Source organism: Juglans regia, chromosome 10 (assembly GCF_001411555.2).
Source record: "Juglans regia cultivar Chandler chromosome 10, Walnut 2.0, whole genome shotgun sequence".
Classification (NCBI taxonomy): Eukaryota; Viridiplantae; Streptophyta; class Magnoliopsida; order Fagales; family Juglandaceae; genus Juglans; species Juglans regia.
In genome coordinates, this window is record NC_049910.1 from 13090880 (window position 1) to 13151827 (window position 60948).

The 60948-nt window shown below is 35.1% G+C and overlaps 3 protein-coding genes and 4 non-coding genes across 7 annotated transcripts; 5 read left to right on the forward strand and 2 right to left on the reverse strand.

The window, feature by feature from the left end:
- Positions 1–20196: 20196 nt before the first annotated feature.
- Positions 20197–20964, reverse strand: LOC108981894 (polyubiquitin-like). The gene has a single exon (XM_018953148.2). It carries the CDS (start codon positions 20962–20964, stop codon positions 20197–20199), a length of 768 nt encoding a protein of 255 aa, XP_018808693.1.
- A 5645-nt stretch (positions 20965–26609) lies between these two features.
- On the forward strand, positions 26610–28300 carry LOC109020639 (peroxidase 3-like). The gene is made up of 4 exons (XM_019003147.2): positions 26610–26912; positions 27023–27214; positions 27322–27484; positions 27757–28300. The coding sequence occupies exons 1-4, from the start codon at positions 26640–26642 to the stop codon at positions 28170–28172; spliced, it is 1044 nt and encodes a 347-aa protein (XP_018858692.1). The 5' UTR covers positions 26610–26639; the 3' UTR covers positions 28173–28300.
- A 6214-nt stretch (positions 28301–34514) lies between these two features.
- Positions 34515–34614, forward strand: LOC118349757. Its single transcript, XR_004802675.1, has one exon. It is a non-coding gene; the product is annotated as a small nucleolar RNA Z157/R69/R10 (small nucleolar RNA).
- Positions 34615–34845: 231 nt separating this feature from the next.
- On the forward strand, positions 34846–34932 carry LOC118349759. Its single transcript, XR_004802677.1, has one exon. It is a non-coding gene; the product is annotated as a small nucleolar RNA R11/Z151 (small nucleolar RNA).
- A 100-nt stretch (positions 34933–35032) lies between these two features.
- LOC118349760 lies at positions 35033–35139 on the forward strand. Its single transcript, XR_004802678.1, has one exon. It is a non-coding gene; the product is annotated as a small nucleolar RNA Z152/R70/R12 (small nucleolar RNA).
- A 173-nt stretch (positions 35140–35312) lies between these two features.
- Positions 35313–35439, forward strand: LOC118349770. Its single transcript, XR_004802688.1, has one exon. It is a non-coding gene; the product is annotated as a small nucleolar RNA snoR80 (small nucleolar RNA).
- Positions 35440–42068: 6629 nt separating this feature from the next.
- LOC109020640 (traB domain-containing protein-like) lies at positions 42069–49422 on the reverse strand. The gene is made up of 9 exons (XM_019003148.1): positions 48891–49422; positions 48220–48267; positions 48006–48065; positions 46295–46378; positions 46010–46114; positions 45497–45610; positions 45233–45333; positions 42922–43033; positions 42069–42598 (listed from the first exon to the last, which is right to left on the reverse strand). The coding sequence occupies exons 1-9, from the start codon at positions 49176–49178 to the stop codon at positions 42470–42472; spliced, it is 1041 nt and encodes a 346-aa protein (XP_018858693.1). The 5' UTR covers positions 49179–49422; the 3' UTR covers positions 42069–42469.
- Between the last annotated feature and the right edge of the window lie 11526 nt (positions 49423–60948).

Here is a 60948-nt window from a genome sequence, read left to right on the forward strand (position 1 = left end):
GATAAATATCACCGATAATAATTAATATTGTGAATAATTTATGAACAAAAATTTTATTTATTATTTTCACATTATATATTATATATAATTTTTAATATTTTCTCTTATCAAATATATAATATATAAATGATAAGTAAAAAAATTTAATTAATTTATGAAGAACAAAACAAAAAAAATTAAAAAATTAAAAATAAATATGATATGCGATTTGCAAAGATGATTAGAAGTAAAACTCATTTATGGCCAATCCTCCTCCTGTTCTCCCTCAAATTGCACCCTCCAATGGACATGTTACACATAGGCCTCTTATTTTAGTAATCATATGACAGCACAACACTGCATAACTCACAAGAACAAAAGCCAAAAACCCTCGAGCCCGAGCCTCTCCCCCAACCCTTCCTCTCCCTCTCCCTCTCCCTCTCTCTCTGAACTTGATTTGCTCCATCTCTTCCGTGACCTACTCTTCCAACCTCTTAGCCGTAGACTTAATTGATGTCATCACCCTCTCAACTGACATAACCCTCCAATATGTGACCCTCTCAACACATCATGTAACCCTCGAAGTTGTTACCTTCTCAGCTGATTACTAGATTGGTGCCATGACACTCTCAACCGTCAATGGGACTTCATGAAGCTACCCTCTCAGCCGACGAGATCTCTACTCTCTCTTTAATGATGAAATTCCTATGAACATTTTGTGTTACTGTTACATTATGTTGTTGCACGCCAAACATTACTTCTTACCATGTTTTCAAAAATCATGTATAGAATTTAGTTTTTTCATTAACTAACAAGACACAATCAAACATTATGATTCGATGATGATGGTTAATTCCAAAAAAAGCACAAATGGCATCTTATAAATATTTGTCATGTACGTGGCATCAAATGTGATACCATCTCCAAAATATTGGTATGCAGTCATTGATCTTGCATCTGCCCTAAAACAATTTCTCATACATCATTCTCATCAACTTGTTTGGAATACACAAATTTAGGTTGTTTAAATTGTCAATCAAAACAATTTCTCATACACTCATTCTCATCAATATTTGTGCATCTCCCTCTTTAAACAATTTTTTCTTTTATTTTTGAAGTAATTTTCTACGCCCTTGCCAATATGATCAACGTATAAGTTATTGCCTGACTTTTTACTCAACATCGACATTATCTTTTTTTTCGGTACACCAAATTCATTCAAAATGAGAATGAGTTTTTTTTTAACACGTGCCACTCTTTTATGTCCACAGAACAAACAAATCATTCTCAATGTGAGTAGCCCATAGTTGTGGTCAAGCACAAACTTGTATATTTTCCCATTTTCACCATCATTTTCTATTAACATCGTTGTTTTACACCCAATCTTTATCTCAACAGTTTCAACAATTATTTGTTCTTTTTGTTTGTGACTTTCAAGCTGAAATCCTTCCTTTGAACAAACATACTCTATTTAAATTAGTTTTCTATCATTTTTTGACAATCGAGTATGGTTTCTTAATTGCAAAACATCTTCGTCTTGCATACACCTTGTAAAATGCTTGGGGGTCTTCTATATCATCAAATTCCTTACCAACAAATGGCTCCAAATGACCACTATTGAAAGAGAAAATCACATTCACTCAATCTTTCACATTCACATCACTTTGTTCTTCCACAATTTCAGCCTCAAGACTTTCCTCTTCAACTTTTGGACAATTTATCTGCATCATTATCTCAATTTCATCACCATCCAAACTCGAAATAAGATCATTCATTACAATGTAAAACAATGCCAAATCAACCAATAAAAACACTAAGCCTTGTTTGTTTTCGGAGATGAGATGAAATGAGATGAGATTAAAGTTAAAAAGTTGAATAAAATATTGTTAGAATATATTTTTTAATATTATTTTTGTTTTGGAATTTGAAAAAGTTGAATAGTTTATTTTATTTTGTATTGGAAGTTGAAAAAGTTATAATGATTAGATGAGATGAGATATTTTTCCAAAACAAACTAGGCCAGACTACCAAATCAATTAAGAAATACCACATAATATCCTTAAACAATGCCAAATCAATCAAGAAAAATAGTATCAGTGTCAAAACACTGCCAAATCAATGAAGAAATACAAAATGATGTCCTTAAACAATGCAAAATCAATCACCAACGCAAGTCAGTAACCAATTTCTAGGGACAAGGAAAAATAAGGCAGCGTTAGTAAACAAATTATAACTAAATGATAGAACAACTCAAGACTTGTTGGATGGTTTGGGAAGATTTTACAGCCTTCTAAATTCCTAAAATTGATCAAATTTAAGGTCTGATGTTTAATATTATGCATTGTCTACGAAGATTGAATACATGAAATTCGTCAAAAAACTGGCAACACAATAACCTATAAATCATTCTATAGAGATTCGTCAAGAAACCCTATAAATCATTTTACAGAGAAATCATTCTACCGAGAAAACATTTATATACATATAATCTCCATAAAACCCTAGAAATATTCTCAAGAAACACAGAAAATTTGTCATAAAATACAAAATCTACAGAGATCTCCTAACCATGTAAATTGCGGAGATGACAACGGCGATGGAGAGGGAGAACGGCAATGTACGGCGGTCTGGAGGGCATGCCCCGTGCGATTTTCTGGAGGGGATGTGCCACACTGGAGGTCGTGCGCCGTGCAATAGTCGGAAGAGGGTGCGACGGGTTGAGTTTTAGAGGAGATAGAGTTTAACGGAGACCAATAAAAAACTTCCACTTCAGCATTTCGGAAAAACAAAGTTTACACCTGCTCGCACCCAACCCTCCCTCCCTCCCTTCGATGCTTCGCATCCGTTTCAGAAACACAAAAATGCTTCACAGCGCCCCCCTCTCTCCCTCTCTCTCATTTTCTTCTTTCCATCTTCTTTGGGCCTAGCCCCTGTCATTCAGCTCTTTGTTCTCTAACATTTAAGATTTTCATTTTTTTAATTTTAATTTTCTCTGTAATTTTTTCTTTCGATTTGTTTCTCTCAGAACCATTATAGAGGGTGAGGAGGTGTGGTACGAAATTCACAATACTGATTTCAGAAAAGAAGAAAATGAGGCAGAGAGAGAGAGAAGGGGGCTCAGAAGAAGAAAACAAATCATCTGAAATGCATATCATAGGCCAACCCGTGAATGGCTTACGTGGCACTTTTTTATTAGATTCTATTATATGGAGAAAAACGAGTTGACCTATGTATAGTTATTCTCAATAAATATATGACCTTTTATGTTTTTGCAATTCGAGAGTTCCATTTTCTTAATAATATTAAATAAAAACTAAAAAAAATAATATTTTCTTAATCACTAAATAAAAAAAACTAAAAAAAAAAAACAATCGGAAAAATGAACGGGATCCCCTACCGGAATCCCTAGCATTGCCCTTTTATTAAACAGGAGTAAGCCCATATTTTAGACAAGACTCCGTCCATTATATATTTGGAGTATTACAATTTTGATATCAGAGCCAGGTTATGATTCTATAGACACATGAGAGGGATTTTGATTAATGTCAAAGCATAGGTTATAATATTACAAACTGTGGGATATTATTATGAGATATTAGGCTCTGATATTTAATTATAATAATTATTAAAGATTGTTTAAACGAGTATTTGACTTTTTAAAGATGCACTATTAAATTTTATTTGGTCACTAGATTCTACTTGATGATATTTTCGTTATATGAAAATTTTCAAGGGCATGTTACAAAATATAAGAATAATTATTTATTATTTGGTTAGAGTTAAATGGTGCCCCACTTTTCATGAGCTAAATTAAAATAGGTTGAAAATGCCGCCAAAGCAAAGAAAGAAGGTTGTCTGTAATAAGGTGTTGAACCTAAAGTTTTAAGCTTCATATAATTACATATCTACATATGAATTTTTATAATAATAAATAAATTCAAGCATAAAGGAATCTCAAACTCAAATTATCTACACAATGAAGCCAAACAAATCAATGAACCAAGCATGAGTAAAAAAAGAAACAAACTCACAAATAGAGCTCTTAGAGTAATTTTGTATATCTCTTGATAAAATTTGAAATTGAATTAAGGCTCAAAATTAATCTTTTATCATAAAACATCAAATTGCATTTTCCACATGTGCATGACATGATTAAAAGATTTGAATATTTTGAAAAGTGAATGATGTTGTCATTGACAATTACGAAAATTAAAACTTTGATTTAAATATTTTGAAAAGTGAGTGATATTGTCTTTGACAATTACGAAATGTAAAACTTTGATTTGAATATTTTGAAAAGTGAATGATATCGTATTTGATAATTACGAAAAGTAAAATTCTGATTTGAAAAATTTTGAAAAGTGAATTATGTTGTATTTGACATGTGAATCTTTTTAAATTTGAAAATAAAGTCTCATATGCCTATACATAGCTCATTTAAGATTTTCAAAATCAACAACTACAACAAGAGCATACGCACATCATTGCAAGTTTTACAATATTCATTCAAAGCTTTCACTCTCTATTCTCTACGCATTGAGCCTTAACCCTTGTTCATTTTGAAAGAGATATAGTTTGCGCTGTATTATTTTTATTTCACTCATTGAGGAGTATTTTCTGATAACCTACCTACTATCAATTCTTGTATCAGTAAAAGGGTGTGCATAACATTTGTGCTTGTAGAATGTGTTCTACATAGAGAATAGACGTTGAATCATCACGTGTAAGGTGATTGTAAGTGTAGAAGGTGTTCTATATGGATTCTTTATAGCGGTATTGCTCAAAAGTGTAATAGGTTTCTATCTCCACCTGAAAGAGGTTGAATAGTGACTTTGGAAATCCTCAAGGGGTAACTTGAGGCGAGGACGTAGGCAGTTGAACTGAACCTTGTTAAAATATTGAATTTGCTTTTTTTTACCCTTACTCTTTATATTTATTGTTGTTTCGTATTTTGTTCATATTTTATATTGTGTATTTGATTTATAATTACGGATTTTTAAATAGAGCCCAATTCAACCCCCTCATGTGTTAGTCATTTAGGCAATAGAAGGAATTGTCAAATAGTTCTGGAACAATGAGTTTGACCAAGTAGCAGATAAGTTATATTCTAGAGTTACTCAGCCTGCCAATAGATTATAGAACATATAAACAAGAAGGTTGTACTTTTACAGAACTCAAGAGGCATTATCTGCCTACCTTTACAAGGGAACTTGATCCAGTTGCAGTGAAGAAATGGTATATAAGAATGGAAAAGTTACTGAGGGTCTTGGAGTGCACTGACTCTTAGAAAGTCAAGTTTTATGCCTTTGCATTCAAAGATACAGCTTAAAAGTGGTGGTATGGAACAGAGATACTACTAAGATGTTAGGAAAGATAAGAGAAAAAGTAAAGCAAAAAGTAGAATCAATTACACACGACACATGATTTACATGGTTCGGCAATGTACCTACCTCCATGGAGCTACAGAGAATAGTGCATATATATAATGAACCCTAATTAGCAGCCATCAATGGTTTAGTACATATATAAGGTAAACCCTAATTAGCGGATCAAGTCTCATTTAGAGCAAAATCGAGTCAAATTTTTTTCCGAGAGTGAAGTCTCATTGAAAAATCCACCAAAAAACTGCAACGAATTCTTATTGGATCGAGTTATCAAACTGAGCCGCTCTAAAATAGAACCAAACGCCACACAAAAAAAACCCAACAATTCTCCCTCTTGGAGGTTGGTACAACTACAAGTATCAATGTAACATACTAGTCATGGCTTTAGGGTATATAAGTAAATCTCCTAGTTAAATTTTCTATTATTATTATTATTATTATTATAATTTTATCAGATTTCATATTGATTATTTTAATAATTTCTATTATAATTTTTCTTGTTTGAAATTTCTAGAGTTTTGTGTTATTTTTTTAAATTCTAATAACTATTACTAGATTGTATCAGATTTTACGAATTTTAGTTTGAATTTAATTCTTAGTTCCTCCTATCTCCATCAAACCTCATCTATTGATTTTAGCCTCTGAATTTAAACACTATAAACCTCCAAACTCGTACGTTTCTCAATATTAGTTGTTAACATTCTAGTGGAAACTGACTCTGTTGATGAGCAATTTCTCCACTCAGCATGTCTCCACTCCCATGCACATGCACGTATTTACTCCTCTAGGTTTCCTTTTATTTTTTTTCTCTATCTTCTACATTTATAAATTTTGCTTACCCCTTATAAGAGAAGAGAAACTCGAAGCCGTGAGCCACCCCACTACTAAACTCCTCCACACCGTGAGCTTTCCCCCACTCTCAACTACCGTGCAAGGCCAAAAGTCCCCCAAACACAATAAGCCTTAGACCCACCTTCTTCACGGAACCATTTTTTGGTGAACTTCTGTTTTCCAAGTCTGAAATAGAGCCGTCGCCCCTCCTCCACAGTAGCCACCTCAAGAGATGCCAAACCACCTCTCTGATGACACAGAGTTTGCCGGCCACCTTTTTCCTTCACACCCACTCCCTTCCGATAAGCCCTTGATCGCCGCTAGCCTCCTCTCATTCTCGATTGTTTTCGGTTGTTTTTGGTTTAACAAAATTCTCCCTCTCTAACTCTCATTATCTCTCTTGGCGTCGCACCTCCCTGCCCAAAGGACCAACCAGTCGCACCGCCGTGACCCCTGCCAGCCACCCAGAGCCACCACTCATCAGCTCCTCTCTTGGTGAGTCCATCGTAGAACTTCTCCCTCTCTCACAAGCTCTCTGTTTTTGGCCGTGTGTTTTGTTTTTCCAAAAGAATCCTTAGTCTTGATGGCCCTTGGGCCCTAGGCCTTATTTGCGTGTACTGGGCTTATTTAGATGAACTTGTGTTTTATAATTATTATGAGTCATGTTTCAACTTTTACAGATTCTAATGATGTTTAAATGGACTTGTTTTTTAAATTGGATTTAATCTTATTTTATTCAACAACAGTTTTAGTAATTTTATTGGGCTTAATATTTTAAAGCTCAGTTTTTAATTAAGTAAATATATTAGTCAAAGACTTTTTTTATAAGGAAGTGTTTAAAGAATTTGAAATATATTTTAAAGTATGTTATTGAGCCTAATATTTTGTTAATATTCCTTTGCCTATTTAGTAGAATTTAATAAAATTATTATGTTAAAAATATTTAAACAATATTAGTATTTATTAGGTTTCTTATAAGATTTAATAAATGTTAAGAAATGAAACTTAGTTTAAGAATTGAAATTTTATGACTTATTTTAAAATAGCTCAAATATTTTACTAAATTATAATATGTCATTAGTATTTTAGTAATTTAAATACCAAGATTTATTGATTATAGTGTTAAACAAAAGATTTATTTGACTATCTTTTAGATTGTGAATTTAATTTAGTAGGATATTAATAAATATTGTTTCCAAACAGATTTAGTGATAGTTATTATTGCGTATAGGTGTCAAGTTACAAAGTGATATTCAAGAAGAAGCACAGCGAGATAAGTAATTTGATTATAAATTAGAATCATCAGAGTTCAGCTTATATATAACTAATTATTCAAACCAGTTCATTGATAGCCAATATTATGAACCACTCATGTCATATGCAAACATGTCATCCAGCATAACATACGATCATGTCATTCCGCATCATGTTCAAATTCAAAAAATTATAAATATGTATGTATTATGTCATGCATCTCATGTGTATAAGACACATAAGCTATCTTAAGTTCAAGTGCAAGATAAGATAAGATCAGTTAATTAGATGATCATTCAAATGCATGATACCAATGCAGTTCAGTTTCAGGGTAGATGTGCAAGCCACGGGCTCAAGCGTGGTCCATCATAATATGCCAGAATACTATCAGCGGCTCCTCTTGTGGCCGCGGGACATGGGGCCGGTGCACAACCTCGCACACATGATTAAATGTGTTGGCCAGTCAGATAAATCAGTTAAATCAGATAAATTAGTCAGACCAGTCAGTTAATTCAGTTAAATTAGTCATACATAGCATAAGTATCAGTATGAACAGTCATGAATTTAAACTCTCAGCATGAAAATTTTTATGAAAATCTTATGTTTATTATGTTTACGTTGTGATGGATTTCTTGCTGAGTCTTCAACTCATTTTAGTTTGTTTTTCATGTTTTTAATCATTCAGGTGAGGATGATGAATACGAGCAGGCAGACCAGGAATAGAAGGAGCAGTTAATTTTAGTTTCAGACTTTCTAGAATAAAATTTTTTTTATGACATGAATTTATTTAGTTTATTCATTTAATGTTTTTAGAAGACATTTTATTAGACATTTTTCTACAAAATAAATTTCTAATTTCATTTATGAAAATATGAGATCTCTTGCCGGGTTTATTTTTATGAAAAATACGTGATACTCCTAGCCTACAAGAAGGGGGTGTTACAATCAACCACCTGCCTTCAAAACTAAAATCTCCACCGCTGCAACTCATAGCTCATGTCCTTAGGCTAGAAGACCAACTGAAGTTGCACACAATTTCAATTTCTCAAGTTTAACACTTTTTGTCAACATAACTGCAGGCTTCTTGCTTCCATAAATCTTCTCAAGTATCAACTGGTCATTATAAAAAAAAGATTGAATAAAATGATATCTAATCTAAATATGTTTAGTCCTAGAATGAAATTGGGTTCTTGGCAAGGAATACAACACTCTGACTGTCACTATAGAGAGTAACATTCTCATTCTTTGAGGCTTCAGATACATCAACATACTCGGCTTCTGTGGTAGATAGAACGACAATCATTTGCAAGTTTGAACCCCAAGATACAGCAGTACCACCCAAAGTGTATACAAAACATGTAGCACTCATCCGCCTATCAATATCATTAACTAGATCAGCATCAACATAATCCTGCATATTCAAGCCAACCATAGTAAAGCAAAGACACGTATCCGAAGAACCTCTCAAGTATCTCAGAATCCAATTTACTGTCTCACAATGCTACTTTCATGGATTACTCATGTACCTACTCACAACTCCTACTTCATGGGCAATGTCTGGTCTCGTACAGACCATTGCATACAGTATACATCATAGAGCCAATAGCTAAGCCATAGGGTACCTTACTCATATAATCATCCTCCTCCTTTATCTCGTACAACCTCAGGCCCTCAAATACATTATGGTATATTAAATTACAAATTAACAAATTAAATACAATATAACAATGCTTATAAATTATGGCACATGAAACTTTGAAGCCAAAAATGCTTTCTAAAGTCTTTAATCTTCACAGATCAAATCTTCTAATTAAGTTCTAAGATTTCCTCCATTTACTTCAAGCACAGAGATAATATCAAATTTCTTTCAACCCAAATAGCACAAATGAGAAAGATAGCATCAGATAGCATCGGAGATAGCCTAGTTCCAAAAAAAAATTGGGCCACAAATGCTTTATTTTTTGTAAGTAAATCTAAAAAATGTGTTCTATGCAAGCAACAAATGTCCATTCATATTTGAGATAGCAATAGCATCAGAGATTCTCTACTTAGAAACCACTAACCAGCAAAAATGTTAGAAATGAAAAGAGCTTTGATTGTATGTGCCTCCAGAAAGAAGGGAAATACAAGTTGGTTGCTAAGCTATTTTCTAAAGGTCCTGATCTTCCATTTACAAATGATAGAAAATCAAAGATAGCATCATACAGAGTCAGCAATACAACAACTATAGTCCACACAGTTAAGTCTATAGTCTCCTAGAATTTAGAAAACAAACTATAGTATGTTACATGTACCTGCAGTGTAGTCCATTTCTTCACTATACCTGCATACATTATTTTGGAAACACCAAACTTCAACAAAATCAACATGACAACAACCTCGCTAACTTGCATACACTGATACACACTAAAAAAATTTAAGCTAATTTTTAATCCATTGCATAGATTACTCAAGTACTTTTAACTTAATAATAACGTCAATGGATGTTGATAAAAATGTAAAATTTAATTTGCCTCAATAAAATATAATATGTCATAATGGTGGTTTTCAGTAGTTGCAATAACAATTAACAAATCTCTTAGATTGTCCATTCATAGAATCATAGCATATATATGATATGTATAACACAATATAACAATCCCCAAATAAATAAATAAAACCATAAGAGATAGCATCAGAAACATCACTAAGATTAAGATAGAATCATATAGAGTCACAAACTATAGTGATATCAATGATTCATAAAGATAGCATCATACAAATTGTCATTTTTCATATAAGATAATAAACCAGTAGTTAAGACTTAAGATTCATATAAACTTAAGCATAACAACAATTATGGTCTATACAGTTAAGTCTAGTCTCCTAGAATTTAGAAAACATACTATAGTATCTTACACCTGTCGTGAAGTTCATTTCTACACATCACTTGCATACATTATTTTGGAAACACCAAACTTCAACACAACCAGCATGACAGCAACCTCACTAACATGAATACATGATACACACTAAAAAAATGTAAGTTAATTTTTAATCCCTTGCATAGATTACTCAAGTATTTTTAACTTAGTAATATTGGAAATGGATGTTGATAAAAATGCAAAATTTAATTTGACTCAACAAAATACTTCAACATGACAACAAAAAAGGTGCTCAATCTCCATAAATATCTAAACCCCGATCAAATTGATTAGATTATATGGGAGATCGGCGCCCAAGCATGTAAAGTGTACCAGATCGCCAACATTATCCGATTAAGTCCACAGCAAAAATTCCCACCAGAGATCTCCATCTTAGAACCATCAAGCCGACGAACTAAAGACCCACAAAAAATTCTTATCTCAGAACAATCAAGTCGATGGCAGAAATACCCACAAAAAATCTCCATCTTAAACCACGACAACGCCAGCACCATCGGTCTCTGATATGAAAGTGAAGATATTTCTAGTTATTCTCACTGTGGGTCACATTATGGGTCTCTGGTGTGAAAGTGAAGATATTTCTAGTTATTTCTACTGTGGGTTACACTGTGGTCAGATTCGATCACATCAATGTGGTCGCCCATCTATGACGTGGCTCATGCCATGTCGATGAACAAATATGGCTCTACAATCTCTCTGGAGAAGATGAAGTTTGAAGGAGAATGAGAAGAGAAAGAATATAAGAATGAAGAATAAGAAGATGGGAGATGGGAAGTGGGGAATGCGAGAGAAGATATTGAAGATGAAGCTGGTTTTGTAGATTTTTGGTTATCATCGACTGGTTTTATTTGGATCAGGCTATTTTTGCCTAATATGATTTGTTGTTGGGGTATTTAAATTAGCTTGGATATGTGGTATGTGTATTTTAGACTAGGGGCATTTTAGATTAATCGGGTCTCTTACAAGAACACTTTGGTTGGATTAATATCTGAAGTAGGGTTGCTACTTACACCCCCCTACCGGACCGGTTTTTTGGTTTTTCTTTTACCCCCTAATTAGAAGTAAAATAATTTCCAACAACAAAAATAAAAATTAGATCCGGTATTGAGTAAGATAAAATTTGGTCAAATTGTTACTAGAATATGTCTTATGTAGCGGTAATGCTGTACACAAATCATTTTCCTAATTTCATTCTCATCATGCTGCTCAAATTGTGGCAAATATCCACAAGTATTTTTTATTAATCACCTAGTTTTCTTGTTTTTTTTTTTCAAACTATTCATTGGTTGGGTATATAACGATTTGGAAAAAAATATAGATTTTGAAAAATAGGAAAAAATGAAGTTTCAAAAATATTAAAAAGAAACAATAATAAAATATATTTAAAAGTACAAAAAAAGTACGAGATGTGTGATGTTCTGAAAAGATATATACTTAAACTAAAGAAAACCACTATTTAGCCATAACTTTTAAAGAAGGAAAAAGCTTCTTTGCCGCCTTAGTTTGATCGTTCTTGTTGACCATTGGTTAAATTTTATTTATTTTTTATTTAATGATTAAGAAAATGATTTTAAGTGTATTGGTATATATTTTTTTATTTTATAAAAGTATTTAAATATATTAAAAAATGTGAAGAAAAAGCAAAAAAAAAAAAAAAAAGCCTAGGCGGCATAGTAGCCTTACCGTTTAAAGAATGCTCTAAAAATTAGGGTAAATAAATTGTAATCAAGGAAAAGGGGACGTGGTTGAGTAACGCAATATCTATTGGCATAAACCCCAAATCAATATAGGATTTAGATTCTATACAAGAAATCTAGAGTTTATAAAGAAAGAGACAGATATATATATAAAGCAAGCCTTTACACTATTAATTGAGTAGTTAATGATACTTGAAGAATACACTCAACTAAATACTATGGAGCACATTTTACATGTCTATCTCCTATATTAGTCACTAATATATTAGTAATTATTAATAATTAATACTAACAATTAAATTTAGTGTTGAAAAAATTATAAAATCATAAATAAGTAAAAAATATATACTTATAGCTAAAATAAGATCAAAATTAAATTTAGAGTTTAAAAAAAAAAGATTTGGTTTAAGGAAAAAAGGTCCAAAACTGGGTTAAAAAAAAATATTACAATTTAGAATTTGACGCCCAAAGGGTCAAAACCGCAACAGCCAAACCCAAGGGCCGAAACACTCACTCACCCAGACTTAAAATGGTGTCGTTTTTAGAGAGGAAAAAGGCGCCATCTAGAATGGTTGTAAGTTAGGGTTCCCAACCTTCCATCCTCCCCTCCCCCCAAAACCTTAGACACTCTCAATCTCACTCTCAAGTAACTCCCTTAGACCCTTGCAGGCATCACAGACTCACAACCCCTCCTCAAACTGCCCCTGCCCCTCGCCGTCGACCACCACTTCCTCTCGTCGACGGCTCCTTCTCCTCCAGACATCCTTGGCATCTCCCCTCTCGGTATTTTTTCAAAAACTTAGATATTTGATTTTCTTTCTATTTTGTTGTTCCTTATTAGATTTACTTTCTATGGCTTTAATTTACTTTCTATGGCTTTGATTTTCTTTTTATTTCGTTGTTCCTACTAGATTTACTTTCTATGGCTGCAAATCTTCGATTTACTTTATATGGCTTTGATTTTCTTTGGTCAACAATAACGCTAGGTTTGGATACAAAAAATATTTTATCTCATCTCATTATTACAATTTTTTCAAATTTACACATAAAATATAATAAACAATTCAACTTTTTCAAATACCAAAATAATAATAATATTAAAAAATAATATTCTAACAATATTTTATTCAATTTTCAACTTTCATCTAAAATCATCTCATCTCATCTCATTATCCAAACCCCACCTAAGAAGGTTAGGACTACAGGCCCAATTTTGGAACACTGATAGTTTGAAGTGTTATGAAAGCCTAGGTTGCATTGTTTTGTTGTTTTCAATCATTCACCGTAAGGAGTGCCATGCGTGTTTCTCTCCATATTTGTTTCCTCCATGTTCTTTTGGTCTTTATGCTCTCGTTAAGGTGTGTGGCTATTGATATAGCTCGCTACTCTGAGTTTATTTATGCAATTCTATGATGAGTTACTTCATTATTATCGTATCATTATTTCAGCAATTGCATAACCACCAACATCATCATTGTTGGTGACTTGATTTTTGTTGATTCTAACATTCAAATGGGCTTTATTTGTTTTGTCTTTGAAGAGTACTTGTATTTTTAAGAAAAAAGTGAAGTAGAGATTGGAGTTTAGTAGCTTCCAAAATTGATAGTTTTCCATCCATGGGTAGAGATTGGAGTTGGACAATTCAAAAACCAAATAACACCTATAAACCAAACCAAACTAGACCGAAACTGAAGTTTTTAGTTTCGGTTTCGGTGATGAATCCGTCCGTATCAGTTCTTTGATTTCGAAAACCTATTTATATTAGTTCGGTTCCAAAACATGTCTAAGGTCGAACTGAACTGGTTACACCTCTAAGTAGATGTTGATGCATTTTTCTTGTTTGGTCAGAGCCCAACAATTTGGTTGAACGAACACAATGATGGTTGAGCGTTGATGCGGTGCACGAATGCTCATTTATGAAATAAATAATAAATAAAACATTTAAAACACAAATAAAGAGATAGACAAAGAAATTTACGTGGCTCAGCACAAAAGCCTACGTCTACAGATTATTTTGAGGGAGAAATCCACTATACTTGATGATTGTACAACTTCTTATGGCCTCACATATCTCTCAATTCAATAGATGAAATTAGGATTTTGAGGAAGGTTGAGGAAGACACCTTCCTTTTGGAGAGAAAAAATCTAAGGAGCCTCTGTGTGTAGAGAAATTGTAGAGAATGTCGAGATTTGTAGAAATCCTCTCCTTTTATAGAGGTTCCTTCTTTTTTTAGAGTAGGCGATTTCTACATTCCTTATGACACTTTCACATTTTTTGTGTCTGAGTCACCTTCTTCTTTTTTACATTTTATCTTTATCACTTTCTTATCTTATCTCTTATTTTTATCTCTTCCTTTATTATTGGTGATGGGTTTCCAATAAGCTGGATCCCGTTCATATTATATTCAACAAATGCTCGCAATTCTTAAGGTCGATTTGCCCAATAAGAAGACCTTGAGAATCTTCAAGCAATCCTGATAGAGATAGTCTATGAAAGTTGTAGAAGATAAATTTTAGGAGCTTGTCCCTAGTTCTCTGTTGTTGTATAATGCAATGAAGATCTATGAGGGCAGACCTCAAGAATACTTGTGAAATTCATAGCAATGGCCTTTGAGGATGGGCCTTTGAGAAGTTTGTTTGTATAAGTGTTTGCCTAATAATTAAGCATATTGATGGTTGTGTGCGACTGTTTATCTTTAGCGAAGAGCATGCATTTTCATATTTGAAAATCGTTTTGTTTTAGTTGGCATTAGTGGATTTTTTTCGACTTAAGGCAGTTTCACGTTGACATTGTCGTTTTGGTGTTACGATTAAAGTTTGTTTGTTGTAACTTGCACTTAAGTGGTCAAAGAGCCCATAGACTCCTTGGGTCCATCTCATGCAATTGATGAGCCCGTCGACTCATTTCAAAAGGCAACTCGTGCAAGGAGGTAACCCAGTGATGGCAGTTATGGAGAGAGTGTTATTCCCGATCACATGCATGTATGCTACCATTTCTAGTTGAGGTAGCGGGAGGATTGCCAGGCCTATTTGCTGACGTAGAGTTGTGGGTGTTAGTCCAATTGCATGTGCGTTGCTAACAGTTGGCTTTGTAAGTGGACGGGAGACTTTCTCAACTACTGCTTGGGTGGAGGCTAACTCCGATGGCATGAGCGTTGTTAACCTTTGATTGCTAAGTGTGAGTGCTAGCCCAATTCACATGTGTGTTGTTAACACTCGTTGAGGTAGAGGGAGGGTTGCTCGACCATTTTGATGAGGCGAAGGTGTATGTTTGCCTTGTTTGATGTGGCAGGATGCGTGCTTGATTGTGATGTTGTGGTGGGAAGTCTTTACTCTAGGACAATCTAGGGGTGGCAGTTCGTGTTTGTGAGTAGTGTTCATGTCGTATCGAGTCATGAACATTTGACTATATGGTCAACCCGAACATAATTTGTTAACCTAAACATGTCAAAATTCTAAACTCAAACCTAACCCATTTAAATAATGGGTCGTGTCATGTCACCCGCGTTGACCTGTTTAATAATTTTTCTTGTAAATGTGTTAAATTAACATGATTAACATAATTTCTCATAAAAACTAAAATATATATTTATTAGTAGTCACAATTTTTAAAAGAACAATAAGACTACCTACTAACAAAAAATATCAATATTTTTCAAATTTTAACCTATAATTAAACCAATATTACAAAATCTACAATAACAAATGGAAGCATAGGTCCAAAATTACAATCTCAATAATAAAAACATAGGCATATTGAGAAATACTAATATTACAACCCAACAATGATAAAATTGTAATTTTGAAATAAAATCTAAACAGGTTATTAAGGGTTCATTTCGGCTTAAACGAGTTGACCCATTTATTAATTGTGTCTTAATGGGTTAACCCCTTATTACCCGAACTCATTTATATCAAATCTAAACCGGCTAATTTTGTGTCTTGTTCATGTTGGATTTAGAATCATGTCATATATTGTCACCCCTAGGACAACCCATCCATTTTAAGAAGTTTTCACCAAAGACCTAAATCGGTTAGTGTAAATAATCCAAATCACAAGTTTGAGACTTGCAAGCTTGAGCCATTTTGCTGGAGGCTCAAGGTGCTTAAGTGAGACTTGAGGGCGGTCCTGCCTTGGTGATAATGAATATTCAGCACACTCGCGTGAGTGCTCTAGGCCAATCTTTGTTGCTTGGAAGAGCCTTGTAGCTTGGGTAGGGCATTGTTCCTCAGGGAAGTCTTGTTGCTCAAAGGGTTCCTTTGTTGATGGGAGGAGCATTGTAGGTCCAAGTGAGCGTTGTTGGTCAGGGCAAGCGTTGTTGCTCAACATGTGCCTCTGCTCTGGTGAGGATAAGGACCTGAGGTGCCCAAGTGGTGCTCAAGGGCGACCCCACAAATAATGATGTAGGTTAAGGGGTTGGTTTTTGAGCTTTTTGTCTAGTGGGGGTTGATCGTAGTGTGCATTTTCTTTATTTCTTTTATTCACCCTGGAGCTCTTGTTTAGGCAGTGGATTGTCTGAACTTGCTATTGGTTAACACTGGTGAGCAAAGTGCGTTCCTCTTATTCATCCATTTGGATTCTTGTGGAATCTTGAGGGTTTTTGTGGGAAAAACTTCCAAAAAATAAATTTGTTAATGAAAATAAAATTTAAATAGTAAGGTCGGGGGAATCAAACCTGAGGCATCCGAGTACCACTTTAGATTTTCCATTGTTTGTCTGGCAAAGAGTGGTTGCCGAAGAGTTGTTCATGTGTCTTTTTTATTGTTCTTGAGCTTCTAGTAGTCTTGGCGCTTTGTCCCAAGAATGATTATGTTGGGTGGATCATTTAGCTGTTACTTTCAATTTTTGCTTAAATTGTCTATTGCTGAGTGATTTTTGCACAATGGAAGTTGTAAGTGATTTTTGTTGAGACTTGTCCCGCTTACGTATCCTCTTTGTTTTGCTTGCATGTATTAAGACTCGTGGTTGAGCCTAGGCATGTGAGCAAAGTGGTCGCTTATCCGCTTGTCCAACTCTGTGTTCTCGTTTGTCCATTCTCATTGCTCAATTCTTGAATTTTTGTCTTCGATGTGCGCTAGAGGGAAGCCTAGCGAAGCGTATTGCCTATTTATCCTTGTGTCCCGTTTGTCTCACTTTGACTCTGGCTACTTTGGGCAACAAATTTCCAAGTGGTGGTCCAATCCTCCATGGGACAATCATGATGGGTTCACCATGATGGACGAGTTGTACGACCTTGCCATGTCCGGCTCCTTTGTGGCAAGCATAGCTTCTGTGGGCGAGCAAAGGTGATGGCAGCAAGCAACAGCCAAGGCAATGAACTCCTATGCAGCAAGCAAAGTTTTTGTGGTTGATGGCGTGGTCTGGGCATACCGAATAGAGACATATTGTGAGGTTGGGCAGCACGACAGTTGGAGCAAGGTAATAGGTCTCAACATCACATATGCACCATGTGAGGTGCCCTATTTTGGTTGGGGGGAGGCTTCTTGTTGGGGAGTAGGACTTGGGGTCGACACTACTTGTGGCTAAAGAAGGTGACGTGGAGGAGGTGCTTCTACCAAACCTGGTGAAGTGCTGCAACTTGCGTGGTGGCTCATATTTCTTTTATGGTTCAACATGAAAGTCTACGTCTACAAATTGTTTTGGAGGTGAAATTTATTATGGTTGATGATTGTACATTCTTATGGTCTCACATATCTCTTAATACAATGGATGAAATTTAGATTTTGATGGAGATTGAAAAAACTGCATTCCTTCTGGAGAGAGAAAATCTGACGACTTCTGTATCCTTTCCTCATCAACAGCCCATGGGTTTGGTCCATGGTTAATGAGAAACCAACTAAGAGCTGAGTTCGCGTCATGGGCACCCGGTTCTGTAAGAAAACTTGATCTTGGTGTGACTTATCAAATACTTTACTTTTGCCTATTGTTGAATGGTCTTTCAGAAGTCGGAACGGTTATGGGCCTCTTGGGTCGTTAGTCCTTACAGGCTTAAAATAGCCATGTTTGATTATTTTTAATAGAGACAAATTATAGAGAGATATTATATATATTTTATCTGAATTTTGTTATCTTCGACTATATCAATTGATGCGTCTTATTTTAAATGAATTTTTATTTAAATAACTTTAAATATAAAATATTAATTTGTGAAATTAGATACGAAAAAATCTAATATAAAAATTAGTTTTACTTTTTTTGCACCAACAAATTGGGATTTAAAAGTTTTCTATCTTATCATTCAAATTTATATACTCGTTGATGATGGGACATGAAATTTTAAATATAATCAAATTAATATTATTTTAGTATTAAAATCCACTAATTAATAAAGGAACAAAAAAATTATCTTATCAATAATTACTTGAAACATGCTATATATATATAAGACGCGTGGTTAGAGAGTATACAATATAGGACGAAAAACATTTCTGATCAAGGCACTCCCATCTCTTGTGCATGCTTACAAACTAACTAGCGAGAATGCAGCATACGTGAACACCACCTTACAACGTCTACGTACATGCATGCAGTTTGCCTGATCATCAGATCTCTCTTTTTCTTACAGTGCGAGACTGAATATTGGTACAAACAAAGCCAGTTCTGATCTCTGGATCAGAATGAGGGTGGTCGTTGAGAACTTAACAGGAACTCTATTCTACATCCAAGTCGGCAACGATGCCACACTTGCCGATCTAAAGAGGGAAATTGAGGCCCAGCAAGAGCTCCCTTTTCACCGTCTCATCCTGATGCTTGACACCAATCATACCTCTCTGATGACCAGTACTGATGAAGATGGCGTTTTGCTCATGGATTATGGGGTCCAAGATGGGTCACATATTTATCTCTTTTTCAATCCCCTTGATCATGATCCATCCACCCATGATCAGTTTGCGTTCTCTTGGCCTGATTCTCTCTTGGGCTAGCTAGCTAGCTAGATAGAACGTCCTGTTCCTTTGCCGAACAAAATGGAAGAAAAGGCAACGAATATTGACTTGTTCGTTTTGTTTTTTGTTTTTATTTACGATTTTTATGTCATTTTGATCAAATAGAAGAGAATCACTTGTTTATACATCAAAGAGAGATCAGTAGTAATGTACTAAAAGAATAACTAGCTACAATTAGAATCATGCATGTATAATAAACTGATACTAATACATACGTACCGGCCAGTTGCAATTAATTATATATGAGTTTTTTCTTCTTTCTTCCCTCTTTTCATTTTCATTGATATGATAAATGCTAGCTAGGATGGACTTTCTTTGATGATAACCGGAAATTCCAACTAATAAAAACCCTATATATGAACCCAAAAAATAGATAAAGGCCAGCAGAAATTACTTGTTTTTCGAGACCCCACTTATAAGTTTTATCTATATATATATATATATATATATATATATATGTTCTGATTGTCAATTCATTCTAGATCTAGTTGCATTTTATAACCCAATTAATGAATTTAATTTTTTTTTTGTTTGTTTGTTTACGTAGTAACTCTCATCAACTAGCATTATTCCAATGTGAACTTTTAGAAGTAATTCATCAAATTGCTTTGATCCATAACAATAAGATCATCCACTTTGTATGACCCTATATATATAGATATATAGATAGATATGATTTACATATGGATGCATTTACTTTACATTTCAGAAATTCGATCGCCATGATCTCCATTTTGTTTCAAATAGCTCTAATTCATTTATGTGTATATATATCAAATGCATCACATATTTTATTCTAAGAAATCAATTTCTGTTATAGTTTAAGTCTTGAAAAAAAATGGATAAAAAAATCTTTTTTTTTTTTTTTTAACATGAAGAAATAATGAAGCCATCGCAATTGCGAGAAATACTAGCTAGCTAGTCACGCTAAACACACCAAAATAGAGGACAAGTTATTGAGAGTTGTCATAAAATGGATACCTCGATATAATATAGGAGCCTTTTAATTCATTAATTATTTTGGCATTAATATCATCCAAATAAAATTTATGAGATGTAAATGAAGAAAATGCTCTTTTATCTTCAAGCTAGATATAGCTAGCCTATCTCTAGTAAATTCCTCAATTACATTTATTCAGGTTCTAGCAATGCATGGCATAGAAACATGCAGCATCTGATCAGCTAGCAGCTTCCACTTCGACTAACAGTCCCTTTAAACACATAGAGACAGTCCCCATTCTCAACACCATGCCACCGGAGGCTGCAATTGTCACGCATTATCCTCTGCTTGTGGATGAACAAATAATCATCAATAGGAAGAATTTCTCTGCTCAATAATATCTGCCTCAACTCATTAACAGTGCATGAGTCCTTGATCATTTCCAAAGGAATCCTAGCTGCATTAAGCAAACTAGAAGAAGTTTGCACCACAAGACTCAACCTTGCTGATGGAGGTTCATCACTCATACGATTCTGCATGCTCTTGAGGAACACAACTATTTCCGAAAACTCGCGTACTCCATACTCGTTTAGATTGCGTAAATCTTCCAACTCCATCCCAGAATAGAAAAGTGACATTCTTTTGAGAGGTGTTCCATCCATGATATGAATTTTCTCTTTAAGACTACGCACTGTTTCTGTTGCCTCTACCTCTATGTTAAACTGCCGAGCCGAGAATTTCACTACAATTTGGATTCTACTACAATGGTTTAGTGGAGGCAGCATAAGGAGGGATTTGATGGTGAGATCAATTTTAGTACCTTCAGTGACAATTGGATAGTCTTCCATGTCAAGTCCATCCACCAATTCCCATCCTAATACTGAGAGAGTTTGGGACGCCACAGGGACACCAAAGAGTTGTTCTATCTTCCCTTTGATTTCAAGAACAGGTTCTTGGAGACCCACGTCAATCACAAATTGATGTGCCCTAGTAACAACTATTACCCTCATTGTGTCCCTGAAATGTAGCCTGCTGTTTAGTTCCTATGTCTGAGGGATTAGCTAGCAGCGCGCAAAGAAAAGAACCAAGAACAGACACTTTTCAGGCAAACAGCTTAGTTCTGCTAAACTGAAGGCATATTCAATAATTTAGTGAGAACCACGGAATTTAAGTTCAAGAGTCATGTCAGGAGAATGAGAGTTCCTATCTGTATCATGCATGTTATGTTCATTCTGATTGCATTATTGTGTGCTGTGAGCTACCATAATTTCATGCAAAACCCACTTGAAAGTTGTTAGCATCAAAGAATCTCTAAAAATATCAATGCATTAATGTATCTAAATTGTGTTATGCCAAACTCTCATATTACTTTCATCACATTATGTTGATGCGGCGTTATCTATCAACCATTAAATCTACTTTTATTTTTTAAAATAACATGTTATAAATAATGCTGCGTTAGTATGATACGTTAATATAAGGTATAGTACTTTAGATACTGAAATGAGATGAGATGGTTTTAAATGAAAATTAAAAATTAAATAAAATATTATTAGAATATTATTTTTTAATATTATTATTATTTTAAAATTTAAAAAAATTAAACTGTTTATTATATTTTGTATAAAAATTTAAAAAAATATATAATAAAAAAATAAGATAAAAAAATATTTTTATATCTAAACGGAATAAGCTGCGGGATGAAAATGACAATGGTGGGAAACTAATTCTACAGTCAGTCTTGGTTGGTGGAACTTAAAATTTTTCTTGTACTCCGTTAAAAGCATGAAATGCAACCACCAAAACTCCCCAAGTTCTTTCCAAGTTCCCCGTACTTGAAAAGTACTTTTTATAAAGCATAAAATCTTTTACAGTACAGTGATAATGGTCTCCTTCCTCCTTCCCTTTCGGTACTCATTCAGGGGAGAGAAGACATTGGCCAATGGCTATGTACTTTTATCTTTTTCTCTTAAAACTCGGTAATGGACAAGAATTGCATGTAACTGAGCTTCTACAAGAAGAATACATGCCCTGGCGATCGGGGGCCTGTTTTCAAAAAGATTCCATCATAACACTATTTATTAGCTATTCGATGGATTTGAATAAGGATCCCGAACAATTTATTTTATTTATTTTATGTATTTTTTTAATCATCATAAATATTTAAAAAAAATACAACATCATTAAAAAATACTTTCTCAATCACTAAGTAAAAAAAAAAAAAAAAAAAGTCATTCAGGACACAAATTCGAGACTCATTTTCGGGGACAAAAAGTATTTCTCTATTAACTAGGCTGTAATTTTATGATTGTTAATTTTGTCAGTTTCACGAGACTCTTGCAAAATATTCATTATTTTTTATTTTTCTTCTCAAAACTTGTGGACGTATAATTTATTAACTAATTAGTAGTGAATTCAATAAACTTTAATCAAAATTTAAAAATTTATTTTTATAAATTTAGTTAATCATTTTTTAACAATATCAAATAACACGCTCAACAAATTTATCATTATTTTATTAAAATATGGATTATGAAAAAAACTACTATCATCTACTCTGACTAGCAACTTAGTTCTTCTACTGATTTGTTCTTGTTGACAAAAAAGTCCAAAATTCTTCTTTACCATCATAAAGTATGCCCAAACATCACAAACTAGATTTCCATATTCTAGAAAAAAAAATCCTCATCCACATTCCATTTTATAAAAAAAAAAAAAAAAATGGGCTGCGACGGTGGCAGACAAAGGCGGCGTGAGATTTGGGCAAAATTGTTCGATTGCTGGAAAGAGCACTCGTTTGTGGATGAGGATCAAGGATGTGGCAAGGATGTGGGTTTACTTGTATTTGGAGATGAAGATGAAAATAAAAGAATGAAATCGTGGGTCACCTGTAAATGGGTTTATAAATAGATGGGCTTGGGTTTTCCGTTTGAAAAATCGTACTGAGGGAGAAGACCAGATTTACCTGCCTTATGCCTCAAGTGTCTCTGTGAAAGTTGGTCGCGTAACCCAAGAGTGAGGGAGAAGGCCAAAGCGAATGAAAAGCGCGCTTCAAGTGAAACGGGCGAAAGGAATAGCACGCAGAAGGAGAATTTTTTATGCCAAAATATTGTTTTGGCCAGCAGCTGGGGGCTCAAAAGCTCAACAAAATTGGCCAGTGAATATATTGAAAGTTAAATTTACTATTCATTTGTTGAGTCCACTACAATCTTTTTGTGTAATTTAATTAAATTTTGGTCAAATTTTGACTTTGTTGAGCCCATTACTAGTGCTCTAAGATGCATACTGCTAGTTCAATTAGGATGGCAATGCACACTAATCATAGAAGATGGAGAAAGTTTTTTAGAAGATTTTAACTTTTCACTATTACTTTTACACTTTACACTCTAAGTTATCAAATCTGTCACATTATATTACTTGATTAAGCTCAGTTTGAATTGAGAAACACTCTCAATCCATTTCATTATTATAATTTTCATAAATTTTTAAATAAAATACAATAAACAATTCAACCATTTTAAATTCCAAAATAATAATATTAAAAAATAATATTCTAATAATATTTTATTTAACTTTTAACCTTTATTTCAACTCATTTCATCTCAACTCACTATCTAAACCTTATAACCTAAATAATCATGAATGTCAAGCCGTCGGTTGTATATGGATGATGTGATGCATCTGATTGAGTAATGCTAGATATTATACTGCTATTATACTAATATTATCTCATTTTTATAAATTTTGTACTTTTCTATCGTTTCTAATGAGAAGTATTACAGTTGTAAATAGATTTTTATAAAAGTAACTGACATGACGTTTACTTCTAGAGATCTCTTTATAACTAAAGTATTTATCTTATCTATTATTTATTTAAAAATAAAATAAATTAAAGATAGATGGACAATATTAATGCCTACTCATTACAATAAAATAAGAGTGAGATAACATAGTATGTGAAATTTTACTTATCAAGTTATAATATAAATGAAAATGTTGGGGGACATCGAGAATGGTGACCCCAAAAATGACTAATATTGTTTTTTTTATTTAATTTAATGATTAAGAAAATATTTTTTAATGAGTTTGTGAACTTTTTTAAAATGTTTAAAGGAATTTAATAAATATTTGAAAAATAAGTACAATTTACACTATCAATACAATGCAAGGATCATCTTACTCGGTGACCCTAACACATATTGATTATATATAGAGTGAAATATGTATTTATCGTTGATGTTATCCGTTATTGCTATATGAGTTTAGGCATTTAGTGACCGTGGCCAGATCTTATAAGTTATTGTTTCTGCGTTTAAAGGAAAACAAATAAGAGAAGTAATTGATCTATATATACATCATATAATAGTAAATTTATAAACTGATGTGCTAATGTGAGACATTAGATTTACTTTATAATTTTTAAAAAAAATTATAATTTAATATTTCACATTAAATTATATTAATTTATAAATTTATTTTTATAAAATCTATGAGTAAATATATATACACTACAAAAAAATAGGGCATTTGAGACAAATTATTTACGATAAAAATGATCATTTGGGACAAAAATAGATTCATTTTAATAGAAAATAATCTTTTTGACAGGAAATAGTTGGCATGAAAAAACTATTTTCTTGTAGTACTGATAACATTTCTCGGCAAATAAAATTTAGCAGATCAGTGCATGTGCATGTAAAATTAAGTGAAAATAAGTGGAGGGTACATGGGATATTGAATGAATAAAGATGCGATTCGAATAAAACTAAAGAGCTGCGTAAGATATTCACATGGCTCACTTGCAAAAATAGCTCATGCATGGATGGATCATGTGGCTTGCTTATAAGTTTGCAGGACATGGCCAGCTAATGGTATAATACTATTTCAAATTTATTTTTATCAAATCTCGAATAACTCTAATAAAGTATTATTTCATTTTAAATTCAGATCTATCAAAGTGAAAGACTAATGGTATAATGGTATAGGGTGGCCAGCTCCAGCCGGGAGCTATCGTTAGTTATATTATCATTTTTTTATATATATTTTCATATTTTATATATTTTTTAAAAAAATAAAAAATATTATAATATTATTAAAAAATATTTTCTTAATTATCAAGTAAACAAATTATAAAAAAAAATTAAAAAATCATAGCGATAACTCCAAATGATAAGAATAAGTGGTAATAGTATATTATAATATCAGCATTGACCATAGACTAGCTTTCCTCTATACCTAGGAGTTTCCAAAGGAGTTTTCAGCCAAAATCAATTGGGATATAGCTTCAGATATATCTAGATGATTGGTATTGGAATTACTGTAAGAGATTATAGAGGTCAAGTTCTTGCATCAAGAATGTCACTGAGATTAAGTTTTCTGTGCTTTGCATACAATAGCATAAGCTTGGGGGCATATTATATACAACAGTACTACGTTTTACTCTGGAGCTGGGATGCCGTGACATGGAATTAGAAGGTGATGCTATGTAAGCAAATTGTAAATGCTCTCAAGAGTACTGTACAAGGAGAACTTATGTCGCCTATGTTATCCTTATCATGGATGTTCCTGAATTTATTTAGCCACTTGTAATTCTGAAATGAAAGTTTCTATTTTAAAAAATAAATAAATAAATAAAGAAGAACGCAACAAGAATGAAATTCTTGCTTCCAAACCACCCTAACCTTCAGGGTCCGTCCTCTTAATTGCTTAAAGATGAGTACTAGAAAGTAAACGACAGGTCGACAGTGATTAATTAAGCAAATTTTATATATATAATTTGTTCTAAACCCGATGCATTAAAATGCAGATTCCCTGACAAATTCCTCGATGTTATTCAGAACTTATTATATGCCATATATAACATTTTGAAGAAATAATCACCAAACCCTTTTGACTTGGTCATTAATTTTGTGATCTGAAGCCCTTTCTGTTAGATAGTCTTTTCTCATACAGTACCAGTACTGTTTGCTTCTGTAATAAGAACTGATTCTCTTAAACAATACATCTTATATACACCATTTTATTCTTCAAGTGTCGGCACGACCTATTTTATGACGATGTTTTCTGCAGGTTCTGTGCTTTGCATGGTTGGCAGCCTGGCAACAAGTAGCCAATAATAATACACGATCACGATGAAACTGGCCCAGTAGTTCATCAGCAATATGACAAATTTCCACCGTATATAGGGAGCAGGTTAAGCATATCATGATTTCATTCTGCTTAAATAATATTTACTATTTTAGTCTAGAAAAAAGAGCTTTCTCCACCAAATACATCTGCACATGATACGTCAAGGCCGCCGCGTCCAACTCCTTCTAAAATCGTCACTGTTAATCCATTCAACTTACAATTAATGTTATAGAGACAACCTATGCCTACAGTACTGATCCATGGTTTCCCATTTAATTACCATGTAAAGGACAATGTTCTCTCTTTCCTGTAACGAGGCCCTGGTTTTGGATCCTACTTACCTTAATATCGTGCCCGGGAGTAGCCCTAACGAGTCATATTTTTTAACAGTAGTCTAGAATATATAAATATGTAAAATGGGGTACAGCATGACAGGGTGTTACCTTCTAGCACATGTTAGTTAGCCTGTCTGATATAATAATATTGATTCTTATGATGATCTGTAGCTAAAGTTAAGTTACGTTTATAAATTGCTGCTCGGACTTTCTGAATCACAATGTACATGATTGACGTTGCTTCCCACAAAAGATCAAGTAATTGCAGTAATTCAGTCTTGAAAATGGGAGCGATGCGTTATGTCGCTATCATATTCATTGGTGTCTTAGGATCTGTCGTTTGTTCAGAAGCTCAACTGCAGCTGGGTTTTTACTCTAAGAGCTGCCCAAAAGCAGAGAAGATTGTTCTAAACTTCGTCCATGAGCACATCCATAATGCTCCGTCGTTGGCAGCTGCCTTCATAAGAATGCACTTCCATGACTGCTTTGTCAGGGTCTGTACTGTCCTCTCTTTTCACGTTAACTTTTTTACTTCTACTATGCTTTTTTGAGCTACTTCAGAATAATTGATGACATGAGTTCAATTTTTTTCCCATTTTCATAGGGTTGTGATGCATCTTTGCTTCTGAACACGACGTCGAGCAACCAAGCTGAGAAGTCTGGCGGTCCAAATCTATCGCTGAGAGGTTTTGACTTCATTGACAGAGTGAAGAGCCTTCTTGAAGCCGAATGTCCTGGCATAGTTTCTTGTGCAGATACAGTTGCTTTGATTGCAAGAGATTCTGTTGTGGCCACTGTAAGGACCCCAAAAAACAAAAATGAAAAACAAACCCACTTCCATGATCTTTCTTTCTGATTAATGAAATGAACTATTTTTAATTATTTATGTGTTATGTTCCTCAGGGAGGGCCATTTTGGAAAGTTCCAACTGGTCGAAGAGATGGGACAATCTCAATGGCCTCAGAAGCGCTGGCCAACATCCCACCTCCAACTAGCAACTTCTCCAACCTCCAAACACTCTTTGGTAACCAGGGTCTTGATTTAAAAGACTTGGTCTTGCTGTCTGGTAATTAAGCTAAACATTCTCCTTAATTTCCGAGTAACTTTCCGTGCATCAAGTTCCCTCAAGTTTTTGTCTGAATTTGAATACCTTAAGCGACAGAGAGATGGACACGGAAAATGGATCTTAAAACATTTAAACATGACATGATAAATCATATAGGATTCACTTTATATATCTCTCGATTAATACCCTCAACTTCGGACAATAACTTAAGGAGATTTTATCAGTAACACACTCAATTCAATGGCACTAACACAGTCAACAAATTATTTCAGGAGCTCACACCATTGGCATTACTCGTTGCTTATCCATCTCTAACCGACTCTACAATTTCACTGGGGTGGGAGATCAGGACCCAGCTCTGGACAGTGAATATGCTGCCAATCTCAAGGCAAGAAAGTGCAAAACTCCTACTGATAATACAACCCTTCTTGAAATGGATCCAGGAAGCCACAGAACATTTGACCTTAGCTACTACAGTCTCCTGCTAAAGAGAAGGGGTATATTCCAATCAGATGCTGCTTTAACTACAAACCCCACTTCCAAGTCTTATATCACCCAACTGCTTCAAGGACCGCTTGAAGATTTCCACTCCGAATTTGCCAAGTCTATGGAGAAAATGGGTCGGGTCAAAGTTAAGACCGGGACAGAGGGCGAGATAAGAAAGCACTGTGCAGTGGTTAATAGCTGAGTTATTTTCTTTTTTTTTTCTGGGTTATTTAGTGGGTTAAATTTCTTGGTTGTAATCGTTTCATATCGTAATTTGGCGTGGTTTCCTCGTAATGTTGGGTGAATAAATAGGTTTTGTTCTGGTGTCCCTTTCTTCTTCTCCTGAAAGAATTTTTTCATGTAATAAAAACTAATCAAGAGAGAAAAAATGGTTACCCAGTATTGATGATAAATTTGCAGATTGATTATGATTTCGGGACCATCTTTTAGGGTTCTGGGTGCAAGTCTGTGTAGCAATAGTACGATTAAAAACTGCATAGCAAATTTAGCAATGGATGTGGACAATTGTTTTGGCAATCCTTGTAATTTCTTTTTTCCTCTGCTGGGTTTTTGTTGCTCTGTTTTTTTTTTTTAACAGTCCATTTCTCTTGGAATAATTTATGTCTCATAGTTCATGTTAGTATCCCTCCTGTCAAGCCATGAATTATTCAAGAGGACCGCTCTTCATCACAGATCATGGCAGCTGCACAAGAGAGTCAACTATCATAAATTGTGTATATTTCCTTATCCGAGCATATAATAGTGTTAAGATATAAAATGAATAATAAAATTTATTTCTATCATCAGTTTAAATTTTTGAGATAATTGGTGATTTCACATAGCAACAGAACCAAGTCCTGAGTTTGAACGTCTCTAATTCTACACTCCACCCACGTTTAATTAAATATTCTATGTATTAGACTATTTATTGAGGGAGAGTTTGGCTCATACGTGAGGACGAGTGTTAAGATATAAAATAAATAATAAAATCTACATCTTCCCCTCATTTTAACTTTTTAAGACAAGTGATGATTTCATATATAAAATTTATTTTATGACACCAATTACTGTATATGATACCACCAAATGTACATAATTTAACATATAACTAAAATATAACTTTTATCAAAAATTGTTTAGTTCAAAACATGGTTAGCTGCACATAATGACGATGACATCAATGTCACCGAAGACCAAGTCACCAAGCTAAGATATCCTCTCCACAAAGCATGGCAGAGCATCCAAGGATCAAGCCATATCTGCACAACATGATATTCAGCCGAATATCAAGCCTCCATGATTCATGGAGTTGACCCACTAATGGCTCATTCTATCCTGTTTTATTTCTGTAATTATGTTGATCATCTTGTATATAATACTGTCTATGTAAACGTAAAGATGTGTGAGCAATAATATTAAGTTATTCAATATTTCTTCCGCACATTAGTTTGGTCCTCTCGACCATGCTACTAACTTGCAGAGTCGACGCCTACAAATAGCAATTTAAAATCCCAAAGTTGTCTGAATTTTAATACTTAGTTGAGGCAAAACAAATATATATTTATATATATAATGTGGCTTAGACGATTCACATACCAGAGACCTCATTTTTTGTGCTCTCTCTTTCACTTTAAACCTAAAGTTTGGACAAAAACTTTTGAGATCGTAGGGCTAGTTTGATACAGAAATCATATCATATCATATCATCTCATTTTATCATTATAATTTTTTTAAATTTGTATATAAAATATAATAAATAATTTAACTTTTCAAATTTCAAAACAATAATAATATTAAAAAAATAATATTCTAATAATATTTTATTTAACTCATCTAAAATCATTTTATCTCATCTCACTATCCAAACGAGTTCGTAATTGGTATAGTATATGCACTCTAAGGCTTTGTTTGGATACAGAAATACTTTCAATACATCTCATTTCATCTCATCTCATTATTATAATTTTTCTAAATTCTCATACAAAATATAATAAACAATTTAACTTTTTTTAAATTTTAAAACAATAATAATATTAAAAAATAATATTTTATTTAATTCATCTAAAATATCTCATCTCTATCCAAATGAGTCCTACTTAAAAAAAAAAAAAAAAAAAGGACATTTGGCTTTTTATATACAAATACGACAAAAGACTTTTTTACAAATATATATCAACGTATACAGCTAGAAACCTTACTCGTACAATGGTTGCGGACCCACACGAAACTTCGCATCTCACACTGTTAATATCATTTCTATGTTTGTTAATAATATAGATTATAGATGGTTAATTTTTCATGGGACGTCTAACCACTTTAACCGTTGTTTAATTTATTGGACCGACAACGGTTACTTGAATTGTGAATTATTGTTTTGGCTAACGGCTCCATTAAAAAAAAAAGAGTGCGCTTGTAAAAAGGGATGTGACTTTTCATTAATTAACACCAAACCACTATAATATGATTTTATTTCCTATTGGCTCTCTCTGTTTTTCAAACGGCAGGTTATTCCTTTGAAATCTTTTGTTGTTTATAGTGCCACTACCCTCCAATCATAAAGGGATTAAAAAAAAAAAAAAAAAAAGAGGAAATCTAATCTCAATTGGCATGTTCTTGAGGTTTGAGAGGAGCTGTTTGCATGAGTTAGGCAGATCATGTGTTCGAGGATAGTACATGTGTTTGGGTTATTGAGAAATGTTTTGCAAATTAAAACTTGACTTTATTTGATGTGGCACGACATATCACGTTCAGTTTTATTAATTAAAAAAATAAGTTCTTTTTTTATAATCTTCTTTACATGTTAAGAATCTCTCTCTTTTATTGTAGTTTCGAGTTGTGGTTTTTTTTTTTTTGGGTTCAATTAGTTAGTTTTATTTTATATATTTTTTTTTTGTAAAAGTAGCTCTATGATTATCATCTAGTCGATGGTTTCTCCCTTTTATATTGAAATACTCTTCATATAAAAAAAAAATCTATTTATCATATATTTTTTCATCATCCTCTCATCATCTCATGATGTGACATTAAATTATAAGTTCATAAATAAAATATAATAAATAGTTTTCAATCATCAAATAGCACATTATAAGATGATGAGAGGATGATGAAAATTGAGATGATGAGTAGCATTATTCTTATACAAATTTCCTAATAGAATAAAATTAGGATCCCTCTACAGGGATCGATGATATGCACCAATGGTGCATTTTCTCTATATATATATATATATTTTTATTCTTTAAAAAATCGGTGCACATAATCGGTTCAATTAACTTTTTTCTTAAAATTAATGTACATAGAAGAGATGATGGAGGTTATATAAAGGTTTTGAGAGGTTATAACTTATACCTAGATTAATTGGGCTTGTTTTTATCAAAGTCACTGGTCTCTTATTGCTGAAGAGGTATGTGAGGCTGCTTTGTCAGTTCTTAATGGTAATTCCTGGATTCCCTCTCTGAATTACACTTTTCTGGCTTTGATCCCCAAGGTTAATGAGCCTATATTGGTGAGTGATTACAGACCAATTAGTCTGTGCAATGTTCTGTACAAACTAATTTCTAAAGTCATTTCCAATAGACTCAAAAAAGTGCTATCAGTTATTATAGCACCTACTCAGAGTGCTTTTTTACCTGGAAGATTGATTTTAGACAACACTATGGTAGCCTATGAGTTGATTCACTCGATGAAAACCAGGAAGAAAGGGAAGGTAGGGAATATGGCAGTTAAACTTGACATGTCAAAAGCTTTTGATAGAATTGAATGGGGATATTTGGAGGCTGTTTTGAGGAAATTAGGTTTCTGTGACAGATGGGTCATTCTCATCATGAAATGCGTCTCAACTGTGTCTTATTCAGTATTGGTCAATGGAAAACCTGGTGAAAGGATTTATCCCTCTAGGGGCCTTAGACAAGGGGATCCCTTGTCACCCTACCTATTCATTGTTTGTGCCGAGGGTCTTAGTTGTTTGCTAAACCATTCTGAAAAGAGGGGAATTACAAGAGGGGTACAAGTAGCAAGAGGGGGTACTTCTATTAATCACTTACTATTTACAGATGATTGCATCTTGTTTGGGAGAGCCACATTAGGGGAGTGGAATGAGCTGCAAGAGATTCTTAAGAGATATGAAAATGCCTCAGGGCAGTTCCATAATAAGGATAAGACTTCTATCTTCTTTAGTAGCAACACCCCATTGGAGGACAAAAAATACATTTTAGAGGTTGGCAACTCAGTGGCATGTGGCAGCTATGAGAAGTATCTAGGACTACCTACACTTGTTGGTAGATCTAAATACAACACTTTTAGATCTATCAAGGAAAAAATATGGAAAAAGATATCTAGCTGGAAGAATAACTTTTTATCTATGGCTGGGAAAGAAATATTAATCAAAGCAGTATTGCAGGCCATACCTACCTACACCATGAGTGTATTCAAGCTCCCTCTTAAACTATGCAACGATATTAATGTCATGTTTTCCAAATTCTGGTGGGGGAACCATCAGAAGGAAGGGGGCATCCATTGGCGAAAATGGAGCAAGATGGCAGGGCAAAAAGATAAGGGTGGGTTAGGTTTTAGGGACCTGAATTGTTTCAATCTTGCCCTATTAGCAAAACAAGGATGGAGACTTATTCAGTGTCCTAATTCCCTAGCATCAGTGGTGTTCAGGGAGAAATACCTAAAGAATGATAACTTTCTTGATGTCAAGCTGGGGCAAAAACCCTCGCTGATATGGAGAAGTATATGGAATGCTAGAGGTCTAATCAAGGAAGGTATAAGGTGGAGAGTTGGTGATGGTAAGAAGATTCAAATCTGGGGTCAGAAATGGCTGAATACACCTTCATCTTATACAGTGCAATCTCCAATAGCAGTGCTTAGGGAAGACTCAAAAGTAGCTGAATTGATGATAGACGACAGAAGGGAGTGGAATGAAAACCTGGTTAAAGCAGTCTTTGAAAAAGAAGAAGCAGATCAAATCCTAAGTATACCTCTGGGCAGAGGGTTATCTGAAGATAAAGCTGTTTGGGGGCCATCAAAGAAAGGGATTTTCACTATTAAAAGTGCATATTACCTGCAACTTGAAATGAGAAATAGGTGCAAAGGGGAGTCTTCAATGGAGAACAATAGGTGGAAGAGCATTTGGAAGCTAGAGGTTCCAAATATGGTTAAGATTTTCTTATGGAGGGCAGCAAATGATTTACTTCCTACAAAGAGGAACCTGTTTCTTAAAAAAATAGCTGAAAACCCCTTATGTCCACTCTGTTCTAGAGAAGAGGAAACCGTTATTCATGTGCTTTGGGATTGCCTAGCAGCAAATGACGTGTGGGCCTCTGACCTGAGTGGAGTTCAGAAATGGAAAAGGGGAGAAGGTGATTTCTTGAGGCTATGGGAGAAGATGTCAGAAGTTTTTGAGAAAGATAAACTAGAGAAGATAGCCATCATGTTCAGAAAAGTTTGGTTGAGGAGAAACACCTTTGTTTTTGAGAAGAGACTATCTTGCCCGAGAGTTTTGGTAGCTTCAGCAATCGTGACACTGGAGGAGTATAAGCAAGCAAACACCAAGGAAAATTCTGAAATTCAGCAGGAAGCAACACCAGTTAATAAATCAAGTTGGATTCGTCCTGAAACTGGCTTTGTGAAGGTTAACTGGGATGCCTCTTTGGATACAAGGTTGAATAGAATGGGGATGGGAATGATCATTAGAGATGAGGAAGGGGAAGCTCTGCTTGCTGCATGTGACAGTAGAAGGAATGTGAGAACACCAGAAGTGGCAGAATGTCAAGCTTTATGGAAGGCACTACAGGTTTGCAGTGATCTTAATTTACAGAATGTGATTTTCGAAGGTGATGCCAAGACAGTCATCATGGCTGTGCAGTGTGAAGAAGAAGACTTCTCTATTGTTGGTTCTTTAATTGATGATATTAGAAAAGTCTTTAAGAATAGGCATGATTGGTTTATACAGTTCGATTATAGGGATAAAAACATTGTAGCTCATACATTGGCAAAGAAGGCTCTAGTGTTAACTGGGGAAAAAATTTGGATAGAAGAAATCCCAGACTTCATTGTCAAAAGTCTGGAAAATGATAGAAACTGTAATCAGGAAGTTCATATATGAAATACAGAGATGTTTATTCAAAAAAAAAAAAGATTAATTGGGCTATTATGGGCCTACTAGCCTGGACTCATCTAGGTCCAGCCCACATTCATTTGTGCCCCGTATAAAACCCAAATCAGTTCTAAACTCAGCCGCCTCGGAACCACGGCAAAACAAACCCAAGAGAAAAAAATGCAACCACTTTCTCAAACCCTAAACCTAAAGAGCATACCCTCCCTCGCTATAAATATACACAACTCGATAGCGCATAAACTCATCGTCTCTCTTCACGCTCTGCCTGCCTCTCCCTCACCCCGGCCTCATGGATGTTCCTAAGGGATTTTTGGATCCAAATCATATGTTTTTGGTATTGTTATTGTTTTCTATTTCTGTTTGATCCTTAATACTCTCCCTCTGTTGTCTTTTGATTGTTTATTTCACTTTTCTCTCTCCAAATAGAGTGCGGTGATGAGCCTATTTTGTGGACTAGAGTTTCTGATTTGGGTCTTTTTGCCCAGAATCTGATTAACAAACCCTTGGCTGTCTGAGCACTAATACCTTTCACAATCACTCTAATTCCCCTTTGCATGCTCCTCTCTATTTCCTTAATTGTAAGAATTTTTTTAGGGTTTGGAGTTGTTGGTTCCAGAAAATTGTTGGGTGTTTTGCGAAAACCCTTTTCTGTGTTGTCTCTTTTCACAAACTACTCCAAACCCTAATCACTGCATCTACTTATGGACTTTTGTTCTAATTTGTTATCTAATTTTGTCCTGTATATATTGAGATGGGGCTTATGATGATAATTTAATATATCTTAGCGGATTTCAGTGAGATATCAACGTCAATGATCTGATTGTTACACACACTGAAGCCCTCATTTTGCAGTTCCAATATTTTATTACCATTTGTTTTTGTTGTTTTTGGAATGATCTCTGTATTAGTTCTATAAATTTCAAATATATTTTTGGGATTTGTATGCTATGATGAGCTTAAACACTGGACGTGTTTTGGGGCAGAGGACGAGATTGATTTCTCGCCGTGAGCCCATTTTATAAAACGACTTCTCCTTCCACTGAGCACACTGATCCCAGAAAGAAACTCCATTGCTCTTTGATATTGAATGTTGATTCTTTCGTATCCTTTTAAACTGCATGGTTAACATGAATGGGAGATTGATTTTGTGTTTTTTTCTCTTTTATTTTTTTGGTTTTGAATATGATATGTAGAAGGGATGTGTTTGGAGTTGCGTCCATTACCAATTCTGGGGGATAAGAAGGTTCCTCTTGGTATAATGGCTTGGACGCTACATATAACGTTTGTGGCTATCCTGATCGATGGTTTCTTTCAATGCCATTTGATCCCGGAAACACCACATATATTTTGTGTTACCATCGTTAGAGAATTTTCCTGCCTCAGGGAAAAAAGAAAAGTAGAACTTTCTGAGAAAATTGCCAAATAAAGACTTGATTTTGGACACATTTAAATGATAAACAAAATTAAATATTAGACGATGAGTTCATCCTGAAGTTAATAATTAAGGAAAGGAGGCGAAGCAATGGAGAGAATGATTAATAATACAATATTAATATGAATACTCTTTACTCAATCGTATTTAATACATAAATAATTTATTTTAAAAAAAAAAAGCTTTTAAAGCTATTTAAACATTGTTTTTGAACTGATAAGTTGTAAAAATCTGTTGGATTGGAATTAAGCGTGGAGATAATTAACCCACAATTAAAATAATAATGATAATGTCAAATGTGTTTGAGAATTTCAACAACCATTCGATGATACATGAAACAGAGAAGGTAATTTCAATATTAATTAAATGCCTATGGGATAAAACAGGCCTGCATTGGATTAGGCAAATAGGCATGATATATTTATCTAAACTTTTTAGCTACAGTCAACTAACTTGATTCAGGTTTTGGAGCAGTTCAAGAAGAGGGTCAGCTGTAAAAAAAGGGTCAAGATAAATGTTTTGAAGTTTTAAATTTGAACCAAAAATAAGAGAGTTGCAAGTACGAAGGACTGTCAAGTATATGGTTAAAAAATAAAAAACTGAGGGAAGGGAAATTGTGCACTTAAGCGGTACAGATTTGGTGGTTGTTGTTTCACAATCCCACCAAGAGTAATGAGTTGCCTTAGCTAGAACTGTTGAGGGTTTGTGAATCCTAGATAGTTCATGACTTGCATCTAATGGTACAAAATAAGCTCTCATATTTTGTTTTTTTAATGGAAATAAAGTGTAAATAGAATAAGATAAAATTAATAAAAAGGAGATTGAAGTTTGAAAGCAGCTTTGTCATTTATTGTAAAAGGTTTAGTGGAGGGATTGCTTTCCTTTGGAAGGATGATGTTGAGGTTGAGGTTAGTTCCTATATCCAAAATCATATTTCTCTGTTGGTTAAGGGGAAAAAATGAGTGAATTGGATTTTATGGCAATCTTATCATTGCAAAAAGAAAGGAGAGTTGGCAACTGCTCCAAGCAATCAAAGCGAATGACTCAAAATGGTGGTTATATATAGGGGATTTCAATGAAATACTCAGTTATGGAGAGAAATGTGGAGGGGCTTTGAGATCTTACAACCAAATAGAGGCCTTTAGAGAGATTATGGATAAGTGTGGTCTTAGTGATATGGGATTCATTGGCAACAAATATACTTGGTCTAATGGCAGATATGGTGAGGCTTTCACTAAAGATAGGCTTGACAAAGCCTTTAGCACAATATATGGGATGAAGCTTCCCTAGATTGAGTGTGTACATTCTTCCAGCACTGAGCTTAGACCATAGTTCTTTGCACATCACAATGGAACATAATCATTTTGCATAATCCATAAATGCTAAGCCATTCAGGTTTGAGGCTAGTTGGTCTTTAAGGGAGGAGTGCTACAAGATAGTGGAGGAAGCTTGGAGTCAACCCAGGATGGCTGAGAATAAATTGAGTTTTACTAACGAAGGCCTTAACAAGTGCAAGATGAAATTGATGCAGTGGAGTAAGATGAACATTGAAAATTAAAAAAAAAAGAGATTAATGCTAAGTTGACTCAATTATCAGAACTGCAAAAGGTCAATAAGGGACATCTGAATGAGAACATTAAGCATGTGCAAAAAAATGTGGACAGATTGCTTGAAGAAGATCATATCAGATGGAAGCAAAGAGCCAAGCAAATGAGGTTGAATGAGAGGGATAGAAACACAAATTTTTTTCACCAGTGTGCATCTCAAAGGAAGAAGACAAATTTGATAAAGAAGCTGGTTGATGACAATAAACAAGAAGTACATTCTAAAGAGGGCATTTGTAACCTGTTTCAAGAATACTTTAAAGAATTATTTACCTCTTCTGAACCCAGAAATATTGCAGACTGCCTTGGATCATTGGAGACGCAAGTAATTGTTGTCCAGAATGAAATGCTGATCAAACCATACACACAACAGGAGGTTGAAGATACACTTTTTTAAATGAATGGCCTCGACTCTCTAGGCGCAGATGGATTCTCTGCAGCCTTTTATCGAAAACATTGGGCTAGGGCTGTAATTGAGCCGAGCCAGTTTTTGGCTTGCCTAGCTCAGCTCGACTCAAAATACTCGAGCTCGACCTCGAGCCCAAGCTCGAGATTTTTTTTAATTCTTTGTTCAAACTCGACTCGATAAGCTAAACTCTCAACTCGAGTTCGAGCTTGTTCTACAAACAAGTTCGAGTTGAGCCAAACTGAGCTTGAGCTCGAGCTCGAATAAAAAAAAATAATATATATCTAATATTGAATTTATACAACTAACAAGTAGAACTTCTATTGAATTATAAAATATTAAAATAATTATAAATAATTAAAATATCTAACTAGTTGATATTTATCCAAAATAACAATATATTTTATGCTATATATGTTATTAATACATGCACTTAATATAATAGCATATATCTATTTCATATATGGTTCTCACATACTAGTATATGAAATTATTAAATTTTATCGACTAATTATTATACAAATTATAAAATATATCTATAAAGTATATTTATTATATAGACATAAGTAATTAGATTGCATATTATATATTTAATTATAAAAATAGTATGCTTATATTATTAGCTAATACATATATATTTATATATATGTATATATGCATAGATGCATAGATGTATGTATATATTTATCAATATATGAATGAATTTTAATCGAGTCGAGTTAACGAGTTGACTCTAGCATAAAGAGTGGGCCTTAACGAGCCTTAGTTGAGTCGAGTCGAGTTTTGTCGGGTATGTGTCATTTACAAATCGAGCAGATATCTGCTTTCACGAACAAGTTTTTTTTTCAAGAGTCGAGTTCGATTCGAGTTTAACTGATCGGGCTATCGAACAGACTGGTTCATTTACAACCTTACATTGGGCTATAGTTGGAGCACAGGTGTGTGAAGCAGTTTTATTTGTGTTGAACTCTAATGGCAGCTTAGCAGAAATCAACAGCACCTTCATTATACTAATCCCCAAGAAAAAGGCCACTACTAAAGTGACTGAGTTCAAACTCATTTCTCTTTATAATGTGATGTATAAGCTTATTTCAAAAGTAGTGGCAAATAGATTAAAGAAAATTTTGTCACTCATAATTTCCCCTTCCCAATTAGCTTTTGTTTCTAATACACTAATTTCTGACAATGTCATTGTGATATTTGAGGCTTTGCATACTATTAAATGTGAAATGACAGGTAAGGAATGCTACATGGCATTGAAGCTAGACATAAGCAAGACTTGTAATAGAATTGAGTGGAGTTTTTTAAGAGCAGTGCTATACAAAATGGGATGCTGCAATCAATGGGTGAAGATGGTGATGAAGTGCATTGAGTTTGTCTCTTATGCAATTATGGTGAATGGAGATACTCAAGAAGCTTTCCATCCAACTAGAGGTATAAGACAAGGTGATCATCTTTCACCCTATCTTTTTATCTTGTGTGCTGAAACTCTGAGTAATCTGATTGGAAAGGCTGAGGAGAATGGTTTGATTCATGGTGTTCCAATTGCAAGAGGTCAGCCTAGAATCTCTCATCTTTTCTTTGCGGATAATAGCCTTTTATTTTGTAAGGCTAATTCTATTGAATGGGAAAGGTTGTTCAGTCTTTTGAGAGTGTATGAGACAACTTTAGGACAAAGATTAAATCTTGAGAAGACCTTTATTATTTTTAGCAGAAATACAGTCAAGGTTAATCAAAATTACATCCTATCTATTGCTAGGATGAGGACTGTCATGTCATATTAAAAATATCTTAGGTTGCCATTTGTAGTGAGCAAGAATCGAAGCAAGTCCTTCAAAGGAATCTTGGATAATATTAGAATGAGACTTAATAATCAAAGAGTTAAGATGTTATCTCAAGCAGGGAAGGAAATATATATAAAAGCTATGGTTCAAGCTCTCCCCACCTACACTAGAGTGTTTTTAAGCTGCCTAACTACTTGTTGAAATCTATTAATAGTGTAATCCAGAGCTTTTGGTGGAGGCAGCAAGAAAAAGAGCATAAAATTCATTGGGTACCATGGAAACTGATGGAGAAGGCAAAATTTGTTGGGGGCATGGGTTTTAGGGATCTCGAGGGCTTTAACAAAGCAATGCTTGCTAAGTAGTGTTGGAGGTTGATCCAAGAACCTGATTCTCTTGTAGCTAAGGTGATGAAAGCCAAATACTATAAAGGCTCCACATTTTAGAAGGCAAAACTGGGCTCTAAACCATCATATGTGTGTTTCGTGCAGCTAGGCATATAGTGGAAGCAGGTTCTTTTTGGAGGATTGGTACTGGGAGTGATATCCATATTTGGCAGGATAAATGGCTAGATCATTCTAATCCTAGTAAGGTGCTAAGCCCTGTCATGGAGCTGGACAGCAAAGCCACAATGGCAGATTTGATTGAACCTAATTCTAAGCAATGGAAGTCTGATTTGGTGCAGGAGATTTTTTAGCAGGGGGAAGCTAATATTATATTGAAAACTCCAATTAGTACTCTGAACAGCAAGGATAGAAGTATTTGGCAGGGCTCAAAAGATGGTTGCTTCTATGTCAAGAGTGCGTACCACATGGAGAAATAAAGGGAATTGGCAAAAAGGGATAGGCTTTAAGTAGTAACCATTTTAAAGAGGTATGGAAGCAAATTTGGTAACTCAATGTGAAACCTGGAGACAAGATTTTCTTGTGGAGGGTTAGTCTGAAGGCTCTTCCTACCCAGTCTAATTTATTCAAAAAGAAAGTAGTTGATCACCCATTATGTCCAATATGTTGTATGGAAGAAGAAAATGCGATACATGCTATATGGATGTGTGAGTTTGCTAGGGATGTATGAAGTCAATGTTCTAAAAGATTGCAGAAATGCTACTTGCCTCAATCCTCTATGTTGCAGCTTTTTGAAGCACTAACAGGTTCTATGGACAGTTAGATTCTTCAAGAGTTTGTGGTGGTGGCAAGGACGATTTGGTGGAGAAGGAACTATTTCATTTTCTACAATGAGTTTTCACATCCTAACTCTATTGTGGAGGAGGCTAGAGTCATTCTTGACATGCTAGCTGAGAAGGACCTTAAGAGTAGCAACAAAGTTAGACAATTACACACATCAGCTGAAGAATGGAAGGCCCCTCCTTCAAATTGGTTCAAGTTGAACTGGGATGGATATATTGATAAAATTCATGGTCTAATTGGAATTGGTATGGCTATGAGGGACAGTGAAGGACAGATAATTGCTATCATGAGGCTAAGAAAACAATTATTTCCAGACCCTCTACTAGCTGAGACGTTTGGAGCTCTTCAAGCTATTAAGTTTGGTTTGGATCTAGGCCTCAGACAGATTATTATTGAGGGGGACTCGTTGCCAGTAATCAATGCATTATAGGGTGATAAGGAAGGTTGGAGCAGTGCTAATATGTTTATGTGTAAAACAAAACAGTGGATGAAGAATTTTGCTAAGTGGGAGGTTTCTTATGTTAGGAGAAATTGCAACTTTATGGCTCACTTATTAGCAAAAGATGCTCTTTCATTTCAGATATGATTGTAACTTTGGAGAATGCTCCTCCTTGTATGTCATCTTTGTTATAATGGAATATCAAGCAAGTTTTTGGGGTGAGACAAAACACAAAATTTTCATCTCATCTCATCTCATTATTACACAATTTTCAAATTACATACAAAATATAATAAATAATTCAACTTTTTCAAATCTCAATTCAATTTTTTCAAATTCCAAAATAATAATAATATTAAAATATAATATTTTAACCTTTCAAATAAAACACAAAATTCTCATCCCACCCTCAAACCTGCCTTAAAGCTTTTCCTTTGACAAAAAAAAAAATGATTCAACATATTTGGAGAACCGCCCAGCCCAGTCATTTTAATTTATTATTATTATTTTACCCCAACCCAATACTCATTTGCTCATGTCCTTGTGTTTGGGATTTCGCTTGTTTCTTTTTCATTGATTATGCGTTATTTATTTTACTGACCAATAAATGTTAGCTTATTTGTTTATTTGCAAGAACACGAAAGGTTCTTGTGATAAATTGGTTTAATCTAATTAATTCTAATAATAATAATAAAAGAGGAACTTTTAATTATTAATAATAATAAAAGCTTTACCCAAATTTGGCATATGAAATTTTAGGGGAATTTAATAAAAAAATTTGTAGTATTTATTGAAATATGGTTATATAAACAATAATGTAATTATACTATGATTATTAATTAACATATAATTAATAGAACTGTAAAATATGATAAAAATAAATTAGATAAAAAATTAATAAAAAAATATTAAATTAATAAAATTTTATTATTATATAGAGTAGATGGATAATCTAATTTGAGAATATGTTTTGAATGGAATAGGCAAAAGGTAAACCATGTAATATTAGCTAAAATTTAACTTTGCCTAATCCAATAGCTAGGATGGCTCTTACTAATCCCATACAGTCAATGAGGATTAATTCAGTCACTCACCTACTAATCTACTGAATTCAGAAAATAAGATCAGTTCCTTGAAAAGCAACCAAAATCAAAGTTGCCAAACACCTTTTTCTTTTCTTTTTTCCTAGGTACCAAACACCTTGAATTAATTACTTACAAGAGCATAGATCCCTTGGGAGGCATATATTATGCGTCTTATTTCGTGTCACAATAGAAAGAACTTGACATTTTGGGAAGAGTTTGGGCTGCGAAATTAACAAAAAAAACAAAAAGTTACTATAGCCATGTCATCAAGACAATTTTCCCCCGCCGAATCACATGGAAGAGTGAGTGAGATCACCCTAACGAAGTAAAGTGAACTTCAATTTATGAATATTATTTCCAGCCACAAACTTTAGCCTTCCACATTTCACAGGCAATTTCCCACTTCCAACCATATCTGCAAGGAAGCACCACTGGTTGGTGGAACTATTTCTTGATCATAAGATAGATGCCCGAAATTATGCCTATCCCAGCAACTGCAACTCCAAGAGATGTGAGGATTTTCGCTCTAGATATAGCTGATTTTTGAGAAGGCATCGTCATCAGATCCTTCACCTGCAAAATAAGTGGATAGATATTTTTGTAAGTTGATGAAATATCGAATCCAGAAGTATAAAGCTCTGTGTCTAAATTAACCTAAAACCTAACATGCAGGGGAAAAATGGGACCCTAAGAGAGCACACAACATTTTTGGCAAAACAGACTGTAATTTAGATAACAATATGGTGAGCTCAAGCATGAAAGATCTATAAATGGGGAAACCAACTGAATGGTCTCTCTATAAACGTATCCAACATGAACTCAAAAGGCATATTGACTCATTTTAGGGATATATTATGTGAAAGAAATTCTCAAAGGAAAAAAATAAATTGACCAACCCCAACAGGCTGCTTCCAATTCTTCTTGATTCCTTGCAGATGTCCCTTCCCAACAACTGCTACAACTGAACTATGCTCACTAGCAATTCTTAGTAATGTCGATGACATGTACCTTGAGACACAAGTGTTCACCAAAGAAAGGAAGTGACCTTAGAGAGTTTATTGAATATTAATATAATAAAAAACAAATGCAGCAAAGCCATGTATTTCCATAAACGCATGCACAAATGGTTTTTACCAATCTAATTCTACACCATCCAGATACTTTTGATTGGAAACTCTCACTACTGCCTTTCACAACCTATAAGTTTTGTATGATAGGCAGACCTAATAGCACTAATCTCAGTTTCATTACACCATATACAGCAAATATTTGCATAAAAAGAAAATGTGTCCAAGGTCTTCCTTCACAAAGTATTTTCTTTGAGCCAATAGTGTCCACTGTTCTCAATCAATTCTAGGCATTAATTACTGGATGTGCACGAAGTGCACTTTCCCGAAACATTTTCTTCGAGCCAGAAGTGTCCATCGATCATAATCTATGCATGGATAGTGATCCTTCAACCAATTGCATACTTGCTGGAGGAACGAACTTATCGTCCAAACCACAGGAAGATGCATTAGTGCATCCAAATGAAAATCATCACATGATGTTAAACAGCGATTATGTTTTATTGTTTGTTAATTCAAAGTTTGATTCTTATCCTATACTCTCAGAGGAATGCAGCATATTTTTATCATATATGGGATTACTTTTTACCTATAAAAAAAAATTAACTATGGTTCAATTTTAGTTTATAGGCTTTTTGAACTATGGTTCCAATGGTTTCAGCTAGCTGGAGTGACAACTGGATCCAAAAGCAATGACAAGGAAAAGAGAACAGGTGAAGTGAGGAAAAAATAATTAAATAAATAAAAAACCAATGTCACTCCGGGCATATGCTCCCAATTATACAAGCATTCCTCACAATGCCCCCACACAAACTGGTGGGAATATCACTATTAATGAAAAGCAGTAGTTGACTTCATCTAGTCACACAACAAAAAAACTTGACATAAGACCGGATGTATATTGATAACATAGACAGTAAACAAGTTGGGTAGAATAAGTAAATTAAAGACCTTAATTTTTCTTTAAAGAGAACCTCCCAGCACAAAAAAGCTTGGTGATAAATAATAACTCATGCTTAGACTTCATTTTTCTACTTTTTTTTTACCGAGTAAATTATTTATTTTTTATTATTTTTTTAATGTCAAGGAACCTCTCCAAAGCAGGGCCCTTCAGACTCACCCCTACAGAGTAAACCCCGGTCCCGTGCACCGCACCCTCTGAAGTTTCCCTACATGGAACTGGTTAAATCACTGACTTTTCACCAAGGGGTGGGGCCCTAAAGGATTGTTTGCACCAATGAGGTGTTGATTGGACCTTGAAGGGAGTGATACCCCAAGACCAAGGTCTTCACCACTTAGGCCAACCCCTTGGGGCTCCGAGTAAAAAATAGTACTAGGCTACAAGCACAAATGCGTGGTTTCAGTCTTGAAAGTAGCCAGTTCATGAAAAATCAATTAAAACAAAAACTTTTAAAGAAACTGAAGGGTAGGACATATCAAGACGAGGGTCACAATGCCCTGTTTAAGTTGGACCGTCACTGGATAAGAAGTGGGGAATACTATTAAAAGGACAAAAAAATTGAAATTAAGATTTGTCCATCTTATGAGAAACAAACTCCCAGAATTCCTTTTTTCAACTTCAGTAAGGTTCAAACCTGAGATCTACCCAACCCCATCAAACCTCATTCCAGGTGATCCTAGATCAACAAGCCACTTCCGATAACAGAACATAGTACCAGTTATCTGGAAAAAAAATCATTCCGACCATTCTTTTGTACTATTTGTAGTATGATATCTCTTTCCAGTACTGTAACCATAACAAATACCGGATCAACAAAAAAACAAAAAGCTAAGCTCCTAGAGAAAAGGAAAAAAAGGAGAAAGATAATAGGCATGAGGTTTCTGAATCAGTGTAAACTGCAGATTTGCCAATCAACAGTTGTGCACAACAAAATGCATGATATCTTTTGTTTCAGAACAAAATGTATGATATCTCAAGCTATATGTTACCTAAGCACCCAGCTCCAAGGATACACCTATCATGAAGCCCCTTCAACAAAGTTATTTCAAGATGATTTTGATTTCTTTGTTCTGTCTTATAAAGTCTAACTAAGACAAAAACAGCTTATGATATGATATTATCTTTTGACATAAAAAGACTACAGGTCATGACATAAATATGAAGGAAAAGGATGCTAACTGATCTCGCTCATGTACAAGGGTCTCCATTAGAGTAGGGAACTCCTTGCTCATTTCTTGAATCACAAGAGTCAGCATGTCAACATCATCCATTTCCTTTAGCTGGAGATGCGAAAGAGAAATATATAAATCAGCAACATAAAATGAATGTCCCTTTACTAGATTCATATAGGTAGATATCCTTTGGTACTCCTACAAACTGCAATAGAATATGAATACATGAAAACTACAAATGTCAATACAAAATGAATATAACAGAACCTACCATTCTATTCAGATCCTCAGGGCTTGGTAAAAATACTGCTTGAAAAAGTAAGGAGTAGAGTAGTTTTATCTTATGCCACAATGGCATTTTTGCCCAAGTCCTCCGCAATGTAATCTGCTTCAGTAAAATTCCCAGTCATACTAAGGTAGTCCTTAACTTGAAGAAAAAAAATAGGAATGTGCCAACAAGCTTTGACGTGAAAGTGCATTAGATTAAAGATAATCCTTTCCAGAGAGAGAGCTTAGATACATTCTTGACAATCAGAAATTCATTCATCAATTATTCAACCACGGAAGCATTTGTAAGTAAGCAATAGACATTTATTCATCCCAAGGGAGGACCAGGAATTCAGAACTGGGGTAGAATGGATGAGGTAAGAGTTTGGAAGTCTGGTCAATATAATCAGATACACCAAAATAAGAGGAAGGTAGGGATGGTATAGGACGGATGAAGCAGACAGATGATCCATGGACCAATTCCAACCAATAACTCCCAAAGCAAAAAATATCTTACCTGTACGGGACGGTCCCCCAGAATCACCCGGCCCCCATATTTCATTGCTTCTTCATATGCCACACGAAACTCAGAACCAGGGAAAACCTCTAGCTTACTGGCAACCTACTACAGAATAATTAAAAAAGATTAGAGAAAAAAATGAAAATTTGCAAAACATCCTATTAAAGAAATTATGGCAGAGAGTGCAAATTTGCAAAACATACTATTAAAGAGAGAGTGCAAACACATTGTGACAGATTTTTTATGTTTAGCAGAGATGCAAATTAAGAAATAGAAACACGCCTTGGCAAGAAACCAGCTGTAAAGTATTCCGAATATGTTGTGCTTTTTCTTCCACATGTCTACCATTTCTCCCATGGTTGGTACCTGAAGAAGCAACAATTAGTACATGCAGATGTACAATCCTGGACGCTGAATACTGAAGCCTAAAATTTGCCCGAGTAGCAAAAACAGAGAAAAAGAAAAGACTATTGAACAAAATTATTAACAGCCAACATATAATTACAATGCTGTCTCTTGAGATACTCCACCTGAAATTTTTTTTTTAAAATCTCAATAATATAATGATTTAACAATATGCACATGACAAATAGAAATGTAATTGGGGCAAAAGAGCCCAAATGTGATCATTTCCAAGCAAGCACAATTAGATAAAATGTGCACACACGCAAACTCTTTCTAACTAATGGAAAAACCAAAAATATAAGGAAAAAAAATACTAAAAACCACTTGTTACTTACTTTGGTTCAGAAGTAGTAGAAACCTATATAAAAAATGCACCACAAGAATGATTGATAGGGGTGTAAGTTTGGATCGGAAAACCGGTCCAAACTGGACCGGACCGGACCCGTAGAACCGGCTTTTCCAATTTTCCGGTCCGGAACCGGTTCTTTACTTTCACAAACCGGTCGGAACCGGTCCGGTTCCGGTTTCATGGTTTTCGGTCAACCGGACCGGCCCGGTTGAAAAAAAATAATAATAATAATATTATTATATATAAGTTTTATACAAAAATTATATTATACAAAATATTTTTTATATATAAGTTTTATATATAATATATAAAAAAAAAAAAAAATCACTCAAATATTATTACTAAATTTTGATAAGTAGATAGGACATTATTAGTTATAGTTATACTAATATAGTTATACTAAATCACCATAACTAATACTAATATATAACTAATACTAATAGTCTATATTAATACTATTATATAGTCTAATATATTATATAGCTGGAATAAAAACGAGAACAAGAAAAATAAGTCTGCAATTTGCATACTTTTGTATGAAAAAAACATGGTATGATAAAAAAAAATTAACTTTGTAACCATGTACAAAAGATTTTAATACATTAATGGGCGTGCAGGTGTGAATCTTCGTGCTCAATCATGTATGTAGCATTTGAACCTTATCATTTGAATTAATAAAACCCTATTTTCTTATTAAATCTAATAAAATCATAGTGACTATTGACATTAACCCCTTAGATAATATTTTCTACATTATCTATCATGTGAGCAATTCTTGGACCCAAAATCATTTTCGAATATAAGATTGTGATATCCTAACGATATAAGAAAGTCCTAATTGTTTTGATGTGATGGAATTTCTGTCATTAAAGTTGAAACATTTAAATATTGTACTACTAATTGATAGATGAATTCAGAAAATCTAGAGAATGCATGATAGATGAATTAAGAAAACCGGAAAATCGGACTGGACCGGACCGGAAACAGGTAAAACCGGAAGTACCGGTTTAGGAGGGTAACCGATGCGTAATCGGACCAGACCGGACCGATTACACTCCTAATGATTGAGAAAGGTATTACAAGAGCAACTAAATATTGTTACTCAATGCTTAGTATGGGGCCGGAGTATGAAGAGAGAGACAGGGACAATCAGAGAGCAAGTGCAAGTCAAATCTACAATTACGAAAGGAGTTCTAGAAAACTACACAAGAAATATGCAAAAACATTGAAGACACAGACCTTTATATTCTGAGGGGTAAGTACTGCCACACGGCTCGAGCATAGTTCTAAGAAAACAACCTGTAGTCAACAAACACATTTGGAGATGTACGCCAACTTCAAACCAAATTTTTAATATCTCAAGTCCACAAAACAATACTAATGCAGGCAGCTAACCTGCAAAATGAACCATCCATCAATGTAGTGCTTTTATGAGTTTTAATAGAGAAAGAACCTGTGGTTTCATAAAACTGATTACAGCTTGTACTTCTTTGCATGATTCCTGCAACCCACACAAGGAAAACTCAGCATAGCTATCAAATCTTTATATTTGTAAAAACACCACCATGGATCTTATTTATACAACTCACCCCTCCGTAATATAATATGCAAGTTTCTACTCCAATTGAAGGCAAAAATTACATTTTGATTCTTCCACGGTACAGTTAGGTCAGTACTGGATAATTGTACTTTCCCAATTTCACCATTACACCATCTAGTCCTTCAGAGTAAATCTAAAGAAAGATATCCCTAATCAGGTTATTCATCTCTTGGATCTTTTTTGGCATCGAGACTATTATTTCCTCTCTGCCGCTTTCAAACGTACACATGCCAATATAAGGGTAATATTACACACTCGTACACATTTTGTATATAAATAACTGCCGAAAACAATCAAACTCTAAACAAACAAAAAAAAAAGCAATCTTAATGCGAAGGAAGGCAATGTTTTAAGCTAACAAGATTTCACAGATGCGTTGATCCAATCGTTAGAAGTTTTATCCAACGCTCAAGAGTATTTAGATTTTTCTCAACAACTAAACAGAGACCAATTAAGAATTCTCTCCCCCGCTAAACAAAGACAAAAAAAAAAAAAATCCAGCTAAGAACCAAGCAATGAATTACCTGAGACACGTGAGCGGTGCCAACCAGGTAGACGTCGCAGACACCACCCTCGGCGGCAGAATCGCAAGAAAGAACCAGCACGCTTCTCGAGAGCTCCTCTGGAAGTATCTTCCTCTGCTCCGAGGTATCGGCTTCGTTACTTGCGGAAACGTCCCCGTCACACGCATCATCGTCTCTCGGCAGCGGCTCCTCGACATTAACGATGCTCTCGCTCAAGTTCTCGTCAGCGATAGGGTTCTCGATGTGGACGAAGTCCTCGCCTTCGGCTGGGGGCGCGTGGGGGTCCATGGGCGGATGGGGAGAGTGAGGTTTCCGGCTGCCGGGGGCAATGGCAGAGAAGTAATTTTGGGGATACGAGCTGGCACGACGGACGAAAACAGAGTAGCTGAAGGAGGAGGATGAGGAAGTGAGTGACCCGGCCGAGTTGAGTGGGGTAAGCAGGCGAGTTAAGCGAGTCAAAAAATCAGCTCTTGGGCCTTGTCGCTGGGCAACTTTTGTGCACGAGAGCGCGCATATAGAGGTGGGTCCCGTTTACATGGCGGTTGGGTTAATATTGGATGGTGCTTTTAATTCTTCGTTATTACTCCTTAATCGTACTAATAAATTTTTTAAAAAATTATGCTAAACGTGGAGAATATTTCTTTTCTTCTCGTGTTTTGGAGGAACGGTTAAGATAAAATGAGTTAAAATAAAAGTTAAAAATTAAATCAAATTAAATATAATAAAAATTTTATTATATTATTCCATCTAAAAGAAAGTATAAAATTTTTAAAAGAAGATTAATCAGTTAGATATTGATCATCATGATAAAAAAGAACTATTTCGACTCTTAGAAATAGCCTCGTCTTCATCATCGAATATCCTTGAGTTCAGTTTTAATAATTCTGAATATTAAAAAATAAAATTTTAATTATATTTTATGACTAAATTTAAAAAAATTATAATAATTAAATAAGTTGAAATCAACTCTAAATTTAAACGGGACCTTAAACAACCAAGGATGATACATTAGCCTTGCATTTTCTTTATTATTGTTTTACTATTTAGTTTTTTTTTCATTTTTTTTAATCTAGATTAAAAATATCAAAATATAACCTTCTTGCATAATCTAAAAGAAAATAAATTCAATCAACTAACGTAATCATGTAAATTAATTTAAAATAAATTTAATTTTATAACAATTGACTCACACATCCTATATGATAAAAATAATGGTAGGTGATGTATGAGATCCTATATTGCTTGGGAAAGAGAAATTATTGTTTTTTATAAGGTTCCAATTGAGTTCCAATTGTATAATTAATTACTCATTTTGGAGTATAGGTCATATGATAAGGGTAATAATAGGTAGTGTACGAGATCACACATTACTTGGAAATAAGAAATTTTTTACTTTTTATAAGGTTCTAATAGAGCTTCAATTGTATTATTGAAATGACTTACTTTTTATAGAATTAAATTAATTTTTAACTAATTTACGTGATTACGTTAGTTGATTGAATTTATTTTCTTCTAAATTATGTAAAAATGTCATGTTCTGATATTCTTAATCCAAATTTAAGAAAAAAATAGTTAAATAAAAAAGCAGTAGTAGAAAAATATAAGAATATCATTATCCAAAGATTTTTTTATTTATTTTATTTATAATAAGGAAACTATTTTATTCATCATCAAAGCAATTACATCATAGAATCACACAAAATAATTTGTAAAGTACAATCATCAAAAAAAAAAAAAAAAAAAAAATCCCACCAAATTATCAAATCCTTTAGATTCCATGCAAATCTTGCCAAATTATGGGCTGCTTCATTAGCCATACACCCTCTGTGTTGGACAGTACACTTGGACAGTACGCTTAGGAAGCATTTTCATCATGTTCTTGATCTCATAAGCCAGATTCCCCATAGGGATATTGTGGTGTCATCTCTAATCAATTCCTGCACCACAAGAAGTGAGTCACTCTCTACTTGCAGGTCAACTATACTTAAAGGAATGCACATCTATAAACCTCATAGAATAGCAAGAAGTTCAATTTCCATAGGATCCTGCACTTCATGTTCTAGTTTGCTAGCAGAGAAAATAACATTCCCATGTTCATCTCTTAAAACCATCCTCACACTGAATCTGCATTGATCATGGAAAAGAGCTCCATCTATATTCAATTTCAGAGCCTTTGCAAGAGGTGGCAGCCAACAACAACGAGCTGTCATCCTTTTTTTTTTTTGTTCTTCTGTAGTAGTTTTATGCTCCTGATGTAATGATAATGCATGATCAACAAGCTGACCAAGTGAAAGAACATTATCTTACTAAAGTTTCTAGTTTCTCCCATACCACATACCCCAAGCCATCAAAAACAACTTTTCTATCTCCCCAATATTTCCTCTACTCAACACAGATAATCTAATTTGAACAAAATCCATCCTGACATCAATTTCTTTTAAGAAACTGAAATGGTTATACCAACAATCCTTGATAAAGGGACAATAAACAAGTGCATGGCTCATATCCTCCTCCTTCTCATTACACTATTGACACTTTGCCTCCTTGAGTACCTTTCTGTTCCTTAAATTCTGAAGTGCGGGGAGTCCATTTTTGCACACCCTCTAAGTAAACACTTTCACTCTATTTGGTATATTCATCTTCTATATTTTCTTACATACCTTCTTCTGCTCTTCAGCATTTGAAACCTCACCAAACTGCCTAACATGACCAAGGGATTGAAAAAATCGATATGCACTCCACACAAAAAGCCCCACTCTTTTAGTGCTCCCATACAAGACTATCTGGTCTACTATTTGAAGTCAGCATCATATTGAGCACCTCAGCTGCCTATCTAGGTGGTAAGATCCTTCTAACTTTCTCAATATCCCACCATTTTTTATTTTCATCAATAAGAGTTGCTACTGTTGAATTCATCTGTGTTGTAGTTACAATAGCTGGAGTTGGCATTAGTCTATGATTTGGCAGCCAAAAATCTGTCCAAATATTGATTGATTTCCCATCCCCCACTCTCCATCTGCACCCTTGCAACAGATTGTTCTTAGCCTCCCATGTGCATCTCCAAGCATAAGAAGGGGCTACACCTAATGTAGAATCACTGAAGCTAGTATTTGGGAAATACCTAGCCTGAAAAATTTTGTGTAGCAGTTTAGTCTCATATTTTAAAATCCTCTATCTTTGCTTTGCTAAGAGAGCCAAGTTGAAAATCTTTAATTTTTTAAAACCCATCCCTCCATTTGATTTAGATTCACGCATATTTTTCCAACTCACCTACCTTATCGTATTCTATTCCTTCTTTTGACCCACCAAAATTTAGTCATCATGCTTTCCAACTTAGAACATAATGAAGCAAGAAGTTTAAAGTAGCTCATTGTGTAAGTTGGGATAGAAAGTGTTACTGCCTTAATAAGAATTTCCTTACCCCCCTTGAGATAACAGCTTCTCCTTCCAACCTTGGAGTTTATTCCATACTTTGTTCTTTAGTTCTAAAAAATGCTTGGTATTTCCCTCTACCAAGTACCAATCATAGGTGGAAGTCCCAAATACTTGTCATACTGTTGGTAGTGTTGGACTCCCCAAAATTGCATTATCTCCACTTGTTGACTGGTAGAAACATTCTTGCAAAACATCATGGACGTCTTATCTCGATTTACTTTTTGTTCAGAGGCTTTTTTATAAATCTCCAGTTGATGGAGAATATTCAAGTTGGTCTGCAAATTGGCCCTACAAAATAGCACACTATCATCTGCAAATTATAAGTGGTTTAGCTTTGGTGATCCCTTATAAACAAAAGTCCCATCAATCTGGTTGTGCCTCTCAACTTGATTAAGGAGTGAGATCAAACCCTCAGTGCATAAGAGAAAGAGGTATGAGGAGATATGATCCCCTTATATCAGCCCTCGAGTTGGATATAAAGGTCCCTTAGGCTCACCTTTCACCAATATTGAAAAGGACACTGACTTTACACACTACATCACCAACCTCAACCGTTTCTCTCCAAACCCCATCTTAATCATCACTTTCTCAAGAAAGCCTTACTCTATTCTATCATATGTCTTACTCATATCTAGCTTTAATGATATGAAACATTTCTTCCCATCTCCTTTTCTCCTCAGAAAATGGATCAACTCATAGGCAACTAGAATATTATCAGTGATCATTCTTCCAGGCATAAAAGCATCTTGTGAAAGGGAAATCAATCCTGGTAAGATGCAATTGAGTCTGTTTGCAAGTATCATGGAAACCAACTTGTAAATAACATTACAAAGGCTTATTGGCCTATAATAAAAAACAAACTCAGGCTTCTTCTTTTTGGGAATCAAAGTAATATAAGTGTGATTTAATTTAGTAGGAAACCAACCATTGTTAAGAGCTTGTAAAACTGCATTTGAAACATCTTTTCGTACTACAAACCATTATTTTTTATAGAATAAAGGGGCCATACCATCCGGCCCTGGGGCCTTTGTAGGATTCATCTCTTTCAGAGCCACTTCAGCCTCTTCTGCTGTAAACACCTGGTCAAGTCTTTCTTGCATATCTGTAGCAAGTCTTCCAGCAAGCCTTTCTAAGAACTCCATATTACCAGTCTCATCAAAAGCCTTGAAGAGAGTTTTAAAATAATCAAGAATTACAGCATCTCTCCTTTCCTCCACTTGCCACCTCCCTTATGAATCTTTAACACCTTTAATCAAGTTCGTTTTCTTTCTTTGTGTTGCTTTGTTGTGAAACCTGGTATTTTTGTCCCCTTCTGCCAACTACAGTGCCTTTGATCTTTGCCTCCACATAATTTCTCCTCTTTCTAACCACTTATGCACCTTTGCTCTAGCTTCTCGAAGATCCTTCCTATTGTGACACAATGGATCTGAATTATGGAGTGACTAGAGCTGCAACTTAGCCTGATTTAAATTCTTCTACACATGACCAAAACTACTCTTATTCGACACTTCCAGCTTCTGTCCACATCTCTAAAGTTTCCTCATCACAGTGCTCATCTCTTTGGTACCCATAACACATTTCCAAGCCTCTTCAATAACTTCTTTACAATTTGTTGCACCACCCACATTGCCTCAAATCTAAATAGTCTTCTCCCTGTCTTTTGTTTCATATCATCTTGTATCTTCAATATAATAGGCACATGATCAGAATGATCAACTACTCTATGAAGTACACCTGCCACAGGATAGAGAGAATGCCATTTCAAATTTGCAAAAAATATGTCCAATCTCTCACTAATACATTGATTTGGCTCCCTCTTATTACACCAAGTGAATGGATTACCACTAAATCCCAAATCATTCAGTTCACACTCCTCCACAACATCTCTAAAAATCTTCATTTTTCTATTTGATCTGGCTCTCCCTCCATATTTTTCATTATTACTTAGAATTTCAGTCCCCCATCAGTAACCAACCTTGATCACTTGGCACTTTAAGAGATCTAATAAGAGCCCATGATTCATGTCGCCTATTGGCATCAGGCTGACCATACAGACCAGTAAGAAGCCAAGGTTCCACTTCTCCATCTTCCCCTTTAACTTGAACATGTATATGAGACTTAGAAAAATTTAGTGTATCAACCTGAATGTTCTTCTTCCAGAAAAGAGCAATCACACCACTTCTTCCCTCACTGCTCACTGCCAAACAATTTTCAAAATCCATTCTAAAGTTCAACTTCTCCATAACTTTAGCATGAAGTCTAGTTTCTTGCAAGAACATGACCTCGAGAACTTCCTTTCTGACTAAGTCACATAGGACACGAATTCCATGTGGGTTCCCAATCCATGGGAATTCCAGCTTAAGAAAATCATTGATTTCAACAGGGTTGGTAAACAGCCTCTGTCGATCCCAAAATTTTATTATCCTCCCTCTCAATCTCCTCTACATTGTCACCACTAACAGCCACATGATACTCTAATAGAGTTTTACCCTTTTTAGTACCAAATTGTTTTAAGGTGAAACAATTATCTTCATCCATAGCACGGTTTTTACTTGAACTATCTAGTTGGGAAACAAAACTATTACCTGGTGCTATAGCTCATTTTTTCTATATACTGTGTGTTTGTGTCCCTTGCCTGAGTTTGGAAAGTTGATGGGCCTGTGTTTCATGGACTGGATTGCCCACAGAAAATCCAAAACTTTTTTGGCCCTCAATACCCCCTTCACTTTCCATGTGAGCCATAGTTTCCTATTGTATCCCTTGGTCTATATTAAGAAAATTAGGATCAATAAAATCCTCCATTATAGTTGTTATCGATTGATTCTTTCCTTGTATGTAGATTCCTTCTCCAGAGACCTCCATTGTAGCCATTCCTTTATGATGCATATCATCCTCTTTATCACCCCCTGAGCATCCGCCTAAACTCCCATGTCCATCATCATTGTGAATTGAAGTATGACATACGTTACTCACCATAGTCTCAATGACCTCAGCACCACCTGTCGTCGCCGCATTCTTGTCTATCTCTGATTGTCTACCCTTAGCCATCATATTGAAACTCCCTTTTGGTAGTCACGGTTTCTTCTACCTCCTGGTTCTGCACAGAGCCAAGTTTGAAATTGCTTCTGAGCTTCATTAGACTGAGACGATTATTGACAATTTGCACCATCATGTATGATCCTGCCACACAGAAAACAGAACCTCAGTAGCTTTTTGTATTGCAATGGAACCCATGTCTTCGTGCCATGCGAAGTAATCATCCTTCTTCTCACGAGTAGCTTCTTCAAATTCAGCAGAACTTTGACCCTCAGAAAGCCACCCCACCCTTCATCATCTTCATCAACTTCCACATCTTCCATAGCCCCTAACGTGCTTCCCAAATTTTTTCCACATTTCTAACTCATCCCTATCAGTGGCAAATTGTGGAATTGCACCCATAGAGCTGATGTGTCAAACTTCATGTCATTTAGAGGAGTAAAACCATCAAAATGATTTATCATAAACATATGTCCATAAAAAAACTAGGGTTTGCCATTCTCCACTCTATGTTTATCTGCATGGTTTGTAAACGTAATGATAAACACGTTTTTCCCTACTTCATTGAAGTTGGCTTGCTTGCTTAAACGCCAAACATTTGCCATTGTTGCCTCCATTATATTATTCCCGACCTGACGTTCAGACCAAATCTTGCCTATCAAACTCCTATCCCTTTTTTGTTGAACTCGGGAATTGTTGCACCCTCAATCTCAATGGAAACATCTTCATCTTCACTCAATCTGAGGTTCCCCCACAGTTCCTGTAAATTCTCCATAAGAAATCAACCATCTTTGTTGTGACACAAAGACTAAAGACACCACCCCTATTCTCTCTCGAGAGGCTCAGAGAGGAGACTCCCCATGAACTTAATATTTAAAAATAATAATAATTAGTTAAATAATAAGCTTTGTGGATCAAATCATCATGAAAGTCCCTCATACTTCCACTCATAGCCCAACCCTACAGGATTGTGACCTACGTGTGATGCTTAGCAATTGATTCTATGTAGACCATTATATATTAATACCATGTTAAATCACCAATTATCCCAAAATTTTAAACTAATAAGAAAATATAAATTTAATTGTTTAAAGAGAAATGGTTCATCTACAAAAAGATTCTACAAAAGTAAATTCATAAACTAACTGTAAATTAGATCTGACATATCGCATCATGTCATGTCAATTTAAGATTTTACTTATGTGAGACTCCTTTGTGTATCTAGCACTTCTCTTGTTTAAATTATATCTTAACATTCACCTTTATGTATTGGCCAAACCCCCTAAATAATGGGTTTAACATGTGGAATATTTAAATAAATGGGTGAAGTATAGAATTTGGGTTCAAACTCAAAATCACTCATTTGATATCATGTTAAATAACTACTTATCCCAAATATCAAATTAAGAATTTTATTTGATTATTATCCTAATCAATATATTTGATTTTCATCAAATCTAGGGATTTGATTTCATAATTATTAAGATATCCACATTATCTTATCTCTATGTAATGCTTTTATAAATAAGGACCGATACTTTGTATTCAATCACAATTGAGAATAATAAAGATGTAGGCCTTAAAGTTTCACTCTCTCCTTCATCCCCCTCCTCTTCTCCATTTCAATTTCCATTATTTTTTCATTTCTTTCATGATATCAAATTTCTTGAATAATGCTAGACTTGATCATATGGATCATATCCCTTTGTTCAATCCTACATCTAGATTTACCTTGTAACAGAATATTTATCATCATTCAACCATATTTCATCTCATATTAACTCTTTTGGAGTATCTTTATTAGTTAGTCTTTTTCATTTGGTTCTTTCTTAGTTCAATTATTTTAAGGTCTGAACCCAGATCCATTTCCTACCTTTTTATTTTTAGTAGGTTTAGGATGCGAGCACTTGCAACTTGGTTGGCCCGCCCACCCGCCTCTAGTGTGGGTGCCAAAAGAAACCCATGCATGGCATTGCATGCACAGTGTCGTATGTAAAGGGTGCACGCATCCGTGCACACGAGAAGGTCCTCGCTCACCACCCGTGGGCCCGATAGAGGCACTGTAGACTTCTGTCGCCGCCGAAGTGGTCATTGACCATGGAGGCGACACCCACCACACAAACTGTGTGCATGAGACATGCATGTGGCCGAGGTCACCTCACCCACCAACCATGGCCCTGAGAAAGGTGCCGATGGCAACCACATTGACTGCCAGCATCTTCTGCTGCCACCTAGAGGGACTTGCACAGTTCATGCGGTGGGTGCATGGTACCGTGCACCCCGAGTAGTCCCATGGTGGGCAACCGTGAGTTGGCGGGACCATTACTAACTACCACCAAAACTGCCGATGATTGATGTTGCTAGCAGGGTGTTTTTCGACCACGAGCTCCATGGCCCCAGCCCCTTCCTGTTTGGCTTACCTCCCCTCGTGTGGCATCTTTGTCAACACTCCTATGCGACATTCCTACTCACCGAGTGGAATGTTCCTCACCCCATGGTGTTACTCACCGAGTGGCATGTTCCTCACCCCATGGTATTCCTCACCGAGTGGCGTTCCTCGCCACCTTGGGTAGTGCACGCAAGGGCTCAAGGGCGCAAGCCACCGTGCATCCAGTGGCCACACAAGGCAGGCATAGTACCCACCAAACCACATGGTGGGCAACCTCTTGCTAACCCCATCTCTTGCAGTGACCTACAGAGAGATGCTCGACCATGTAAGAAAGATTTGCCTGGACACAAAAGTTGCTTAGCCATCCACCATTGCTCAGCCAAGTCGCTTGACTACATTTTACTCACCATAGTCTATAACAAGCCCACTACCATGTAACAAGCCCCCTCCATGATAGATTTCATGGAGACATGCAACGTGCGCCATCGGCCACAAGTCGATGGGCACATCCAGCTCCCGCAGTGATATCTGATTGAAGAAATTATGTTTGTTCCCATTTTCCTTGCCACAAAGGGCCGTTCACCACTGGAAGCTGGTTCTAGCTCCTCCCACCGCAGCGCATTCCATAGATGCCACCGAACTTAACACATTAACAAAACAACTTAGGTTTTCAAATCTCAAACTTTTAAATTATCTACACTAACCTGTTTGGTTTTTGGCGAAAACCTCTTAATACAGTTTAGCACATCTCTCGCTAAAGCAGCCAAGTCGATGCACCACGCCCGCACTAGCAAACAAAGGAGGGAACACCTCTCCTAAGTGTCCCATCCCTCCTCACCTCAATGCAATCAAGCACATCTACCTCCAAAGCAACTAAGTCGATGCTCTGCGCTCACACTGGTGAACAACAGAGGGAACACCTCTCCTAAGTGTCGCATTCCTCCTTGCCTCAATGTGGTCGAGCATATCTACCACCAAAGCAACTAAGTTGATGCTCCATGTTCGCACCGGTGAACAACGGAGGGAACACCTCTCCTAAATGTCTCGTCCCTTCTCGCCATCCAACGCGGTCGAGTACATCTCTCGCCTGGTTATCTAAGCTAATGTTTCACGCTCGCACCAGTGAACAACAGAGGGAACACCACTCCTAAGTGTCTCATTTCTCCTTACCTCAATGCGGTCGAGTCATCTCCCGCCTAATGACTTCTCCAGCAAATGCTAAGTGATGACACTCTTGCTACAACCGCCACCAACGAGTTACCTCTGAGAACGAGCTTCCAAGCTCCACAACCACCTCACACAGGTTATCTTCAGGAACGGGACGATGGGCTATCTGACCACTTAAACATGGGTTACTACAAACAAACTTTAACATCAACACCAAAATGGGAACATCAAACGGCAACTCACATAAAGGGGCAAAAAGTTCACTAATGCCATCAATGACAAAAAGGATCACAAGAATACACACACTTTGCTAACAAACAGTCATGCGCAACTATTCGAGCATTCAATTATCTGACAAACATTCGCACCAAAGCCAAGCTATGCACTCACAACTTGCGTGATCGAGTCATCTCCCGCTTAGTTCTCCAAGTCGAGCTCCACGCTAGTACCAAGTGTTGTCAGTCATCTCCCACCCAGTTTTCCAAGCCGAGCTCCACACTCGGAGATCTTCATTGCTTTGTGCAAACAAACAGAAAGCTAGGGACTAACCCTCATTATTTATTTTTCTATAGGATTCTACGGGATTATCTCTATCATGGTTGACTTGAAGGTTCTCAAGACTTTCTTGTTGAGCAAGTCAACCTTAAGAATTGCAAGCATACTGGAGGGGATAAATATCCCAGGCCTAGTCCATGAGAGAGGGTTCATCATCAGGAAGTAAGAAGGGACAAGGAAGAGACAATGAGGGGACAAGCTAATGAAAAGGATGGATGGGCGACTTGAAGTGACATAAAGCCAATTTTTTGCCTACCATTGATTGGGGCTCAATAAGAGAGATCAAATCAACTGAAAAGGGGGCAACCGAATGAAGGGAGAGAGAGGACTTCTTTAACATCCAGATGGGAAATTCCATCTTTAGCTTCTCTGGGTTAAAGGGATTTAGACCTCATTTTTACTATGAGATACGAGAGACCATGAGTGACTGTAAACTACTCCCATTATAGTGGATTTACCCTAAACAATCCGTCAACATAGGTCCTAGGCAAAAACCACGTAAATCAGTATCTCTCTCTCTATTTACATTTCTTGCATTTATTTTTTATTTACTATTATTGATGTACTTACAGACACCGTACTGCCGCTCCATACCACCATTGTGGACTATAGACGACACCGATTGAGACCCAAAGCATCGCCATGGGCCAGGGATGACTTTAGAATTGCTCATGTTGGTGGGAAAATGTCCACTATATTTTCTTTGGTGAGTGTCATCCACTTATTTTGCTCTTATATTTTTGTCAATGTCTTTCATGCGTATACTAACATGTATAACTAATTTATTGCGGCTTGTTAAGTTGAATTGGATGCCTTCAGCTTTATACATACCAGGATAAGATAATTAATGATAATCATTACTACTTTCCAACTAGGTTATCATATACATGAGAAGAAATAAAAACCGTTGCATAATTATTTTCCAACTACATAATAAAATATATTTATTTCATTCATAATTAATTGTGCAAAAGTTGTTTACCAGTTATTTCTTCATCATTTTTGTATCATATACATATAACAATAATGTATACGGTGTTTTCATTTTGACTTTTATACATTCAAAAATAATATTTTAAGTTTCTTTCATTGTGAAGTAGAAATGGAAATTGGGAAAAATTTCACAATACACTGGTTAAGGTCAAAATAATAAATAGAATCATGCTTAAAAAGAGTAAAAGTTGAACATGATAAAATAAATTGGACCTAATATATAGAATTTCTCTGGATAAACACCTAATTGTTCATAGTTATCATGTTGCTTTGTTTCACTATAAAGAATCAGTATGAAAATGATAAATTCTACCAACTAGAACTCAATCATGATTCTTGCACATGTTCTTATAATAATTTTAAGAGAAGAATGGGAAGAATTATACTTTCTTGTTCTTGAATCATCACCTCTACATCATAACTATCAATTTTGTATCACAATATCCTTAAATTATTATGCATATGATTGTTAAGATGAATTAA

Coding starts and splice junctions, on each gene's coding strand:
- LOC108981894 (XM_018953148.2), bottom strand. CDS start 20,964: ATGAGGGTAATAGTTGTTACTAGGGCACATCAATTTGTGATTGACGTG.
- LOC109020639 (XM_019003147.2), top strand. CDS start 26,640: ATGTACATGATTGACGTTGCTTCCCACAAAAGATCAAGTAATTGCAGT. Junction 26,913..27,022: donor TCCATGACTGCTTTGTCAGG/GTCTGTACTGTC, acceptor CCATTTTCATAG/GGTTGTGATGCATCTTTGCT. Junction 27,485..27,756: donor AGACTTGGTCTTGCTGTCTG/GTAATTAAGCTA, acceptor AAATTATTTCAG/GAGCTCACACCATTGGCATT.
- LOC109020640 (XM_019003148.1), bottom strand. CDS start 49,178: ATGGACCCCCACGCGCCCCCAGCCGAAGGCGAGGACTTCGTCCACATC. Junction 46,115..46,294: donor ACAGCTGGTTTCTTGCCAAG/GCGTGTTTCTAT, acceptor ATTCTGTAGTAG/GTTGCCAGTAAGCTAGAGGT. Junction 45,334..45,496: donor CTGAGGATCTGAATAGAATG/GTAGGTTCTGTT, acceptor TCGCATCTCCAG/CTAAAGGAAATGGATGATGT.